This window comes from Pithys albifrons, chromosome 31 (genome assembly GCF_047495875.1).
Source record: "Pithys albifrons albifrons isolate INPA30051 chromosome 31, PitAlb_v1, whole genome shotgun sequence".
Taxonomy (NCBI): Eukaryota; Metazoa; Chordata; class Aves; order Passeriformes; family Thamnophilidae; genus Pithys; species Pithys albifrons.
The window spans coordinates 383072-453478 of NC_092488.1; the positions used below are offsets into that span (position 1 = coordinate 383072).

The window sequence follows — 70407 nt, forward strand, 5'->3', positions numbered from 1 at the left end:
CCTCTGAGTCTAAAGTAAAAGGAAGAGAAACACCTGTTGGTGCAGATGACAGTCACAGTCTGGACAAGAGTGGTGGTCTCAGTCCTGTCGAGGTTCTGGTTCTCCTCTGGATCTGACAGGTGGTCCCAGAAGTCCCCAAACCCCAAGATTCTATACCCTCTGGTTCAGATGGGAACACCCAGTACGTCCCCCAGAGAGGGGAGTTCCACAATGGGTGATCTGACTGTGTCAGTCATGGGGTATATTTGGAGTTGTTGATGGCCCATGAGCAGACATGACCCCTCAGGCTGGGTGTGAAGGCACTCACGACTCCCCAGAGGGGAGTTATCACAGCTCCTCTCTCACAGGTGTCTTTCACACCCAGCACAGATCCTGGGGGGTGTGCCCTGGGGAGCTGCTGCAAATGGTCCATTATTAACAGTTCATGAGAAATGACACAGGGGGTTTAGAATACACAGCTTTGGTCACACCCAGACAGTGATAAACTGGTCTCAGTTTGCTGAACTAGGACAGTTGTGTAGTTGCTAATTAAGTATTTGCCAGCAGTTGGATTACGTCTCCTAATACAGACCACCGTACAGGCTCTCATTCCATCTGGTGGGTTTAGTGGCTCAGATCAATCCCAAAACTTGGTAGCTCGAGCTGGTGCCTCAGCAGAGGGACCTGAACAAAGAAATCCCTGGGCAGGTCCACCCTTACGATCTAAACTGCCCATCCTGCACACAACAGTCTGCACCAATAGAAATATCAGCAGCTGAGGTCTTGTCACTCTGCAATGGATTTGCTGTTTTGTTGCCAAGTGTTTGTCACAGGGTTATTGGTAAAACTGACCGAATTATTGAGGCCAACATTCAAAACTTAATTTTTAGTCATTTATTGCAGCAACAATAGACAAATAATTCACGGCAGCAACTATTAGACAAAGAAGCAAACAGGACATCCTAGGAAATGCCCTGGGCGACCAGCTTAGGAGCCCAGTGCTCCCAGCTGGCTCGCAAAGGATACAAGTTATAGGCTTGGTTTTTATAGACTGTGATTGTTCCTTGTTGTCGCCCCTAATTCAGGTGGGTCTGAAGGACCAGCCTACAAGTTTCGTTTTCACCTTAAAAGGACATGTTTCCAGCCTCAGCCTATGGAATCAGACCTCCGTACCTGGGGCGGGGTCACTTAAGGAGATATATACCTGTATTTTTGAATAAACTTTGGATCTTGCTTGCACATCATACTGGTGTGTGTGGTCTCACTAGCGCCTGGTCTGTAACATCTGGTGGACCTCGACGTGATTCAAGACATGAAAGCCATCTGCAGACCTGCCTAGACCCTTAAGTAGTGGCCCCTGAGAGCTGCTGTTCCCCAGTTTTCTGGGAGGTTTGTGTATAGGCCCCTGAGAGCTTCTGTCTCCTGTAAACTCGGGAGGTTTTGGAAGTGGCCTTTGAGAGCTGCTGGAAGAACGTGGACTGAAAGAAAAAACCATGACCTTCAAACAGTTTTTTGGAAGTGGCCTTTGAGAGCTGCTGGAAGAACGTGGACTGAAAGAAAAAACCATGACCTTCAAACCAGTGAGTTAAACATGGGAAATTCCAAGTTGACTAAGACGAACTTATTGCTTGATAAATTTGAAAAATTAGTACTTGTTACAAAAACATTGAAAGACAAGCCTTACAAAAATTTCTGGACTGGTGCTTTAGTCAGGGCATTTAACCGATGCCAGCTCCACGCTTTCCATAGAATTGTGTGACAATATCGGGGCAGATTTGTGGAATTTATCACAAATTGCCCCCGAAGATCTCTTGCCGCTTATCCCATCACATACAGCTATAAGGAAAATGCTGTTAGAGGTAGATCGAGCCCGAAAAAACTCAAGCTACCTGAGAGAAGGGAAAAGAGTCTCCTTTTGCAGAGCGACTTTTCCCCTGAGCACCCTTCTGCACCGCCGTGGGCGCCGCCGTTCGCGGAGCCCCCGCCGCGGTACCCTTCTGCACCGCCCGTGCCGCCCGTCGGACCCCCGCTGCCGTTCCCTTCGGCATCGCCACCGCCCTATCCGCAAGCGCGGAGCCCGGAGCCGAGCCGCGGAGCCAGCGCTGTGCCATGCCCGTCGTTGCCGCCCGCCCCCGCTCCGGGAGATCCGACGAGACCACACCAGCCATGGGACCAAGGCTTTTCCACGCCGTTCGTCGCCGCAAACAGCAGAGATATCCAACAGTACCAAGGAGTAAGTGATTTTAATTCATGTTCCAAGTCCGCGGTAGAGCTGCGCGCCATAGCTGAGTTTGAAACCGAAACCATGAGAGGCTTTGAAAACCTCATGGAAATGCCCGCGAAATCAAACAAAGGGATTGCGTGCGCTTACCACGAGGCGCCAGGACCGCCCCATTCCCCTCCCTACAGTATGCCCATCAAGGCGCATGCGCGAGGCGCAGGTGCCCCCACAGCCCGCAGGTGCCGGGGTCGGCTCCACGTCGGCTCAACGGGAGGAATCGGCCCGCCCCCACGGCAGATCAGTTCCCGCGCCACCCCCACCACCTCCAGCGTGGATAGATTGCGTCATGGAGAGGGGAGAGGCCCCTCCCCAGTGGAGCGGAGCCAGCAAAGCCCACCCTGCGCGTTCCATCCACTGTGCGCCGTCCACAGTGCGTGCGTCCCGAGAGCAAGTTCCCACAGCGACGGGCGCGCGGGACCCAGGCCCTGCAGCGCCGGCAGGGGCTTCCCCTGCACCGGCAACCCAGTACCTGCAGTCTTCATCATTGACAGCCACACCCACCAGCTGCATCCCAGCAGCAATGGCGCAGGAAGAAGCCTCTGTTTGGGACATGATGGCGGGAGCCGGGAATCGCGAGGTAGTTAACTTAATTTCAAAGCCTTCTGATACCCAGGTACCAGATTCGGTAGATGGAGCAACAGCGCCACCTCGCGACCTCACATTTAACAGCCAGCAAAGGTACAAAGAGTCTCTTTGGCGGCTGACACAGGTACACCTTCACCTTCCCTGCGACCTCTGGTTTCTGCGCCTCTGATGAACACTACACAAGGCTCAAAATGGGAACCACTTGATTGGAAAATTGCACAAAAAATACACACTATAGTCTTTCAATACGGCTATGACAATGCCTTAGTAAAAAACCAAATCACTGCCTTCATAAAATAGAATAACATAGTTCCAGCAGACAGTAATTAATGGAGTTTATTCTACCTCCTACTGCTTATATGATATTTCTACAGAAATGGAAAGAGCAGCTAGTGGAGGAACAGGAAAAAAATATACACTTAGAAACTGGACATCCCTTAAAATTAGCATCTTTAGACCAGCTAATGGGATCAGGAGCTTATGAAGACCCACAAACACAAGCTGCATTACATTTTCATATTCTGCAACAGTCAAAGAATGCTGCTTTGACTGCATTCTCTAATCTGCCTAAGAAGGGAAAACCTCTACCTTATATGCAAATAATGCAGAAACCTGGACAAACATGTATGGAATTTGTAGACAAAGTAAAAGAAGCCCTGGACATGGCTCCAAATCTTACCCCTGAAATGAAACCAGTATTATTGAAAGATCTGGTAATTAATAATGCCAATCCTCAATGCAAACAGCTCATAGCCTCTCTACCAGCTACAGCTACTTTGGTACAGTTAATTGAAGCCTGTGCCAGATTGCCCTGGGTAGAGGAGGAAGAAAAAGCAAAGCTACATCCCTCTGCCCTAGCCACAGCTCTTAACAAACAATCTACCCAAAAAAGGGGGAAAAGACCCTGGAGTTTAACAACAAAATCTTGTCCAGCACAACCAAAATATAGCAGAACTCAAAGCTTCACCGGGAAATGTAACCGTTGTCACAGGCTTGGCCACAGGGCCCAGGATTGTCATTCTAGATATAAAAAGGATGGCATTCCTCAACAAACATGGGGTGGGGAGCTGGGCCTCCAGAAAACCAGAGGGGCTACAGGCCATGGGGCACAGCCAGTCAAATACCTCATAGAAACTGGAGCCAAGCTGCCTTCCCCATATGGCAACCACAACCACAAGCAGTAGTAGCCTAGGACTAGTCATTGACTGTCCAATCAAACAAGAACAGTCCAGTTCAAGAGCATGTTGCTTAGTCTGTCTCTCCAAGTTACAAACAAATCCTAAAAGCTGTAATTTTGGTATTTCAGCATTTCTCTCATCAGCCCGTTAACCTTGTTGTCGATTCTCTGTATGTAGCAGGAATTGTTACTAGAATTTCCCGTTCCTTATTAGGGTACGTTTCAAATTCAAAACTGCAACCCTTGTTCATCACATTATGGAATTTAGTTGAACATCATCAGCACCCTTTCTGTGTACTCACATTCACAGTCACTCAGATGGAGAAGGCATACTTGTTCAAGGTAATGCATTTATTGATCAGGCTGTTTCTGCTGCTGCAGTCACAACACCAACTCCTTTTGAACAAGCTACCCGGTCACATTCCTTTTCCCACCAATCAGCTAAAGCCATACATAATGAATTTTCTCTGTCACGATCACAAGCCAGGGCTATTATTGCTTCCTGCCCTGACTGTGCCAAAATAGCACCCATTCAATCTGGAGGAGTGAACCCACGAGGGTTAGAAGCTCGGAAAATTTGGCAAACTGATGTTACTGAAATTGTATCTTTTGGACATTTAAGGTACGTTCATGTGTCAGCTGACACCTGTTCTAAAGCAATGTGGGGCAGTGCTGACGTCTCCACTGCTGCCAAGGCATGTATTAAACATTGGCTTAGTGCTTTTGCAGCATTGGGTAAGCCTGACATTATCAAAACAGATAATGCTCCAGCATATAAAGGCAAAATATGTGGCACCTTTTTTAATCAATGGCAGATTAATCATGTCACTGGCATCCCCCATAACTCTGGAGGACAAGCAATCATTGAACGCCACCACCAAGATTTAAAACGCATGGTGTCAGTTTTAAAAAGAGAGGGGGAAATGGAGATGCGTAGCCCACAGAATGTGCTGATGAAAGCTTGTTATGTTTTAAATTGGTTAAACCCAAGGGAGACTAATGATCCCCCAATTTTTTTCACGCTTCTCAGAAAATTTACAGAATTTCTCAGCCTCAGATGTTCAAGTTGCAGTGTATCAACCTGCCTCGAACATATGGAAAGGTCCCTTTCAGCTGATAACGTGGGGCCGTGGATACGCTTGAGTATCTTCGGATCAAGGCAGTGAGTGGATACCAGCAAAATGGGTAAAGCCCTGGATCTGAAAAGACCCAGCCAAATCTGCAGGGAACAACATGCCTGTTAACCCTACAGATGGCAGAGGATCCACAGCTCACTTAACAAGTAATGCTGACACATGAATCTGAGTACTAGTTAAAAGGTCTAACTTCTGACCAAAAGTTTAATTTCACTGTTCAAATAAGTTCACAAAGTGCCTGAAGTGACTGAATCTCAAGGCTTTTCTCAGTCTACGATGGCCACGTAGAACTGAGAATTGCTCTTGTGAAGTTGCATAGGGAATTAGCTCAGCTGGACTGAAGCTAACCCTTGATAAGTGAAGTCACTGCACTCAGACACTATTCATTAAATGTGTTGTTTTGTTTACCATGGTCAGTGTGGTGACGGCCACACGAAAGGACCAAGAAGTCTCACGTGACAAAAGTTTTCTTGTTTTGCACTGATTGTAATTTATGACAAATTACTGTGTTAGTTTTGTATTATGTTGTCTGTATTTTCATTTTGTTCTTTGAAACAAAAGGGGGAGATGATGTCGCCCCTAATTCAGGTGGGTCTGAAGGACCAGCCTACAAGTTTCGTTTTCACCTTAAAAGGACATGTTTCCAGCCTCAGCCTATGGAATCAGACCTCCGTACCTGGGGCGGGGTCACTTAAGGTGATATATACCTGTATTTTTGAATAAACTTGGGATCCTGCTTGTACATCAGACTGGTGTGTGCGATCTCACTAGCGCCTGGTCTGCAACAGTTCCTCTTTTTAGCTTAGGTTTTTTCATTATTGATAATGTCTTAGTCTGTATTTTTAATTAGTCCCTCCCAGCCTTGGCTTGTGATGGCTCTTGATCTTCATCTCATCAGGCTCGTGATAGCTCGTGATGTTCACCTCTGCGTAGGTTTGGCTCTGTTGCTGGGGGGTTGCTTTCTTTTGATTGGACATAGAGTGGTCTTAGGGTGGCTTCAGGCTCTTCTTCTCATGCACAGTTCACATGTATGATACGCCTGTACCAAGCATTGCACAATATGCTAAAAACAGTCCATTCTGTGGTTTAAGCCTTGCAAGTTCCTCAAAGGGGCGAGCACAGTCACAATGACATAACAAACTTTGCTTTATTAAAAGTAATACAAAAACTTTATATTGAATCATTAACTCAATTTAAGAAGGAAATTTTATATTGATCACTTCTCTATTACAACAGGGTCACCTTCATACCCCTGAGGTGGGTTTTGGTGAGATTTTCATCCTGTTGTGATGTGGTTGTTACAGCTCCCAGTCCAGGATCTCTGGGCTGTCAATACCAGCTGTGAATTTTTAAGCAATATTTAAGATTCAGCTTTTCCATTCAGTTATTAATGTTTAGATTGTCATCTCCAGATTCCCTATGATCCATCTTAGCCTTTCACAACACAGCCATCAAATTCTGAAAAACTTCAAAAATCTGTCTAACAATTCCAGCCACTTCTGTCAACTTTCAAAGAACAGAAACTGTGGCCCACCTGCTGTGGTCCCAACACTGCTACACAGCAGGACACACACTGAGCAGCCAGAGAGCTGAGGGCAAACACAAGGGCACAGATGGAGAGTGGGGAAGTGGAAAGAGCAGCTCTGAAAAGACCCAGTGCTGGTGCTGCCTGGCAGTGCTGCTGGGCTGATACTCTGTTTCTGTCCCTCTCTGCACAGAGGCTCTGCCCGTCCAGATTCACAGGAGCTTTCAAGGAATGAGTTTTGGCAAACAAGAATGCAGGATCCTTTCTTTTGCTAAAATGCACAGAGAAGATGATTCCTCATTTCCACAGTCTGTGAGTAAAATTTAGGACATAAAAAGTGAATTAGAAATGGGATAAATAGTGAAATTTCATTGTGCCCAATGTTAAGACACACAGAAGAAAGGAATCACCCCACAAACAGCCTCCATGAAAAACTTCACAAGTCAGACCGAGCCTGTAATGAGTTACATTATATTCTCTGGAGAAGAAATCAGGCAGTTTATTGCTTCTGAAATCTAAGCAGTCATCATTTTCCTCATGGCATCCTTGAGCTCCTGGTTTCTCAGGCTGTAGATGAGGGGGTTCAGGGCCAGAGGCACCACCGAGTACAGAACTGACAGTGCCAGATCCAGGGATGGGGAGGAGATGGAGGGAGGCTTCAAGTCAGCAAATGCTGCAGTGCTGAGAAACAGGGAGAGCACAGCCAGGTGAGGGAGGCACGTGGAAAAGGCTTTGTGCCGTCCCTGCTCCGAGGGGATCCTCAGCACAGCCCTGAAGATCTGCACATAGGAGAAAACTATGAAAACAAAAGAACAAAACACTACACAGGTACAAACAACAATAAGCCCAAGTTCCCTGAGGTAAGAATTTGAGCAGGAGAGCTTGAGGATGTGGGGGATTTCACAGAAGAACTGGCCCAGGGCATTTCCCTGGCACAGGGGCAGGGAAAATGTATTGGCTGTGTGCAGCAGAGCATTGAGAAAGCCACTGGCCCAGGCAGCTGCTGCCATGTGGGCACAAGCTCTGCTGCCCAGGAGGGTCCCATAGTGCAGGGGTTTGCAGATGGCAACGTAGCGGTCGTAGCACATGATGGTGAGGAGAGAGAATTCTGCTGACATAAAACAGACATAGAGAAAGACCTGTGCAGCACACCCTGCATAGGAGATGGTTCTGGTGTCCCAGAGGGAGTTGTGCATGGCTTTGGGGACAGTGGTGCAGATGGAGCCCAGGTCTGTGAGGGACAGGTTGAGCAGGAAGAAGTGCATGGGGGTGTGCAGGTGGTGGTCAGAGGCTACGGCGCTGATGATGAGGCCGTTGCCCAGGAGGGCAGCCAGGGAGATGCCCAGGAAGAGCCACAAGAGCAGGAGCTGCAGCTGCCGCGTGTCTGCCAAAGGCAGGAGGAGGAAGTGGCTGATGGAGCTGCTGTTGCACATCTATTGCTTCTTAGCAGAGGGTCTTCTCAGAAAAAGAAAAGAAAGATTATTAAGCATAGAGGTCAAAGTCAGTCTGTTTCTAACCAAAATCAAAGATGTCAAATGTTGCCAAATGTTTTGCCAAGGAGCCAGTTTTCCTCTGCTGCAGTGGGACATGGAAATCTTTTATCACAGCTCTGACATTCACAAGGTGTATCAGATGCAACCCATCTTGAATGCAAAAGTTTCATTTCTGCACTCATAACTCAGAAGACACATCTGATAAAAGTTCTTTTCCACTTAAAGAGCTCTCATTTTTCTTGCCCAGCACAAAGTGCCCAGCAGAGCTCAGGGAAGTGCCCCCAGAGCTGCATGAACGCCACCCCTCCCACACCCCCCATCCCCAAGGGGTGCCTTGAGGGCACTTTTCCCCCACTCCCTGCCCAGGCCTTTGCTGCCTGGAGCTGCTTCCCTGTGCCCAGGGCTGGGCCCTGGCAGTGCTCCCAGAGCCCATCCCAGCCCTGGGTGCTCAGCTCTGCCCTGCAGAACCCTCCCAGCACAGGGCACTGCCCAGGGGCAGCTCTGGCTGTGCAGGCTCTGATGGGATCGTCTGAGCAACTCCGAGGAGGCTGGAAAAGTGACACTGATGATGAGTTTAAGGCACAGTGTGGTGGTTGCAGAGATTTCCTTAAAGTAAAATGTTTGGAGATTCAGAGCTTTCTCATGAACTGAGAAATTAATTTCTGTGTCCCACTGCCCACACAGAAACCTTGGAGCAAAAGATAGAAAGGACATAAAGAACACGCAGCCCCCAACTTCCAATGTTTCATTTAAACTTCCCTGTTTTAATGCCTTTAGTGATCTGCAGCTGTGAACAGCTGTGAAACCTGCCCTCACCTGCCAGAGATTGCTCCTTTCCCACAGCCCTGTGAGCAGCTCCCCGGGCCAGCTGAGAGCTGACCCTGGCAGGCAGCAGAGTCCCTGCCCCAGCACAGCACCCTGGGCTGCAGGACCCTGCTCTGCACCAGTCCTGGGCACCCCTGGCTGCACCCCCTAGCTCCAAAGCTATTCCAAAGTGTCCCTGAATAGCCCCCTCCTGACACATCCCAGCAGCTGGGGCTGTGCCAGCCTTAGGAGATGCCTCCAGGAGCTGCCCCTGCACTGCCCTGCACCCACAGACTCACCGTATCCAGCACTGCAAGGATTTCTCTTCCAAGAGCTCTCAGTCATCCTGCCAATCCTGAGCACATTTAAGCTCTGTCTGTGCCCCACTCGTGTCCCTGAGATGCCCTGTCAGTGCCCAGATCCCTGCTGGGCTGTGCACAGGAGCTGCTCCTGGGCAGAGCTGTCTCTCTGCAGCGCTGCCCGCTTGCCAGGAGCTCCCTGTGTGCCAGGAGCCCGGCCCAGCTCAGAGGCACAGCAACAGCCCAGGGCATTTAATGACCCTCTGGGGGCACTGATGTTGTTTACATTAGACTCAGTCCATATGAGTAAGTTTAAACAACTTCTCAAGAAGTCAGAGTGAGATTGAAACACTGAACCATCCTGTAGTCCTAATGGGTCCCACTGAGGGACAGGACTGAGAAAGTGTCCCAAGATTCCAGTTAGAGGAGAAAACTGGCAGAGTAATGACAAGTATGGACAAAAGAGAGATGGCTCTGATGCTGAGGAAACTTGGATGTGTTTCAAAATCTAAAGGACTGAACCCTGACACCCAGCCCCTGGGAAGTAGGATCCTGTCCCTGCCTCATTCCTCAGGGCTCTTCCTGGGGCACTGGGATGTGGGGATGTGAAATGCCAAGGGCAGGAGGATGGGTTGGCACCTCCCAGGCTGCTGAAGAGGGACAAGGAGGCAATGAGGCCCCAGGGCTGCATGGTCACTTGTCTCCTCATGCCATCAGTGGCACACACAGCAGCCATGGCCAAAGGCCTGCACAAGTTGGCTCTGGCAGGGCCTTTCAGCTTCTGCACATCCCTGTCTCCTCTCCAGCCCAGGCTGTCCTACAGTGTCCAAGCCCTGCCCCTTTCCCTGCAGGCTGTTGTCATCCCCCTGACTGCCCCACCTGGCTGGCACCTTCCTGCACTGACATCTCTCCCTCCTCCCTGCTCTTCCATAAAGCCTTGGGCTGATCCAGGCTCCTTCTGGGGGATGTGTTTCACCACAGCTCTGACCTTGGAAAGAAATTCCTTTCTCCCTGTTTCCTGTCTGCACCTCCTCCATTGCCCTTGGTGACCTTATTTCTTTCTCATTCTATTTCCAACTGCAAAGGGAAAAAAAAGCTCCACCATCTCTGAAACCACCACTGTGTCACTGCTGAACCTCATGGAATGAAGAGTCCATTTTGGCTCTGTGGGGCCTCATGGAATGAAAAGAAACCTGAGATACTGTGGAAATTCATGGAATCAGGGGACCATAGTGACATTGGGAAAGCCCATGGAATCCAAGGTGTCTTGAGACTTTGTGGAATCTCATTGTGTCACAGAAAATATGGAAGGCTTAGACAAAGGTTATTAGAGAAGGCACCTCATTGAGCTATGAGGTGCAGAAAGGACCCCATTGCTTTCTAAACCCTTCTTAGAGAGGAGCCTGAGTGTGACAGGGTCCAATCTTAGCCTCAGGTTTACATTGGGGTTAAAATTTAGGGAGTTATTGAGATGTGATTGAATCACTTCTCCTGCAGGTTTTAATGATGGCATATCAGATGTACTTATATCAAATGTATTATTTATTATGATAAATGGACAGAGAAAGAAACAGATAAGTGAACAGATTAAAGATCTAAATCAGAAATATTTACTACACTGTGGAAAAGCTAAAAACCTCCTAGTATAGTATATTATAGCCTAAAATAGTGCAGTGCACTGTATCAAAAGAATTCTTTTAAAGCAGTTGTATCAAAGCCAGCAAAAAAGAAACAATCATTCAGCAGGGATTGTTGTAATTTACCACACAGATAAAGAGGGCAGATCTCTGTCCTTCCCTTAACCCCTGGGCAGTGACCATGAAGAACCCTCCTTCTTCATGGGAGAAGCTCCACACACTTCAAGGCAGTCTGTGGAAGGATGTGCCATATGAGAGTTGGGCTGGGATTTAAAGTTACACAGTGAGGGATTGCAGGTCCTGTATTTCCAGGCCAGTGAGCAGCTTATCTGTCAGCTCCTGTTTCAAAAAGCAGGATGTGTATTTGCAGTTTGGTGAACCAGGCTGGTTTCAGCAGAATTCAACACCAAACCAGCACCTTGGTGCCAGCAGTAACTCAGCACAGAGAGCCTGCACTGTTTGCATTCTCTGAGCAGATTCTGGGCCTGATCAGGGTACAACATCCCGTCACTGTCCATAAGGCTCTGCAGAGCCACAGTGGCACCTTGATGCCATGAGGTTCCAAAATGTCCTGGGGTTGATCTGGTTCCAGGAGGCCCCACAAAAGACAAAGGCCCCTTGGTTCAATGAGATTCTGAAAAGTCTCAGTGTTCCCTGTGTTCCCTGAGGCCCTGCAGTGTCATGGTGGCCCCGTATCTCCAAGAGGTTCCACAGTGTCCCTGTGTCCATTTGGTTTGGTGAGGCCTCAAGTGTCACAGTGGCCCATTGACTCCTTGATGTTCAGAAATGTTCAGATTTCCTTTGGTTCTATGAGAATCTGAAGTGTCACAATGTCCCTTTGGTTCCATGAGGTTCTGTGGTGTCACAATGGCCCTTTGGTTCCATGAGGTTCTGTGGTGTCACAATGTCCCTTTGGTTCCATGAGGTTCTGTGTTGTCACAATGTCCCTTTGGTTCCATGAGGTTCTGTGGTGTCACAATGTCCCTTTGGTTCCATGAGGTTCCACACTGCACTTGCAGGAACACACATGGGTGGATGTTGCCCCACCTGCAGAGCTGCCTCCAGCTCTGGGGTCCCAGCACAGGTGGCTGTTGGAATGAGTGCAGAGGAGGCACCAAGATGATCAGTGGGATGGAGCAGCTCTGCCATGAGGAAATGCTGAGAGAACTGGGATTGTTCAGCCTGGAGAAGAGAACCTTTGGGGTGACCAAATTGTGTCCTTCCAGGACCCAAAGGGAGCAAACAAGAAAGATGGACACAGACTGTTTACAAGGACCTGGAGTGACAGGACAAGAGGGAATGGCTTCACACTGACAGAGAGCAGGTTCAGATGAGATATTAGGAAGAAATTCTTCCCTATGAGGGTGCTGAGGAACTGGCACAGGTTTCCCAGAGAAGCTGTGGCTGCCCCATCCCTGGAGTGTTCAAGGCCAGGTTGGACTGAGCTCTGGGCAATGAGGCCTAGTGGAAGGTGTCCCTGTCCATGTCACTGGGGTTGGAATTAGATGATCTTTTAAGGTCTCTGAAACTCAGGACATTCTATGATTCTGAGTTACTTCAGGTAACTGTGAAAGAGCCCAACATCTTGATCCAGCTTGGGAAAATGTCATCTTCCAAAAGGGGGAATTAAAAGCAGTAATGCAAAAACATCCATCAGGTCCACCCCATAGAAAGGGCAAGTGATATTTCTTATGCTGTGGGTGCAGAAGGCAATAAGTGTTGGATTGTGCCTCAGAACACTCAAGCAGATCTAATCAAGTGCACCCACGAGCCAAGGCAAACACTGAGCAGAGTGAGGGACAGTGAGTGAGGGCCTGACATGCAGAAGGATGCAGATTGCTGGGGTAGGAAGTGCCTTTCCTGTTCCATGACCAGGGCACATCCCACTGGAGGAGAAGCCCCAGGGCAGCCCCAACACACTGAAGGCCACGGGCACAACTCAGAGTACTCGGTGAGCTTTTCATGCAGAGATGTTGTAAATTTCTCTTAGTTCCTTTGGAACTTCAGAGTTTTGAATTGTTCCTCCAAATACCATGAAATTCATGTCTTTAAAATGGCAGTTCATTCATTTGTATAAAGCTCTGGGGATTGGGTCACATCAAAATGCTGACATTGTGTATGCAGATATTTGCAGCACTGTGGTGAGGGTATTGGAGATATAGAAATGAAAGACTGATAAAATGGGTTGGGTTGGAAGAGACCTGAAAGAGCCTCTCGACCAACTTTCCCTTTCATTATCCAGGGACACCTTCCACGAGTTCAGGTTGCCCAAAGCTCCCAACCTTGGACACCTCCAGGGGCGGGTTTTTGCACTTAGTGGGCAACCTATTCCAGGCTCCTTCCACCTTCATATAAAATATTTCTTCCTGACATCCAATGTAAATCTCCCCTCAGTCAGTTTCAGGTACTGTGCCTTCTTCTGCCAATACAACCCTTGGCAAAAAGTGTCACTCCATCTTTCTTGGACAAGCAGCTCTGCATTGTCATGGCTAAACACGTGGAGAGGGACCAGAGATGGCCCATGAATGCACTTGGAGGCCTCAAGCACATGAGCAATAGATAAGGACTGAAAGCCCAGGGCTCAGTGGTGTGGAGACTGAGTAGAGCACAGGAGATGCCTGAGAGTGCTTGAAGTGCTCTCCACCATAGATGGTGAAACTTTCCTTTGTAGTGAGAAACAGCATGAGAAAGAAATAATGCCACCAAGGGCAGCTGGGGAGATTCAGGGTGGATATGAGGAGAAAGGAATTCCCCTCTGAGAGCAGTGCTGTGGGGCAACACGCCCCCAGAAAAAGTCTGGATCAGCCCAAGGCTTTGTATTCCAAGGAAGAGCCAGGGAGGAGGGAGAGATGTCAGTGCAAGAAGGTGCCAGCCAGGTGGGGCAGTCAGGGGGATGACAACAGCCTGCAGGGAAAGGGGCAGGGCATGGACACTGTAGGACAGTCTGGGCTGGAGAGGAGACAGGGATGTGCAGAAGCTGAAAGGCCCTGACAGAGCCAACTTGTGCAGGCCTTTGGCCATGGCTGCTGTGTGTGCCACTGATGGCATGAGGAGACAAGTGAGCCTTGCAGCCCTGGGGCCTCATTGCCTCCTTGTCCCTGTTCAGCAGCCCGGGAGGTGCCACCCCATACTCCTGCCCTTGGCATTTCACATCCCCACATCCCTGTGCCCCAGGAAGAGCCCTGAGGAATGAGAGGGAGGGACAGGATCTCCCTTTCCAGGGACTGGGTGGCATGGCTGTGACATTTCCTTAACGTGGTCAAGGTTTAGACCTCTGGATTAGTGAAACACATCCAGGTTTATTCAGCATCAGAGCCAACTTTACTTTGCCTGTCCCCAGCTGTCAGCACTACCTCCAGTTTTCTGCTCTAACTGGAACCTGGGGACATTTTCTCCTTTGTGTCCCTCACTGAGACCCATTCAAACTACAAGAAACTTTGGAGTTGCAACACGACTTTGAATTCCTGTGAGGTTTCCTCAAGTTCCACTCAGGGCCTGATGTTCAGGGAGTCAGGACCAAACTCCCACCAGGGTTTGTTCTTTAGATGCTGAGCTGGGCCGGGCTCCTGGCACACAGGGAGCTCCTGGCAAGCGGGCAGTGCTGCAGAGAGACAGCTCTGCCCAGGAGCAGCTCCTGTGCACAGCCCAGCAGGGCTCAGGGCACTGCCTGCAGACACCCAGGGCACAGCAGAGAAGTGAGAGAGAAGTTAAGCACAGTTTGGAAGAAGACAGAGGAAAGCTTGCTTATATCTCACTAGAGGAGAAATTATCACTCTGAAACAGTCAAACTTTCAGGAGGATAAACTTCAGTTCCTGGAGGGATCTCCTAAACTGGCACATCCTGCAGCTTTTAGGACCTTCCTGGAGGACTCTCCCAGTTCCTCCAGTGCAGAGGAGGTGGCCACACAGCAGAGCTGATTTTGCCTCCTGCACCATCCGAGGGACAGAGCAAGGCAATCCCTGTTCCCATTGTGTGCTGCAGGTCTGTGAAGGTGGGTGTGCAGCCAGGGGTGCCCAGGGCTGTGGTGCAGAGCAGGGTCCTGCAGCCCAGGGTGCTGTGCTGGGGCAGGGACTCTGCTGCCTGCCAGGGTCAGCTCTCAGCCAGCCCGGGGAGCTGCTCACAGGTCTGGGGAGAAGCTGTGGGAGGAAGGAGCAGCCCTGAGCAGGGCAGTGTCCTGCTGCTGAGAGGGTGCTGTGTGGGTCAGGGCTGCTCACAGCTCCAGATCCACCTGGGAAAGGCTCTGGATGACACTTTCTGAGAAGATGGTAAATCAGGGATTATTGTAATAAGGTGCTTTCCTGAGTGTGTTTTCAGTTTACTCCTTGGAGCAGGGTGAGATTGTTGGGGGATGAGAGAAGCACAATAGGAGGTGTAACCACAGAATCACAGAATCTTCTGACTTGGAAGGGACACACAAGGACCATGCACACAATGGTTGAACATGTACTGAGACTGCTGATATGTAACTCTGAGTCAGTCTGTCTCCTGGGATCCCCCTGAAATGCCTCAGCTATGGACAGCACCAGGATCACCTTTTCTGGGCCCCTCAGGGTTGTTGTGACCTGCCCTTTCCCACCTGCAAAGAGAACATGCCCCAGGCAGTGCCCTGCAGACAGGCAGGTTTCTGTAGGGTTGGGGTGAGTGCACAGAGGGTGGGATGGGACTGGGAGTGCTGAGAGGGAAAAGGCACCTGCCAGGAGGAAAATGTCCAGGCAGCAGGGATATGATCAGGGAATGAAGGGGAGCTAAAAGGAGAACTGCTGTGGGAAGGAGGGCACTGTTGGTGTCTGTGAGGTGGCACAGCTGGGTCAGGGTAACACTGTCCTCAGTGCCTGCTGTCTCTGCCCTGGTGTCTCAGAGAGAGAACCACAATATTTTCCTTTGTTTCTCTACAATTCTTATCTTGTTCTTATTGTCTTGTTCTCTCAGTGAGGCTCTGGGATTTGCAGCACCTGAGTCAGGCACTGCCCTTGTGATTCCTGTCATGCAGGTGTGTCCTTGCAATGGAATGTTCAACCTTTTCCTCTACACTCTTGGCTGCAGGCAAATCAGTGTGTGTGACAGGGGAATGAGCTGACTCTCCCTTAATGAGCCACCATCCCCAGGCCACTCAGGGGTCTCCTTGTCATGTCCTTCCAAGCACTGAGCTGCCCTCCTGGATGCAAATCTCTCCTATAGCACACTGGTGTTACCTGAATGCCCCATGGAGAAGCACAGAGATGTTACAACTGAGGAAATGCTGTTGGGTTTGTCAAATGAACTCTGTGTGTCTTTGGCAGAAGTCAGTCTTCATCAGAGACCTTCAGAAAGACTGAGACATTTAGTGATCCCTCTGCTCTCAGCATATTCTGGTTTCTTCTCAGGGTACATGGAAAGTGATTGTCCTCTGATCCCCAAAGGTGCAAACACAGGGCCATTTGGAGTGAGCCTGTCCAGCCACTCACCTTGCCCTGAGCCACAGGAATCCCTTTGCCTCCCACACCTCTCAGTGGCTCAGTCCGAGTGCAGCAGAAAGGCTGGGAATTTCTGACCTCAGAGAACCAGGCATGGAATGTGGGTAGGAAAAACAGTCCTTTAAAATTGGAAGTGCAGATGCCAACAAGCCTTTCTGCCTTAGGAGTGATTGCATTGAAAAATCCTGACTGTTCAAGCCAGTCCTTCTGCCACATGAACACAAACCCACTGTAGTGGGGCAGAGATGGCTCCTCCAGGCCCAACACACACAGGCCTGACAGCTCATGGCACACCCAGACAGTGCAAGGGGAGCTCAAATCAGAAACCTGAATGAAGGATTTTCCCAGAGAAGGAACAAGGGTAGATGAGTCCAAGTGAGACAGTCTACAGGAAATGGCACCATTTTAGTTCAAAGCAGCCTGTCCTGACTTGTCCCTGTCTTTTTCTACATGAACAGGTCCCCATACCCAGAGGCAGCAAATGTCCAACAGCAGCTCCATCAGCCACTTCCTCCTCCTGCCATTGGCAGACACGTGGCAGCTGCAGCTCCTGCACTTGTGGCTCTTCCTGGGCATCTTCCTGGCTGCCCTCCTGGGCAACGGCCTCATCATCAGCGCCGTAGCCTCTGACCACCACCTGCACACCCCCATGCACTTCTTCCTGCTCAACCTGTCCCTCACAGACCTGGGCTCCATCTGCACCACTGTCCCCAAGGCCATGCACAATTCCCTCTGGAACACCAGGGACATCTCTTACGCAGGATGTGCTGCTCAAATTTTTCTGGTTATCTTCTTCTTTGGAACAGAATTCTCTCTCCTCACCATCATGTGCTACGACCGCTACGTTGCCATCTGCAAACCCCTGCACTACGGGACCCTCCTGGGCAGCAGAGCTTGTGCCCACATGGCAGCAGCTGCCTGGGCCAGTGCCTGTCTCTATGCTCTGCTGCACACAGTCAATACATTTTCCCTGCCCCTGTGCCAGGGCAATGCCCTGGGCCAGTTCTTCTGTGAAATCCCCCACATCCTCAAGCTCTCCTGCTCACACTCCTACCTCAGGGAACTTGGTCTCATTGCTGTTAGTTGTTTTCTATTATTGGGATGTTTCATTTTCATTGTTTTCTCCTATGTGCAGATCTTCAGGGCTGTGCTGAGGATCCCCTCTGAGCAGGGAAGGCACAAAACCTTTTCCATGTGCCTCCCTCACCTGGCTGTGGTCTCCCTGTTTCTCAGCACTGTCTTCTTGGCCTATTTGAAGCCTCCTTCTATCTTTTCCCCATCCCTGGACCTGGTGGTGTCAGTTCTGTACACAATGGTGTCTCCAACACTCAACCCCCTCATCTACAGCCTGAGGAACCAGGAGCTCAAGGATGCTGTGAGGAAAATGATTGTTGTGAGATTGCTTGCAAAAAGTTAATTTCTGAGCAGTCCAAACTGCTTCAGCTCCGTGAGAGTCATGCTGATACTTCAGCCTGCAAGGACACACACCTGCTGTTTGTCCGGTAGGCAACGGTCACTCCTTGCAAGTGTTTTCATGAGAACGTCTCAACTGCCTTCCTGATCTCTGGACATGGACCTCAAAACATCGGGAGGAGATAATACAAACACTGGACTTGTGAGAGATGGGCTTTTAACCAATTAGAAGTTCTAGGGTGTTGGGGTGAGACCTTTTTAGCCAATAAGTTGCACCTCTAACCCCATATAAACCGTGTGCTGTGTGAAATAAAATGTCTTCACTTTGAATCTCAGAGATTCGTGCTGTGAAGTCCTTTCTCTCTGCGAAATTTTGTTTACTTTAAAGGATGACTGGATGCTTTTCAGCTGCCAAAACCTCCCTGCTTTGCTCTGTCAATGGCTTATAGTGTATGTCATGAGAGACCAAGTCTGTCCTCATTTATAACTGTTTTTTCCTCTTCTGATGTTACTGTTTTCAATGAAATGTCCTTATTAAATTCATTTTTCTACTTAGACACCCATTTCTGTCACCAAGCCCAAGGACTGCCCTGGGCATCCTACCAGAGGGGCCATTCCCCACCCTGGTTGCCCTTGCCCTGGGCTGGGGCTGCACAGGGGGCTGTGGCACCATCTGATGGGCAGTGGGACACAAAGGGGCCATGGAGCCACTGCCAGGAGGTGACAGCAAGGCCAGGCATAAACAAGGAATTTCTGTCTCCAGTAAAGCTGCACCCTGACCTTTGGGAGTCCTGTCACCCACAGTCATCATTTCCTTCTTGTCCCAGACACCTTTATGGCCCTGACATACTGCACCACTTCTGTATTCTTGCTCCAGTGCTGGAACTCTCCTGCAGTGACACCATGTCACTGCTGCTCTTTGTGTTCCAAGCCTGATTTTCTGATCCAGCCCTCCCCTTCCTGATCACACTGGCAACCTGTGTGTGCTTCAGAGCTGCCATCCTGGGGCAGCTCCTGCCCAGCACAGGCAGCCACAAGGTCTCTCCACCTGCCCCTCTCACCTCAACAGTGCCACTGTTTTCTGCAGCACCCTCAGCCTTGCCCAGCACAGCCCTCCTGAGAGAGTCTGACACAGCCCTTGTTCTACATCATCCTCAGCACCTGTTCACCCCTCTCACCTACAGCCTGATGGCCAGAAACATTCAGGGCAGGGAGGCACCAGGGAAAGTGCTCTGGGCAGCCATGGAGTGCACAAAGGGTGGTGTTCCTGTAGGAAGAAATCCCTGCTGCCTTCCTTCTGAATGGCCCCAAGGAGCTGGACAGGCCTGTGTTGTGTTGTGGGCACTAAACTGGAACTGTGGGATATGGAAAAGGCCTTTGGTTTCAGGGATATTGAGGAGGGTGGGCAGTGTCATTGTGAGTCCTCTCTCAAACACCTTGGGAAGGCCAGAGCCATCATAGAGATTCCTGGGGACTTGGGAAAAGCAGAGATGGAACCAGTTTGCAGACAGGGCAGGGAGGAGGACTGAGAGAGTTCCAGACTGGTCAGGCTCAGCAGAGAAGGGGATATGGGAAGTCCTCTGCACCATCTCCAGGTTTTGGAAGGACAAGGGAGGGATGGCAGAACCCATGTGGGATGGAAAAAAAGGGGGTGTTGTGTGCCAAGACTTTAGCAAGAGCTTTGACATGGTCTTCTATGGTGTCCTTATGGCCAGATTGGTGAGAGCTGGAGTGAAGAAGTGGAACCTGTGGTGGGTGGGAATTTGGCTGAACAAAGAGTGTCAAATAAAATCAACAGAAAAAATTCCACTTGGCAGAAACATCCTGGTGAGATCTCCCAGTGATCAGCCCTTGAATACCACTGTAGAACATCTTTATTATCTCTCTATACAATGGGACCAAATGATTTTCAAGTCCTTTGTGGTTGATGCCACCTTTCAGGGAGGCCTTGAGCAACCTGTCTGGGCTTAAAGACAAATATTGTGATGGAAAATCCTGTAAAATTAATTCACTCCCCTTTTATTCCCCACCAGTACAGAGAGACAAAATAAGAGGAGGCATTAAGTGAAAAAGTAGAGTTTAGTGAGAAGAAATACAGCAGCAAAGACAACAATATCAAGAGTTCAAAGCAACAAGAGAGAGAGAAATCACTTTGTCTCTCCGCCCTCAACTCCCTTTTATGTATAGATGGTTATCAACATGTGCTTCCCATTCCCCTTTTCCCCTGGGGGAAAAGATTAAAAAATAAAACCATGGGAGAGAGGGGGCAAAGCAAAATCTGGAAAGTATCTCATCCAAGACAAGTTCTGCTGCCAAAGCAAACGCTGACTCCAGAGGGGCCCAAGGAGCAGCCACGACTCCGGTCCATGTGGCGGTGGGGGGGAGGCAGCGGGTCTGCTGATCCCTTGGAGTTCTAGGATCACACTGGCCCCTTGGCTCCTGAGGTTCTGAAATGCCTCAGGGTTCCTTTGGTTCCACGAGGACTCACATGTCACAATGGCCCCTTGATTCCATGGGATATCTCACTGTCCCCATACTCCTTTGGTTCAATGAGCCCCTGCAGTGTCACAATGGACCGTTGATGTCATGAGGTTCCACTGTGTCCCAGGGTTCATTTTGTTCCATGAGACTGTGCAGGGGCACAGTGGCCCCTTGAGTCCATCAAGTTCCTCACTGTCAGAATGGCCCCTTGATTCCATGAGGTTACTCCATGTCACAGGTCCCCTTGGGTTCCCTGAGGCCCTGAATGTCCAATGGCCTCTTGGTCCCATGCTTTTCCACAGTGTTCCTGGGTTCCTTTGGTTCCATGAAGTCCTGCACTGTCACAGTGGCCCCTTGTTTCCATGAGGTTCCACAGTGTCCCTATGCCATCTTGAGTTATGAGGTTGAACAGTGTCCCCAGGTTCCTCTGGCTCCATCAGGTCCTGTGGTGTCACAACTGCCCCTTGATCTGAAAAGGCTCCTCAGTGTCCCAGGGTCACTTTATTTCCATGACACTCAGCAGTGTCAAAGTGACCCCTTGATTCCATGAGGTTCTGAAACATTTCAGGGTTATTTTTGTCCATGAGGCCCCGCATGTCACAATGGCCCCTTGATTCCATGAGCTCCTGCAGTGTCCCAGGGTCCCTTTGGCTTCATGAGGCCCTGCAAGTGTGACAATGGCCCCTTGACTCCATGAGGTTGCAGTGTCCTCACAAAGCTGAGACCATCCAGTTGGAAGTTCTGGGAAGATTGGGAGGAACTGGGACAGTTGGGGAAGGAAAGGGGAGCTTGGACAAAAGAGAGGAAACATTTTGATGATTTCAAAACAGGTTCAGGTCATGCTGAGAGTGCTGAAACACTGACTGTGCAAACACCTCTGATAGACCTTTACCCAATTTCCAACCTCAAGCCCCAGCCTAAAAGTGCTGCCTCTCCCAGTGAAAGGAATCCACTGCTCTAATACCAACCTCAACCTGACCTCGAAGGAAAAGCCCAAAGACAGAACTCCAGACTCTTATTTAGACTCTAATGCCCCAATCCCAAACCTGCATTCTTAGTAGAAACCCAAGCTTTAATCCTAAACAGGACCAAAAAGCTCCTCCCCTAAACATGACTCCAACCCTGTCAGCACAGCACCAAACCTCCCTAAACTTCTACCTAATCCTGACACGAACCTCTAAACACCAACCCCTGACAATTAACGACCCCCACACAGCCCTTGGGAGCTGGGCAGGGACCTTGAGGGTCCAGAGCAGGCACAAGGTGTTGGGAGAGGAATGTGAGGTGACCTGCACCTGATCAGCTTGTGGGACACAAGGAGCAGATGGGTGGCAATGCTGTGAGGAGTCAGCTGTGCCTCAGCATCTCCAGGGGGCCTGTGGCTGGGAAGGGGCTGCCAGGTGACATCTGTCACCTCCATGCCAGGCAGCAGCAGCCTTGGGCACCCAGAGGCAGCTGAGCCCCCTGTGCACACACACTGAGAGCTGCCCCAGCTGAGAGTCCCTCTCAGGGGCCCTGAGGAGCTCTGGGCTCTGGCAATACAAACCTCATGGAGTTTTGGAAGGGAAAGAGGCCAGTCCTGCCCTGGGGGCACAATGACCCAGAGATGAGGGCAGGGACATGAACAGCTCTGGAGTGACCCTGAGGAGAAGGGCCTGGGCTCTGTGAGGGATGTCCTGAGGCACAGGGGCTCGAGATGAAAGTTAATAAGGACAACAGGATGTGGGGCTGACTTGGGGGGAGTGTGGCCACCCAGACAAGGAAGTTGTCACCCCTCTGGACTCAGCCCTGGGGTAACACTTCTGGACTGGTCTGTCTGTCTATGAGGCTCATCTTGGGGAGGAATGAAGAAGAACTGGAGTTGGGCCAGAGGAGATCAGGCAGGATGGAGATGTTCTTGGTGGTGGAATGAGAAAGAAAGCCACATAGTCAGATTTGGAATGTTCAGAGTGGAGGTGAGGAGACAGAAATATCCCTCAAAGGGGAGCCTTGTGGTGCAAGAGGTCACGCAGAGAGGGTCTGGACCATGCCATGGCTTTGTGTTCCAGGGAACAGCCAGTGATGGGTGCACAGATATCAGTGATGGTTGCACAGACATCAGTGAGGGCACAGAAACTCTGCTGGGAGGGCTGGGAGGCAAAGCAGGATGGGTGTGTGCAGCCTGCAAGGCCAGAGGAGCAGCAGGGACAGGGCAGGCCAGGCTGCAGGAGAGATGGCCAAGGGCTCTGGCAGGGCTGGAAGGCACAAAGGCACCCAGGGCTTTGTCCCCAGCACTCTGACAGGTACCTCTGCCACTGAGGCCACCACAAGGAACTTTCCTTTGAGGGTCTGCACCTTGTTTCTCCCTAACCCCTCCCTTTGGAGACTGGGAGGGGTTGCAGAAATTTTGACATTTGTCATTTCACACCCTCACCCCCTCCTGCCCCACAAACAGCCCTGAGCCACCAGTGAGGGACAGGACCTGTTGGCCCAGGGCCTGAGACTCAGGCCTTGGCCTTTGTGCTTCCTCAAAGAAACCCAGGGTTTTCTCAGCTTTCCAGGTGCCTGCACAGAGCCTTTGTCTCCCTGCAATCAGGGCCTCCAAGGATCTGCTCTAACGAGTCCCTGGGGAGGCTTTGTCAGTGCCTGCCCTCAGTGGGGCCCATTGATGCTTCAGGAGACTTGGAGTTTGGCTTCTGACTTCTTGAGAACTTCTTCATTGTTTTATCAGTTCCTGAGGACCATGAACTCATCTCCAAATACACAGTAGGGCTCATTAAAGCACAGAAAAATCAATTTCTTTCTCTTCCTTTAATTGACTTCAAGTCTTCAAGACTTGTATTATTTGGAGTTTAGTTAAGAAGGAAAATTTCAATATGGACCTGACAAAAATATTTATTTTTTAATGAATGGGGATGATTTACACAGACACTTCAAATGCAAGAGGGCCAGGGTGAAAAGGAATCAGATACAAAATAGGGCAAAAGAGATTAGCAGCCCTTAACCATTGACCAATTTGACAGTTACCATCTGCTTCAATAGCATTGATCAGCAATTTTAACAGTGACTCAACTGCAGAGTCACAATAACAACATTCACACCACACTCAATTCACACACACTCACAGGCAGAGATGAGTGGACACATCAATACCTGTGTGTGTAAAGGTACCCATCCAAAATTCTCCTTGTTGTCAGTGAAACACTCCTGTCCAATCCCTTTGTGTTTCCCAAGAGACAAGGGTGGCACCTGGAGGAGTGTGTTTGTTGAGAGGGGATAAGAATTGTCCTGGGCATCAGCGATGCTCTAATCCCAAATATTCTGGGGTTCCAGGAATTTAATCAAACATTTTCTGCAGCATCTCTTTACTGGGTAAAAATCTGGCTGGATGATCAAGCCAAGGGAGTGGGGGGGAATCAAGTTACATCGAGGGGTGTTCCCAGGGCTCAGTGTTGGGGTCAGCTTAGTTCAATTATTGTTATAAACGACCTTGACAAGGGCATTGAGTGCACCCTTAGTAAGTTTGCAGATCACACCAGGCTGGGTGGGATTGCTGACCTGCTGGAGGGCAGGAAGGCTCTGCAGAGGGCTCTGGACAGGCTGGATCAATGGGCCCAGGCCACCTGGATGAGGTTGAACAAGACCAAGTGCCAGGTCCTGCACTGGGGTCACAAGTACCCCCAGTCCCTGGCAATGCTCTGCAACTGATCCCCACAGCCTGTCCTGTGTCCTCAGTCTCTTCATTTCCAAGAACTTTGTGAGAAAAGGGAGCTCTGTGCTCTGAGCATGGAGGGAGATCCAAGTGCCACTGAAGTAGGAACCAAAACTCATCAGGTTTGTGTTCTTTGGGAGGTTGGGAACTGGTGATGCTTAGAGGCACAGTCCCTTCATTGCCCAGAGAAAAAATAAACACAGTAACATTTCTAAACATCACAGCTCTTTGTGCAGCTTTCCTCAGCCTCAGCAACCTGGATGACCCACGTCCTTGCTGTGCTGGTCACACAGCCCAGGGTGCTCCTGGCCTCCCTTGCTGCCAGGGCACACGGCTGCCTCCTGCCCAGCTCCTGCCCACCCACAGCTGCCTTACAGGGCTGCTCCCAGCCAGGCAGCTCCCAGCCTGTGCCATGGCCAGGGGAGGCCCCTGCAGGGGCACACACTGCCATTTGTCCCTCTGGCATTGCAGGAGGTTCCTGCCAAGATGGGCTCTCCTCCTCCCTCAAGCTTTCCCTGAGCACAGAGGCCTGAGAGACCTTTCCAGTAAAGACTCAGGCAGAGAAGCCATGGAGTCCCTCAGCACCACAGCAGTGTCTGCTGGAATTAAATCCCGCTCCCCATCCCACAGCAGCCCAGCATTTCCCTCCTTCAGCCTTGGTCTCCAGTACAGCCACTGAGGCTCTTTTGGCTCTTGAATTTTCCTGCAGCCACCAACTCCAGGGGAGCTTTGCCTTTGCCACAGTTCCACGTGCACAGCTCAGGCCATGCCCAGGAATTCCTTGTCTGTGCCTGGCCTTGCTCCCACCCCCTGGCAGTGGCTCTGTGGCCCCTTTGTGCCCCACTGCCCCACAGTTGGTCCCACAGCCCCCTGTGCAGCCCCAGCCCAGGTCAGGAGCATCCAGGGTGGGGAACAGCCCCTATGATGGGATGCCCAGAGCAGTTCCTGGGCTGGGTCACAGAAAATGGGGGAGCTAAATAGTAGAATGAAGTTAATAATGAAATATCATTGAAGAGAATAATATTAGAAAGGGAAAAAACAATGAAAAATGAGGTTAGACTTCATCTCTCATGACATAAATTACAGACCATTGACAGAGGAAAGCAAGCAGTTTCTGGTTCCTGAAAAGCATCCAGTCATCTTTTTCTTCACAGCATCCCTGAGTTCTTGGTTCCTCAGGCTGTAGATGAAGGGGTTGAGTGTTGGAGGCAGCACCGAGTACAGAACTGCCAGAACCAGGTCCAGCGATGGGGAGGAGAGAGAACGGGGCTTTAGGCAGGCACAGAAGGCAGTGCTGAGAAACAGGGAGACCACAGCCAGGTGAGGGAGGCACGTGGAAAAGGCTTTGTGCCGTCCCTGCTCAGAGGGGATCCTCAGCACAGCCCTGAAGATCTGCACATAGGAGAAAACTATGAAAATGAAACATCCCACAAAACCCCCCCCACTAACCACAAGAAGCCCAAGTTCTCTCAGGTAGGAGTGTGAGCAGGAGAGCTTGAGGATCTGGGGCACTTCACAGAAGAACTGGCCCAGGGCATTGCCATGGCATAAGGGCAGGGAAAATGTATTGACTGTGTGCAGGAAACCATAAAAAACCCCAGTAGTCCAGGCAGCTGCTGCCATGTGGGCACAAGCTCTGCTGCCCAGGAGGGTCCCGTAGTGCAGGGGTTTGCAGATGGCAACGTAGCGGTCGTAGCACATGATGGTGAGGAGGGAAAACTCTACTCCAACTAAGAGGAAAATCAGAAAGACCTGTGCAACACATCCCTTGTAGGAGATGGTTCTGATGTTCCAGAGGGAGTTGTGCATGGCCTTGGGGACAGTGGTGCAGATGGAGCCCAGGTCTATGAGGGACAGGTTGAGCAGGAAGAAGTGCATGGGGGTGTGCAGGTGGTGGTCAGAGGCTACGGCGCTGATGATGAGGCCGTTGCCCAGGAGGGCAGCCAGGGAGATGCCCAGGAAGAGCCACAAGAGCAGGAGCTGCAGCTGCCGCGTGTCTGCCAATGGCAGGAGGAGGAAGTGGCTGATGGAGCTGCTGTTGGACATTTGCTGCCTCTGGGCATGGGGACCTGTTGATGGAGAAAAAGACAGGGACATGTCAGGACAGGCTGCTTCGAGCTAAACTGGTGCCATTTCCTGTAGACTGTCCCCCTTTGTCTCAACCACCCTTGTTCCTTCTCTGAGGAAAACCCTCATCTCAGTCCCTGACTTGAGCTCCCTTTCGGCTGTCTGAGTGTGCCAAGAGCAGCCAGGCCTGTGTGTGTGGGCTCTGGAGAAGCCATCCCTGCCCCACTGCGGTGCGTTTGGGGACATGTGGCATATTCTGGATTTGTCAGATGGAATCATTCCTAATGCAGAAAACTTATTAGCATCTACACTCTCAGTTCTAAAGGACAGGGATGGCAGGAAGGGGATTTAGGGAATACTTTTCCTGGCCACTTTCCATGCCTGCTTCTCTGAGGTCAGAAATCCCCAGCATTTCTGCTGCACACAGAATGAGCCACAGCCAGGTCTGGGAGGTAAAGGGATTCCTGTAGCTCAGGGCAAGGTAAAGAACTGGACAGTCTTCTTCCCCATTGCCCTGTGTTTGCACCTTTGGGGATCAGAGGACAATCACCTCCTCCATGTTACCCTGAGAAGAAACCAGACCCTGCTGAGAGCAGAGGGATCACTGAATGTCTCAGCCTTTCTTAAGGTCTTTGGGGAAGAATCAATTCTGCCAAAGACACAGTTCATTTGACAAACCCAACAGTGTTTCCTCAGTTATAACATCTCTGTGCTTCTCCATGGGGAATTCTGGTAGCACAAATATGCTGTAGGAGAGATTTGCATCCAGGAGGGCAGCTCAGTGCTTGGAAGGACAGGACAAGGAGATCCCTGAGTGCCCTGGGGATGGTGGCTCATTAAGGGAGAGTCAGCTCATTCCCCTGTCACACACACTGCCCACAGCCCACAGGTTAGAGGAAAGCTTTAACATTGCATTCCTAAGGACACACCTGCATGACAGGAATCACAAGGGCAGTGCCTTCTCTGAGAGGCCAGGACAGAGATAGCAGGCACTGAGGACAGTGTTACCCTGACCCAGCTGTGCCACCTCACAGACACCAACAGTGCCCTCCTTCCCACAGCATTTCTCCTTTTAGCTCCCCTTCACTCCCTGATCATATCCCTGCTGCCTGGACATTTTCCTCCTGGCAGGTGCCTTTTCCCACTCAGCACTCCCAGTCCCATCCCACCCTCTGTGCACTCACCCCAACCCTACAGAAACCTGCCTGTCTGCAGGGCACTGCCTGGGGCATGTTCTCTTTGCAGGTGGGAAAGGGCAGGTCACAACAACCCTGATGGGCCCAGGAAAGGTGATCCTGGTGCTGTCCATAGCTGAGGCACTTCAGGAGGATCCCAGAAGACAGACTGACTCAGAGTTACACATCAGCAGTCTCAGTACATGCTCAAACATTGTGCTGATGGTCCTTGTGTGTCCCTTCCACCTCCTATTCTGCTTCTCTCATCCCCCAACAATCTCACCCTGCTCCAAGGAGTAAATTGAAAACACGCTCAGGAAAGCACCTTATTACAATAATCCCTGATTTACCATCTTCTCAGGAAGTGTCATCAGCCATTCCCAGGTGGATCTGGAGCTGTGAGCAGCCCTGACCCACACAGCACCCTCTCAGCAGCAGGACCCTGCCCTGCTCAGAGCTGCTCCTTCCTCCCACAGCTTCTCCCCAGACCTGTGAGCAGCTCCCCGGGCTGGCTGAGAGCTGACCCTGGCAGGCAGCAGAGTCCCTGCCCCAGCACAGCACCCTGGGCTGCAGGACCCTGCTCTGCACCACAGCCCTGGGCCCCCCTGGCTGCACACCCACCTTCACAGACCTGCAGCACACAATGGGAACAGGGATTGCCTTGCTCTGTCCCTCGGATGGTGCAGGAGGCAAACCCAGCTCTGCTGTGTGGCCACCTCCTCTGCACTGGAGGAACTGTGAGAGTCCTCCAGAAAGGTCCTAAAAGCTGTGGGATGTGCCAGTTTAGGAGATCCCTCCAGGAACTGAAGTTTATCCTCCTTAAAGTTTGACTGTTTCAGAGTGATAATTTCTCCTCTAGTGAGATATAAGCAAGCTCTCCTCTGTCTTCTTCCAAACTGTGATTAACTTCCCTCTCACTGCTCTCCTGTGCCCTGGGTGTCTGCAGGCAGTGCCCTGAGCCCTGCTGGGCTGTGCACAGGAGCTGCTCCTGGGCAGAGCTGTCTCTCTGCAGCACTGCCCGCTTGCCAGGAGCTCCCTGTGTGCCAGGAGCCCGGCCCAGCTCAGCATCAAAACAACAAACCCTGGTGGGAGTTTGGTCCTGACTCCCTGAACATCAGGCCCTGAGTGGAACTTGAGGAAACCTCACAGGAATTCAAAGTCGTGTTGCAGCTCCAAAGTTTCTTGTAGTTTGAATGGGTCTCACTGAGGGACACAAAGGAGAAAATGTCCCCAGGCTCCAGTTAGAGCAGAAAACTGGAGGTAGTGCTGACAGCTGGGGACAGGCAAAGTAAAGTTGGCTCTGATGCTGAATAAACCTGGATGTGTTTCACTAATCCAGAGGTCTAAGCCTTGACCACGTTAAGGAAATGTCACAGCCATGCCACCCAGTCTCTGGAAAGGGAGATCCTGTCCCTCCCTCTCATTCCTCAGGGCTCTTCCTGGGGCACTGGGATGTGGGGATGTGAAATGCCAAGGGCAGGACGATGGGGTGGCACCTCCCAGGCTGCTGAGCAGGAATAAGGAGGCAATGAGGCCCCAGGGCTGCAAGGCTCACTTGTCTCCTCATGCCATCAGTGGCACACACAGCAGCCATGGCCAAAGGCCTGCACAAGTTGGCTCTGGCAGGGCCTTTCAGCTTCTGCACACCCCTGTCTCCTCTCCAGCCCAGGCTGTCCTATGGTGCCCATGCCCTGCCCCTTTCCCTGCAGGCTGTTGTCATCCCCCTGACTGCCCCACCTGGCTGGCACCTTCCTGCACTGACATCTCTCCCTCCTCCCTGGCTCTTCCTTGGAATACAAAGCCTTGGGCTGATCCAGACTTTTTCTGGGGGCGTGTTGCCCCACAGCACTGCTCTCAGAGGGGAATTCCTTTCTCCTCATATCCACCCTGAATCTCCCCAGCTGCCCTTGGTGGCATTATTTCTTTCTCATGCTGTTTCTCACTACAAAGGAAAGTTTCACCATCTATGATGGAGAGCACTTCAAGCACTCTCAGGCATCTCCTGTGCTCTACTCAGTCTCCACACCACTGAGCCCTGGGCTTTCAGTCCTTATCTATTGCTCATGTGCTTGAGGCCTCCAAGTGCATTCATGGGCCATCTCTGGTCCCTCTCCACGTGTTTAGCCATGACAATGCAGAGCTGCTTGTCCAAGAAAGATGGAGTGACACTTTTTGCCAAGGGTTGTATTGGCAGAAGAAGGCACAGTACCTGAAACTGATTGAGGGGAGATTTACATTGGATGTCAGGAAGAAATATTTTATATGAAGGTGGCAGGAACCTGGAATAGGTTGCCCACTATGTGCAAAAACCCGCCCCTGGAGGTGTCCAAGGTTGGGAGCTTTGGGCAACCTGAACTCGTGGAAGGTGTCCCTGGATAATGAAAGGGAAAGTTGGTCGAGAGGCTCTTTCAGGTCTCTTCCAACCCAACCCATTTTATCAGTCTTTCATTTCTATATCTCCAATACCCTCACCACAGTGCTGCAAATATCTGCATACACAATGTCAGCATTTTGATGTGACCCAATCCCCAGAGCTTTATACAAATGAATGAACTGCCATTTTAGAGACATGAATTTCATGGTATTTGGAGGAACCATTCAAAACTCTGAAGTTCCAAAGGAACTAAGAGAAATTTACAACATCTCTGCATGAAAAGCTCACCGAGTACTCTGAGTTGGGCCTGTGGCCTTCAGTGTGTTGGGGCTGCCCTGGGGCTTCTCCTCCAGTGGGATGTTCCCTGGTCATGGAACAGCAAAGGCACTTCCTACCCCAGCAATCTGCATCCTTCTGCATGTCAGGCCCCCACTCACTGTCCCTCACTCTGCTCAGTGTTTGCCTTGGCTCGTGGGTGCACTTGATTAGATCTGCTTGAGTGTTCTGAGGCACAATCCAACACTTATTGCCTTCTGCACCCACAGCATAAGAAATATCACTTGCCCTTTCTATGGGGATGGACCTGATGGATGTTTTTGCATTACTGCTTTTAATTCCCCCTTTTGGAAGATGACATTTTCCCAAGCTGGGTCAAGATGTTGGGATCTTTCACAGTTACCTGAAGTAACTCAGAATCATAGAATATCCTGAGTTTCAGAGACCTTAAAAGATCATCTAATTCCAACCCCAGTGACATGGACAGGGACACCTTCCACTAGGCCTCATTGCCCAGAGCTCAGTCCAACCTGGCCTTGAACACTCCAGGGATGGGGCAGCCACAGCTTCTCTGGGAAACCTGTGCCAGATCCTCAGCACCCTCATAGGGAAGAATTTCTTCCTAGTATCTCATCTGAACCTGCTCTCTGTCAGTGTGAAGCCATTCCCTCTTGTCCTGTCACTCCAGGTCCTTGTAAACAGTCTGTGTCCATCTTTCTTGTTTGCTCCCTTTGGGTCCTGGAAGGACACAATTTGGTCACCCCAAAGGTTCTCTTCTCCAGGCTGAACAATCCCAGTTCTCTCAGCATTTCCTCATGGCAGAGCTGCTCCATCCCACTGATCATCTTGGTGCCTCCTCTGCACTCATTCCAACAGCCTCCTGTGCTGGGACCCCAGAGCTGGAGGCAGCTCTGCAGGTGGGGCAACATCCACCCATGTGTGTTCCTGCAAGTGCAGTGTGGAACCTCATGGAACCAAAGGGACATTGTGACACCACAGAACCTCATGGAACCAAAGGGACATTGTGACACCACAGAACCTCATGGAACCAAAGGGACAATGTGACACTTCAGATTCTCATAGAACCAAAGGAAATCTGGAACATTTCTGAACGTCAAGGAGTCAATGGGCCACTGTGACACTTGAGGCCTCACCAAACCAAATGGACACAGGGACACCGTGGAACCTCTTGGAGATACGGGGCCACCATGACACTGCAGGGCCTCAGGGAACACAGGGAACACTGAGACTTTTCAGAATCTCATTGAACCAAGGGGCCTTTGTCTTTTGTGGGGCCTCCTGGACCCAAATGAACCCCAGGACATTTTGGAACCTCATGGCATCAAGGTGCCACTGTGGCTCTGCAGAGCCTTATGGACAGTGACGGGATGTTGTACCCTGATCAGGCCCAGAATCTGCTCAGAGAATGCAAACAGTGCAGGCTCTCTGTGCTGAGTTACTGCTGGCACCAAGGTGCTGGTTTGGTGTTGAATTCTGCTAAAACCAGCCTGGTTCACCAAACTGCAAATACACATCCTGCTTTTTGAAACAGGATCTGACAGATAAGCTGCTCACTGGCCTGGAAATACAGGACCTGCAATCCCTCACTGTGTAACTTTAAATCCCAGCCCAACTCTCATATGGCACATCCTTTCACAGACTGCCTTGAAGTGTGTGGAGCTTCTGCCGTGAGGCAGGGACGGCTCTTCATGGCCACTGTCCAGGGGTTAAGGGAAGGACAGAGATCTGCCCTCTTTATCTGTGTGGCAAATTACAACAATCCCTGCTGAATGATTGTTTCTTTTTGCTGGCTTTGATACAACTGCTTTAAAAGAATTCTTTTGATACAGTGCACTGCACTATTTTAGGCTATAATATACTATACTAGGAGGTTTTTAGCCTTTCCACAGTGTAGTAAATAATTCTGATTTAGATCTTTAATCTGTTCACTTATCTGTTTCTTTCTCTGTCCATTTATCATAATAAATAATACATTAGATATAAGTACATCTGATATGCCATCATTAAAACCTGCAGGAGAAAGTGATTCAATCACATCTCTATAATTCCCTAAATTTTAACCCCAAAGGAAACCTGAGGCTAAGATTGGACCCTGTCACACTCAGGCTCCTCTCTAAGAAGGGTTTAGAAAGCAATGGGGTCCTTTCTGCACCTCATAGCTCAATGTGGTGCCTTCTCTAATAACCTTTGTCTAAGCCTTCCATATTTTCTGTGACACAATGAGATTCCACAAAGTCTCAAGACACCTTTGGTTCCATGGGCTTGCCCAATGTCACTATGGTCCCCTGATTCCATGAATTTCCACAGTATCTCAGGTTTCTTTTCATTCCATGAGGCCCCACAGAGCCAAAATGGACCCTTCATTCCATGAGGTTCAGCAGTGACACAATGGTGGTTTCAGAGATGGTGGAGCTTTTTTTTCCCTTTGCAGTTGGAAATAGAATGAGAAAGAAATAAGGTCACCAAGGGCAATGGAGGAGGTGCAGATTGGAAACAGGGAGAAAGGAATTTCTTTCCAAGGTCAGAGCTGTGGTGAAACACATCCCCCAGAAGGAGCCTGGATCAGCCCAAGGCTTTATGGAAGAGCCAGGGAGGAGGGAGAGATGTCAGTGCAGGAAGGTGCCAGCCAGGTGGGGCAGTCAGGGGGATGACAACAGCCTGCAGGGAAAGGGGCAGGGCTTGGACACTGTAGGACAGCCTGGGCTGGAGAGGAGACAGGGATGTGCAGAAGCTGAAAGGCCCTGCCAGAGCCAACTTGTGCAGGCCTTTGGCCATGGCTGCTGTGTGTGCCACTGATGGCATGAGGAGGCAAGTGACCCTTGCAGCCCCTGGCCCTCATTAACCATAGAATCATAGATTTGATTGGGTTGGAAAAGACCTCCGAGATCATCAGGTCCAACCCTTGGTCCAACTCCAGTCCCCTTACCAGACCATGGCACTCAGTGTCATGTCCAATCTTACTTGAAAAATCTGCAGGGATGGTGAATCAAACCCCTCTCCGAGCAGCCCATTCCAATGCCTGAGCACTCTCTCTATAAAGATTTTTTTTCTCATCTCCAACTTAAATTTCCGCTGGCAGAGCTTGAGCCCATCGTGCCCCCTTGTCCTATTGCTGAGTGCCTGGGAGAAGAGACCAACCCCCACCTGGCCACCTGAGGTCACCTCTGAGCCTCCTCTTCTCCAGGCTAAACAACCTGAGCTCCCTCAGCCTCTCCCCACAGCACTTCTGCTCCAGTCCCTTCTCCAGCCTTGTTGCTCTTCTGTACACCCACACCAGCCCCTCAAGATCTTTCCTGAACTGAGGGGCCCAGAACTGAACACAACACTCAAGGTGTGGCCTCACCAATGCAGAGTACAGGGGAAGGGTCACTTCCCTGGTCCTGCTGGCCACGCTAGTTTTGCTCCAAGACAGGATCCCATTGGCCTTCTTGGCCCCCTGGGCACACTGTTGGCTCATGTCGAGCTTCCTGTCACTCAGTCCCCCTGGTCCCTCTGCCTGGCTGCTCTCCAGCCACTCTGTGCCCAGCCTGGAGCAATGCAGGGGGTTGTTGTGGCCAAAGGGCAGGACCTGGCACTTGGCCTTGTTGAACTTCATCCCATTGGAATCAGCCCATCTCTCAAGTCTCTCCAGATCCCTCTGAAGAGCCCTCCTGCCTTCCAGCAGGTCGACACTCCCTCCCAACTTGGGGTCATCAGCAAATTTGCTGATGATGGTCTCAATCCCCTCATCTAAAGCATCAATAAAGATGTTAAACAGGACTGGACCCAACACTGACCCCTGGGGAACACCACTGGTGACCGGCCACCAGCTGGATGACTCCTTGTCCCTGTTCAGCAGCCTGGAAGATGCCACCCCATCATCCTGCCCCTGGCATTTCACATCTCCACATCCCCACATCCCAGTGCCCCACGAAGAGCCCTGAGGAATGAGGGAGGAACAGGATCTGCCTTCCCAGGGGCTGGGTGGCATGGCTGTGATATTTCCTTTACAAGGTCAAGGCTTAGACCTCTCGATGAGTTAAACACATCTGTGTGTAATGGTTTGACCCATGGCTTCCTCAGTAACCATTGTATCTAAGGAAGTTACAAGTATTCCACACGTGTCTTCCACGTAGCAGTGGGGGAGTGGTTTGTTGTGCCTTCTTCCCTTCCTTGGCTGAGGAGCTGGAGGGAGGTGGTGGAGGTCTGGCCCCTTCGGTGCCTGGTGGTTCTCCTATCCTGGGTGAGATTGTTTCATTCTTGTTCCCCTTCCTTGAGGTTTTTAATTGTGTTTGTTTTGATTCATTCGGTTTCTTTAGGTTGGGTTGGTGTCTTCCCTATTTCCCAGCTAATCAATCCCCTTTTCTCCCTTCCCCTCTCCCCTGGGAGGTGGGATCCTATGTATTGTGTATACAGTGTGGTTTGTAAATGTTAGTAAATATAATTTATTCTTTTTATTCAGTTCAGTTTCTTTAGAGTGCGTTTCTTTTCAGTTTTTTTTTTCTTTCCTTTGCTGGGAAGGTTCTGGGGGGAGAAGGGGGGCCAGTCCAGGGTTGGCAACAGCTAGGCCAAACCTTCGACATTATTGGAGGTTCCACCGAGATACTGACCTTGAGTTGTTTGGTAAACAATTCTCTGTTTAGAGAACAGTGGCTGGGAGAACTGCCAACTGAAGTGGTATTATCAAAAGAGTATCTTTTTGTTATAAACAAGGTTTTTGTTTGGGAACAGAGGACTCAGGCATAAGGTAAACAATAGAAAGAATGGTTTTCACCCTTTTTAGCAAATACCTGAGAGGTACCAGAGGAGGTCAGTCCAACCATGCTGGCATGGCCTGGCAGTCTCTTGTAGTGAAAGGCCTCCTGTTAAGTGTCTTTCTATTCCTTTACATACTGATGGTGCTAATGCTTACTCCCACTCTGAGAGGTCTCCTAGGGACATACCTAGGTCTGCCTGATAATTGTCATCCATGTAAGGCCCTCCTGAATCTTGACATTAAAGGCCTGTTAAATTATGACATTAATGGACTATTGAGGGAGATCCCTACTGTTACAATTGGTCCCAGTTATTACCTAAATTGTATTGTGACAGCACTAGTGTTTATGAGGGTAATGGAACTGTTGTATAAGATTGGAAGAATGCTGGCACTTTGTTGCTTCCCTTGTTTTAGACCTAAGAAAGGCTATGCCTCTGGGGGACTCGCTGGAACTTTGGAAGGGGCTTCGGACAGGCCAGTCCCAGGGTGGGATGGGCCTTGGTCGGATCTCGGTAAAGTGCTAGGGCGTATCTCACCCTCCGTTTTTTGGAAGTTCACGTCAGAACAAGTGTGTGACTCTGCTGAGGTGGCCCGCTGTTTATCAGAAGAGTGTTTTTCCTATGAGGACCCATATACGCGCGTCTCTGCTTTGTGTTGGGGCCTGGCTAGTGCTTATCGATGTGCCATAGACTACTGTCAATGGCTTGAGGACAGGATAGAATATGGAGATATGCCATCCGAGACCCGTGCAGTCCCTGTTCAGACTACCGAAAGCGGAGTCCAAACACAGCATGAGGTCAAGGCTGTTTCTGTAGAGACCCAAGCTCAAGCAGCTGAAACTAATACAGTCTCCGTCCGCTCTGTAGAAACCCAAACTCAAGCTGCAGACCCGGACATGGCTACCTCCGCTGTCCCTGCTAAAACTACAGTTGAGACTCAGACTCAAACAGAGGCCAACAAAGCCCCCGTTCACTCTGTAGGGACCCAAACTCAAGTTTCAGCCTCTGTTTGCTCAGTAGAAACCCAAACTCAGGTTTCAAATCTGGACAAGGCCATTTCTGCTGTCCCTTCTACAACCACAGCTGAAACTCAGACGCAGGCTGAAGCAAATACAGTCTCTGTTTGCTCGACAGAAACCCAAACTCAGGCTGCAAATCTGGACAAGGCTATTTCTGCTGTCCCCGCTACAACCACGGCTGAAACCCAGACGCAAGCTGAAGCTAATACAGCTTCCAGTTGTTCCGTAGAAATTCAGACTCAAGCCGTAGATCTGGAGGTTGCCATCTCTATTAAGCCTGCTAAGACCACAGTTGAAGCTCAGACTCAGGCCGACGTCGATACAGTTTCTATTCGCTCTGTGGAAACTCAGACTCAAGCTGCAGATCTGGAAGCGGCCATTCCTACTAAACCCACCAAGACCACAGTTGAAGCTCAAACTCAAGCCGACGCGGATACAGTTCCTATTCGCTCTGTGGGAACTCAAACTGAAGTTATGGACCGGAAGATTATCATTGCCCCCATAAAGAAGAAAACAACGAGGACAAAGGAGACTACAAAACCCATAGAGCCACCTCCGCAATTGGAACAAGAAGAAGAAGAAGAGGAACAAGAAGAAGAAGAAAAAGAAGAAGAAGAAGAAGTAGACGAAGAAGCAGCTGCGAGAGAGGAAGAAACTACTGTGACGATGGAAGGAGCGACGGCACAAGAGGAAAGAATAGTCACAGTAGAAGAGGGAGCAGCCGCCAGAGAGGGAGGAGTGGTCACAAGGGATGGGGCACACCTAATGGGACTGGGGGCACGCCCAAAAGAGACCAGAGGCATGCCTGGAGAAAGGAAAGGGACGGTGCGAGCATCCTGGGATAGAATAACATTCGACGATTGGTGCTCTGACTACACACGCAAGTACCCAGTGGAGGAAGAGAGGAGGTCAACGCGCTTCCGTCAGCCTGAGGAAGGACCGTTTCAGCCTCTCCAAAGGCAACCCTCCCTTGGAAGTATGATTCCGCCTCCCCATACTAGACCTACATTTGAGGGAATAGATGACCGGGGAAGGCCCTTACCCCGGCCTTCCAAGGACTATGTGCTACCTCCATTCATCAGACCTGATGAACAACGCAGGAGCTCCCTTTCATGGGGTGCACGAGCTAGGAGTCTTTCCCCACGGCTCGAACGAAGTAGAAGTCTCTCTCCACAGCGTGGGCGACGTAGGAGCCCATCCTCCCGGAGTGAACACCATAGAAGCTCATCTTCACGGCCTGAACAATCCCCATCTTCGCGTGAGAGGGTCAGAAAGGAAGTGAGAGAGGTTCCACGAAGGAGTGGAAGAGTAAAAACACAGGTAGAGAGAATAGTACGTGGAAGAGATGGACAGGAAATAATGAGGGAAAGTGAAATTATACGATCATTGACCCCAAAGGAGATTCGAGATATACGAAGGGATTACAGTCGGTGGCCCGATGAACGCATCCTCACCTGGCTGGTGCGATGTTGGGACCAGGGGGCCAGTAGTCATGTGCTGGAAGGTCATGAAGCACAACAATTGGGATCTCTTGCCCGAGACCGTGAAATAGAACAGGAAATGGGACAGGGGGAGATGGCATCCAGTCTCTGGACCCGAATCCTCCGTGCCGTGAGGGCAAGATACCCATTTAAAGAGTATTTGGTGAGTGCTCCGAGAGAGTGGAATACTGCAGAAGAAGGCATCCAGTATCTGCGGGAACTGGCCATGCTGGAGATTATATACTCCGATCCAAATTACTATGACATCTTGGTCCCAGAGAAGATGCCATGCACACAGCCGATGTGGGATAAGGTGATGAATGGGGCCCCTAAGTCTTATATGCCATGTCTGATATCTGCATACCCTCTAAGTATGGACGAGAATGAGATACACGTTGACAGAATGTGTCACTGGATACGGAGAATATCGGAAACCATGAGAGTCCCCTCTAACTACCAGCATTCGTCCCTCTACAGTGGGGAAAGGGTAGGGAGGAATCCTAGACGCTCTGTGTATGAAGAAGAACCTAGAGGCAAAGGTTCTAGAGGTTGCAAAGAAAGGTCTCGTTCTCATTCTCGTTCAAGTTCCCGTTCCCATTCTCGGTCCCGTTCCCGTTCTTGGTCACCTCATGCAGCACGAGGGAGAACTAGAGGCCACCAGAGGAATACTAGACGCTCTGTGTATGAAGAAGAACCTAGACGCAGACGTTCTAGAGGTCACAAAGAAAGGTCTCGTTCTTATTCTCGTTCCAGTTCTCGTTCTCATTCCCGCTCCCGTTCTCGGTCATCTCATGCAGCACAAGAGAAAACTGGAAGCCCCAGGAGTAAGACACAAAGTGAGCGTGGTTTCTTGTGGGCCCTTCTGCGCGAACTAGGGGAAAACATGAAAAAATGGCATGGTGAACCCACCTCTAAACTTAGAGCCCGAGTGCAAGAATTAAAACGGAAAGTAGCTGGCAAGAAAGCTGTCCACATAGTTGAAGCAAAGACCCCGGAAAAGAAACATCGATCTCCGAGACGCAAAAGAAACAACTCCCCCCATGCTGATGAAGGAGCCTCTGACAGAGCATCGCACACGTCAGATGGAGAATGCTCCGACCGGGAACAACAATAGAGGGGCCCTGCCTCCTGCCAGGAGGAGGAGAGGGACGAGGATGATAATCGGGTTTATTGGGCTGTGTGGGTTCGATGGCCTGGCACATCGGATCCTCAGAAATATCGAGCTTTGGTAGATACTGGTGCCCAATGTACATTAATGCCATCAGAACATGAGAGTACAGAGACTGTGTCTATTTCTGGAGTTACCGGAGGGTCTCAGGACCTGTCGGTGGTAAAGGCTGACATGAGCCTAACAGGAGACCAAAGGGAAAAGCATTCCATTGTGACAGGACCAGAAGCCCCTAGCATTCTTGGTATGGACTATTTAAAAAGAGGACATTTTAAGGACCCGAAGGGGTACCGGTGGGCTTTTGGTGTAGCCACAGTGATTGAAGGAGAGTCCAAACAGTTGTCTGCTCTTCCTGGTCTCTCAGAAGACCCTTCTGTTGTGGGATTACTCCAAGTCAAAGATCAAGAAGTACCGATGGCCACTGCAACTGTACATAGGCGGCAGTATCGTACAAACCGAGATGCTGTGATTCCCATCCATAAAATGATCAGGAAGCTGGAGAGCCAAGGGGTGGTCAGCAGAACACACTCACCCTTCAACAGCCCTATCTGGCCTGTACGTAAATCAGATGGAGAATGGAGACTGACTGTGGACTATCGTGGCTTGAATGAAGTTACGCCACCGCTGAGTGCTGCTGTGCCAGATATGTTGGAGCTCCAGTATGAGTTGGAGTCCAAAGCAGCAAAGTGGTATGCCACTATTGACATTGCTAATGCATTCTTCTCCATTCCTCTGGCACCAGAGTGCAGGCCACAGTTTGCTTTCACCTGGAGGGGCGTGCAGTACACCTGGAACCGACTGCCCCAGGGGTGGAAACACAGTCCAACCATTTGTCATGGGCTGATCCAGGCCACATTGGAGAAGGGTGAGGCCCCAGAACACATCCAGTATATTGATGATGTCATTGTATGGGGAGACACAGCAGAAGAAGTCTTTGAAAAAGGACGAAAGATTATTCAGATTCTCCTCAAAGCTGGTTTTGCCATCAAAAAGAGCAAGGTCAAGGGACCTGCCAGAGAGATTCAGTTCCTTGGGGTGAAATGGCAAGATGGACGTCGCCAGATTCCAACCGATGTCATCAATAAGATTGTAGCAATGGCTCCACCGACTAACAAGAAAGAGACCCAAGCGTTTCTGGGAGCCATAGGCTTTTGGCGAATGCACATCCCAGAGTACAGCCAGATCGTGAGCCCTCTCTATTTTGTGACCCGTAAAAAGAACATTTTCCAATGGGGTCCTGAACAACAACAGGCCTTCAAGCAGATCAAACAAGAAATCGCACATGCCGTGGCTCTTGGACCAGTCAGGACGGGACCAGATGTGAAGAATGTACTTTATTCCACAGCTGGAGATAAAGGTCCCTCCTGGAGCCTCTGGCAAAAGGTGCCTGGTGAGACACGAGGGCGACCACTTGGTTTCTGGAGTCGAAGCTACAGAGGCTCTGAGGCCAATTACACCCCTATGGAGAAGGAAATCCTAGTGGCATATGAAGGCATACGAGCAGCCTCAGAGGTAATTGGTACTGAAGCCCAGCTTTTCCTGGCACCCCGACTACCGGTGCTAAGCTGGATGTTCAAAGGAAAAGTGCCCCCTACACACCATGCCACCGATGCCACGTGGAGCAAATGGATTGCTTTGATTACACAACGTGTTCGAATTGGGAGCTCGAATCGCCCTGGAATTCTAGAAATTATAACCAATTGGCCTGAAGGTGGGGACTTCAGCCTGGCAGATGAAGAAGAGGAAGAGTCAGTGAGTCGAGCTGAAGAAGCTCCACCATATAATCAGCTGTCAGATGAAGAGACGCGCTACGCCCTTTTCACTGATGGTTCTTGCCGTATCATAGGAAAAAGCCGGAAGTGGAAAGCAGCTGTGTGGAGTCCCACCCGACGGGTGGCAGAAGCCACTGAGGGGAAAGGCGAATCGAGTCAGTTCGCAGAACTCAAAGCTGTCCAATTGGCTCTAGACATTGCAGAAAGAGAAGGATGGCCAAGGCTCTACTTGTACACCGACTCATGGATGATAACAAATGCTCTCTGGGGATGGCTAGATCGGTGGGAGAAGATGAATTGGAGGCGTAGAGGGAAGCCCATCTGGGCTGCAGATCTGTGGCAAGACATTGCTGCCAGAGTAAAGAAATTGAACGTGAGAGTCCGCCATGTAGATGCCCATGTGCCCAAAGGTCGAGCTAACGAGGAACAAGATAATAACAGACAGGCAGACCGAGCTGCACAGATTGAGGTGTCACAAGTAGACCTCGATTGGCAGCAAAAGGGAGAATTGTTCCTAGCTCAATGGGCCCATGATGCTTCAGGCCATCAAGGCCGGGACGCAACCTATAAATGGGCACGAGACCGAGGGGTGGATTTAACTATGGACACTATTTCCCAGGTTATCCGCGATTGTGAAACCTGTGCTGCCATTAAGCAGGCAAAAAGATTGAAGCCCCTTTGGTATGGTGGACGCTGGGACAAGTATAAATACGGAGAGGCCTGGCAGGTTGACTACATCACGTTGCCACAGACTAGCCAAGGTAAGCGCTATGTGCTTACCATGGTGGAAGCGACCACCGGATGGTTAGAAACATATTCAGTACCACATGCAACAGCCCGGAATACTATCTTGGGCCTTGAGAAACAGGTCCTGTGGAGGCACGGCACTCCAGATCGCATTGAGTCAGATAATGGGACTCATTTCAAGAACAATCTAGTGGCCACTTGGGCACGGGAGCATGGTATTGAATGGGTATATCACATTCCATATCATGCACCTGCTGCTGGAAAAGTTGAAAGGTGCAATGGACTATTAAAAACAACTCTGAAGGCACTAGGTGGAGGAACCTTCAAGAACTGGGATAAGCATTTAGCCAAGGCCACCTGGTTGGTTAACACCAGAGGCTCTGTCAATCGAGCTGGTCCTGCCCAAGCAGAATCCCTCCACACGGTAGATGGAGACAAAGTTCCAGCAATTCACTTGAGAGGCATGTTAGGGAAATCTGTCTGGATTACCCCTCCCTCGGGCCAAGACAAACCCATTCGTGGGATTGTTTTTGCCCAAGGGTCCGGAAACACCTGGTGGGTAATGAGGAAGGATGGTGAGATCCAGTGTGTGCCCCAAGGCAATCTAGCCTTGGGGAAGAACTAATGTTGTGCTTTGAGTTGTGTTTTGCAGGAAACCAGACACGAGATGAGAAAAACCCAAACAAAGCCGGTACTGGTATTCCATGATGTCCAACGATAAGGCAGCCCTAAACTGTGGACTAGGCCTCAACTTGGAACTGTGACTCTAACCAAAAGGCAATGGACTAAAGCTGAACTGATGCTGGTGTTGATCCTTGATGACAAGACATCTACCTTGAAGGACCGCATATGGACTATATATATATATATGCGTGTGGGATATAAGCAAATGCAATAATACAAAGATCGCGTGGAAAGACCAGTGTGGAATAAGGGGTGGAGAATGTAATGGTTTGACCCATGGCTTCCTCAGTAACCATTGTATCTAAGGAAGTTACAAGTATTCCACACGTGTCTTCCACGTAGCAGTGGGGGAGTGGTTTGTTGTGCCTTCTTCCCTTCCTTGGCTGAGGAGCTGGAGGGAGGTGGTGGAGGTCTGGCCCCTTCGGTGCCTGGTGGTTCTCCTATCCTGGGTGAGATTGTTTCATTCTTGTTCCCCTTCCTTGAGGTTTTTAATTGTGTTTGTTTTGATTCATTCGGTTTCTTTAGGTTGGGTTGGTGTCTTCCCTATTTCCCAGCTAATCAATCCCCTTTTCTCCCTTCCCCTCTCCCCTGGGAGGTGGGATCCTATGTATTGTGTATACAGTGTGGTTTGTAAATGTTAGTAAATATAATTTATTCTTTTTATTCAGTTCAGTTTCTTTAGAGTGCGTTTCTTTTCAGTTTTTTTTTCTTTCCTTTGCTGGGAAGGTTCTGGGGGGAGAAGGGGGGCCAGTCCAGGGTTGGCAACAGCTAGGCCAAACCTGCGACACTGTGTTTATTCAACATCAAAGCCAACTTTACTTTGCTTGTCCCACCTTTCATCACTACCTCCAGTTTTCTACTCTAACTGAATGCTGGGGACATTTTCTCCATTGTGTCCCTCAGTGGGACCCATTAAATCTACAAGAAACTTTGCAGTTGGAAGAAGACTTTCTATTCTTGAGAGGTTTTCTCAAGTTCCACTCAGGGCCTGGTGTTCAGGGATTAAGCACGAAATTCCCCCCAGGGGCTGTTGCTGTGCTGCTGAGCTGGGCCGGGCTCCTGGCACACAGGGAGCTCCTGGCAAGCGGGCAGTGCTACAGAGAGACAGCTCTGCCCAGGAGCAGCTCCTGTGCACAGCCCAGCAGGACTCAGGGCACTGCCTGCAGACACCCAGGGCAGAGGAGAGAAGTAAGACACTGATGAGAGGCTTTGTGGAGTGTCAGAATGCTGAGAGTTCACTGATGGAATCACCTGAACAGTCCTTAACACAGTAAGTCTCTGGGTTCAGGGCGATACAGGAGTGTGCTGGAGGGCTCTCCCAGAGCTCACACATGTTGCTGCAGCTCACATTTGGCAGGATGGCTCTCAGGGTTCCTTTTTGTGGAGGAGGACATACTCCAGAGCAAGGACAACCTGTGGCATCATCAGAGAGACACAGCATGAAATCTTTCTTCTGGGGATGGCACAAGGGTGGGAAGGTGGGTGCTTAGCCAGGGGTGCCCAGGGCTTCTCTGTCCGAGTAGGGTCCCTTCATTCAGGGGACTGAGTGTCAGGGCAGGGGCTCTGCTGCTGCCAGGGGCACTCTCAGCCTTCCTGGGGATCTCCCAGGGTGCTCCAGGAATAAGATCTAGGTGAAGGTGTGACACCTGTCAGGGCAGGGTCCTTCTGCAGGTGAATGGGTGCAGTGGGGTCAGAGCTGCTCACAGCTCCAGATCACCCAAGGTTACTTTAATAAAGACATCAAGGCAGCATTAACCTGAAGGGAGAGTCTGTGCTTTGAGTTTTCCACTCTTCGTGGTCTGGGGGGGGAGATAGAGATGGCAATTTATTTTTCTTCTCATATGAAGGCACTGAGATTCCATTTCTCATGAATTTCTGAGCTTCTTCCAAACCCCAGCACAGCCAGAACTGCCTCTGGGCATTGCCCTGTGCTGGGAGGGCTCTACAGGGCAGAGCTGAGCACCCAGGGCCGGGATGGGCTTTGGGAGCACTGCCAGGGCACAGCCCTGGGCACAGGGAAGCAGCTACTGGCAGGGACATCTCCAGGCAGCAGAGCCCTGGGCAGGGAGTGAGAGGGAGTTGCTGCTGAAATGCCGTGGCAGGGCAGTTAGGGCAGCTCTGGCCATCTCCTACTCTGCTGATTTTTTCCCAGAAGAAGCCCCTGATCTCCTCCAATAGCCAGGAGAGCCTTTACCTCAAAGGCCATGGGGTCAGGGGCATCTCTTGACACACAGAGCCCTGATGAGGGGAAACTCCCTTTGCCCATCTGCTTGTCCCTGTGGGGTGTCCAGAGGAGTGGGGCACAATTTCCCCATTTCTCATTCTCTTCATGCTGCCTTTGTTCCCAACTCAGGTGGGAGCTCCGGGCAATGGGTCTACAGGACTCTCCATTGAGGATGTAACACCTCTGGGACATTCAGCCCTTTCCCTGGATGATCCTGCTGTGCTGCTGGCTGCCTTCCTGAAGGGCACAGCTGTGCCATTGCAGCTCTGTGTTCCCCACAGCCCCTCAGCACCGAGGCCATGGCAGTGGGGCTGCAAGGTGTGTGCAGGCAGCTGCAATGAGCCCTGTGTGCCCCTGGCTGGGAGGGGAGAGCTGAGATCTGCCTTGGGTAGGATGAGACAGGATGAGGAGTTTGGAGATGTGCACTTGCAAACTGAAGTCACCAGCTCTCAGCAGTGTGCAGCTTCTCCTCATGAGAACACTTGAGTGCCTTTGCCCTGCAGGTCAAAGAGGTGACAGCCTTGGGCAGCTGAGAGCAGGGCTGAAGGACACACTGTCTGCCCCACACTGCAGGAATGGACAATCCCTTTAATTCACAGGACCTGCCAGGTTTGTCTTAGACATGAGTATAAATGCAAAGGATTTGTGCCTTAAAAACTCCACTCCCTGTGGTGAAGCAACTGGAAGGAAAAAAACAACTATGAGTCCACAGCTGTGCTGTGCAGTCGTTTGAACTGTGAGTGACAAGGCTGAGAAGCTGTTTAGTGCCATGAATGAGTTTAAAAAAACATCACTCCCAGTTCCTATTTATTTATCTGCTGTTGTAGAGTACAACTGATTCCTGTAGAAAATCAGCAGAGCTCGTTATTCCTTAGAGCTTTCTGAGCCAGGCCTCTCCAGAAGTCCTAAAATGACCAGCCAAAGGTCTCTTGAGAATCATGAGAGGTCATTTAAGGGGTTTACATGAGGACAGGCATAGTTCTTTTTTCAGAGACATCTACAGTAACTACTTACTGCTTTTTCTGCTTGGACAGGTGCCAGTACCCAGAGACAGTAAATGTCCAACAGCAGCTCCATCAGCCACTTCGTCCTCCTGCCATTGGCAGACACGTGGCAGCTGCAGCTCCTGCTCTTGTGGATCTTCCTGGGCATCTCCCTGGCTGCCCTCCTGGGCAACGGCCTCATCATCAGCACCATAGCCTGTAACCACCACCTGCACACCCCCATGCACTTCTTCCTGCTCAACCTGTCCCTCACAGACCTGGGCTCCATCTGCACCACTATCCCCAAAGCCACGCACAACTCCCTCTGGGGCACCAGGGACATCTCCTACATAGGGTGTGCTATTCAGGTCTTTTTTTTTCTCTCCTTCATCATAACAGAGTATTCCCTTCTCACCATCATGTGCTACGACCGCTACGTTGCCATCTGCAAACCCCTGCACTATGGGACCCTCCTGGGCAGCAGAGCTTGTGCCCACATGGCAGCAGCTGCCTGGGCCACTCCGCTTCTCTACTCTCTGCTGCACACAGCCAATACATTTTCCTTGCCCCTCTGCCATGGCAATGCCCTGGGCCAGTTTTTCTGTGAAATCCCCCAGATCCTCAAGCTCTCCTGCTCAAACTCCTACCTCAGGGAACTTGGGCTCATGGTGGTTAGTGCTTTTCTATTTGTGGGTTGTTTCATTTTCATTGTTTTCTCCTATGTGCAGATCTTCAGGGCTGTGCTGAGGATCCCCTCTGAGCAGGGACGGCACAAAGCCTTTTCCATGTGCCTCCCTCACCTGGCTGTGGTCTCCCTGTTTGTCACCACTGTCTTCTTTGCCTACCTGAAGCCTCTTTCTGTCTCCTCCCCATCCCTGGACCTGGTGGTGTCAGTTCTGTACTCAGTGGTACCTCCAACATTGAACCCTCTCATCTACAGCCTGAGGAACCAGGAGCTCAAGGATGCTCTGAGGAAAATGATGACTGGATGCTTTTCAGCAGCCAGAGACTCCTTGCTTTGCTTTGCCAATGGCTCATAGTGTATGTCATGAGAGACCAAGGCTGTTCTCATTTATAATTTTGCTTTTTTTCCTCCTCCTGATTTTATGTTATTCAAAAAATGTCATTATTCATTCTCCTCCACGTTTTTACCCCCTCCATCTTGTGTGACTAAGCCCAAGGACTGCCCTGGACTCGTGGATTGGGATAAGGCATTTATTAAATCAAAAGCCACAGTTTGAGTGCACAAGTGGAGAGGAAAATCACCAGGTTTATTCTCTACATCCCATCAGCAGAGATGTCTGGCCCCTTCCCAGGAAGCCAGGCTTTGGCACATGGGGTGGCTGATCAGCAGGCAAATATTGTAAACAATTGTTGTAGTTTGGGATTATTATGTAAATTCTCTCCCCTGCCACTTAACTGCCCAGGCCAGCGGTTAACAAAAGAAGCAGTTAACTGTGATCGCTGGGGTGGGGGCAGGTTTGTCTCTTTTGGTTTTTTTTTTTTGGATATTCTCCTCAGTCTTGGCTCGGCGGAACGGGGGAGTGGGGGCTCCAAGGAGGCAGCTGCCCTGCTGGTTACTGCTGGGGTTTTCCCTGGCTGTCTTGCCGCTGCCTACTTCGGACCACCTTTTCCTGCCGTGCTGCTGCCTGCCTTGGATTTGCTGCTGGTTGCTCGTACCTTTCTGCTTCTTGGACGGGGAACACAGGGGAAGAGACTGAGTCCATCTGAAAGCCCACTGCTCGTCTGTTTCGCTGGAGAGGGACTGAAACTCACTCTGCAGCCAGCGGGCTGTGACAAGGACACTTAAGTATAACCTTTTCTCCCGGAGGAAAACCTGCTGGGTTTTGTTGTTGTTTTTTTTTTTTCTCTTATGGTGTTGGGGAAGTGGGTTGCACTAGTCTGTTTACATATATATATATATATATATAGCAGTTATCCTTCTTGTATTAAAATTCCTTTTCTTAAATTTGATAAAGAGTGGTGTGATTATTGTGGAGGAGGCCCCTCCCCTGCTTGTGGGTAAAACATTTTGGTTTTTCCCCTCAAACCGAGACATTTCTTGGCGCCCAACGTGTGGGGCTTGTAAACAAAGAAGGATAACTGCTATTTTGTGGCACCATGTGGGTCTTGAGCTTAGGGTTCATCAGGACCATCCTGTATAATATATTGGCTTTTTGTTGGTACAAATTCATGCCAAAAGGAGCGGCAGGTTTAAGTCTTATCAACAAATCAATGAGCAAAACTCAAATAGCCGCAATTATTATTGAGTTCTTACTCTGGATTTATGGTGCCATAAATTCGATGCCTTTGGATGTCATGTGGGTGGTGCTCTCCAGGCTGTTTTCCTGCCGCAACCTAAGCTGCTACCTCTGGGGATTCAGTGATAATAGTACGGACCCTTGGGAAGGAACAAAGGGGAATCTCTTCTCCCAACCCTTTGTCTATTCCCCATTCAAGTCTGCTACAACAGCTTTTGAGATGTTTAAATTCTCCCTGGATGCCAGAGATATCTTGCTCTTTATGGTTTTTCTGCAGGGTTGTATCCCTGCAGCTTACAGAATGTTTGAAGGTAGGGCCAGGGTTTTTCCAGAATGCATTCAGAAACCTAGCCCAGTGAAGGGGGAAAAGCGAGAGAATAAAACCCCTGATGCCACAGTGAAGGGAGAAAAGGATGAGGCTAAACCAGGAGGACAGGCCAAGCCTATGGAAGTTGCCCCTATTCAGAAAAGGAAATATAAGACCAAATTAGACCATCCAGCAGACGATGAGGGGGCTGCTGCACCTCCACAGCAAGCAGACCCAGAGCCTGAGATCATCACTGAGTCATTGTCATTTGATAATCTCCGTAGTTTGCGGAAAGACATTGCTCGACACCCGGGTGAGCCCATCCTGACTTGGTTGATCCGAGTTTGGGACCTTATGGGTGAAACCTTACAACTGGATGGTGCTGAAGCCAGGTTTTTGGGGGCTCTGGCCCAGGATGTGGCTATTGAACAGGTGTTCGTGAGGGAATCAAAGCCCCTTTCACTCTGGGCACGACTTCTAACGAGTGTAAGAGAGAAGTTTGTTTATAGAGAAATCCTGCAGGAACATCATATTAGGAAGACTTGGAAGACGATGGAAGAAGGAATTTTACGTCTGAGGGAGATGGCAATGATGGACGTGCTTTTTGGAAGAGGTGGGCAAGCCAATAATGACCCTGACAAGGTCAGATGCACACCACATATGTGGTGGGACCTTTCACGCTCGGGGCCAGCTGAATACACCGATTTCCTGGCATCCATGTATAGGGAAGAGAACCATGAAACAGTGGGCGCTGTAGCAAATAAGCTCCGGATATATGAAAGCATGACCCACAGCCCAATGCAGGCCCGTATTTCTGCTGTAGAGACATTGGTTGAGAGTCTCAAGACGCTGCCTGCAGAGGTAAAAGCGATCAGAGAGGAAATTAGGGAAAGTCTCCAAGTGGCACCAGTGCGAATGAGAACCTCTGAAGTCAGAGCCAGACGCCCCCCAGCCAGAGGAAGTGGACAGACCTCACGAACTGAGATGTGGTACTTCCTGGCCAAACATGGAGAAGACATGGGACGGTGGGATGGGAAACCCACCCGTGCCCTTGCAGCCCGAGTACAAGAACTGAAGGAGAATGGAAGAAGGTCAGTGAGAGTAAGTGCAGTCCCAGTTTCCCACGGGCAAGAATCTGACCCACAGGAGGGCACCTCCCAGGTGTACTCATCGAGAAAAGGTTCTGACCGCTATGACCAGGATCAGTGTTAGAGGGGCCCTGCCTCTAGCCAGGTAGAGGCACGGGACAACCGTGTCTATTGGACTGTGTGGATTCGATGGCCTGGTACATCAGACCCACAAAAGTATAAGGCTTTGGTTGATACTGGCGCTCAATGCACATTAATGCCATCAGGACATGTGGGCTCAGAAACTATTTCTATTTCTGGGGTGACAGGGGGATCTCAAGAGTTGACTGTGCTAGAAGCTGAAGTGAGCTTGACAGGGAGAGATTGGCAGAAACACCCCATTGTGACTGGTCCAGCCGCCCCATGTATCCTGGGCATTGACTACCTCAGGAATGGATATTTTAAGGACCCAAAGGGGCATAGATGGGCTTTTGGAATAGCCACTGTACAGACAGAAGGGATTGAACAATTGAACTCATTGCCAGGTCTCTCAGAAAGTCCTTCTGCTGTTGGACTGTTGAAAGTTGAGGAACAGCAAGTGCCAATTGCCACCACGACAGTGCACCGTCGGCAATACCGAACGAACCGTGATGCTGTGATCCCCATCCATAAGATGATCCGTGAACTGGAGAGCCAAGGGGTGGTCAGCAAAACCCACTCACCCTTCAACAGCCCCATCTGGCCTGTGCATAAGTCTGATGGAGAATGGAGATTGACTGTGGACTATCGTGGCTTGAATGAAGTTACCCCACCGCTGAGTGCCGCTGTGCCGGACATGCTGGAGCTCCAGTATGAACTGGAGTCCAGGGCAGCAAAGTGGTATGCCACTATTGACATTGCTAATGCGTTCTTCTCCATTCCTCTGGCACCAGAGTGCAGGCCACAGTTTGCTTTTACCTGGAGGGGCGTGCAGTACACCTGGAACCGACTACCCCAGGGGTGGAAACACAGTCCCACCATCTGTCATGGACTGATCCAGACTGCACTGGAGAAGGGTGAGGCTCCAGAACACCTGCAATACATTGATGACATCATTGTGTGGGGGGACACAGCAGAAGAGGTTTTTCAGAAAGGAGAGAAAATCATCCAGATCCTTTTGGGAGCTGGCTTTGCCATCAAACGGAGTAAGGTTAAGGGACCAGCCCAAGAGATCCAGTTCCTGGGAGTGAAGTGGCAGGATGGACGCCGTCAGATTCCAACAGAAGTCATCAATAAGATCACAGCAATGTCTCCACCTACCAGCAAAAAGGAAACACAAGCCTTCCTGGGTGCCATAGGGTTCTGGAGGATGCATATCCCAGCATACAGTCAGATCGTAAGCCCTCTCTACTTGGTAACCCGTAAGAAGAATGATTTCCACTGGGGCCCTGAGCAGCAACAAGCCTTTGACCAGATCAAGCATGAGATTGCTCAGGCTGTAGCCCTTGGACCAGTCAGGACAGGACCAGACATACAGAACATGCTCTACTCCGCCGCCGGGAATAATGGCCTGTCTTGGAGCCTTTGGCAGAAGGTGCCTGGTGAGACTCGAGGCCGACCACTTGGATTCTGGAGCCGAGGCTACAGAGGATCTGAAGCCAACTATACCCCCACAGAGAAAGAGATCCTAGCCGCCTATGAAGGAGTTCAAGCCGCCTCAGAGGTGATTGGCACAGAAGCACAGCTGTTTCTGGCACCTCGACTACCAGTGCTGAAGTGGATGTTGTCAGGACAGGCTGCCTCTACACATCACGCCACTGATGCTACCTGGAGCAAGTGGATTGCCCTGATTACGCAGCGCGCCCGTATAGGAAAATCAAATCGCCCTGGGATCCTGGAAATCATCACAAACTGGCCTGAAGGTGAAAATTTTGGTCTAGCAGATGAAGAGGAAGAGCAGGTGACACGTGCGGAAGAAGCTCCACCATACAATCAATTGCCAAAAGAGGAAATACGCTACGCCCTCTTCACCGATGGCTCCTGTCGCATTGTAGGGACTAATCACAAATGGAAAGCAGCTGTATGGAGTCCCACACGACAAGTTGCAGAAGCTACTGAAGGAGAAGGTGGGTCGAGTCAGTTTGCAGAGCTTAAAGCCGTGCAGTTGGCCCTGGACATTGCTGAACGAGAGAAATGGCCAAAGCTTTACCTCTACACCGACTCATGGATGGTGGCCAATGCTCTCTGGGGATGGTTAGACCGATGGAAGAAAACCAATTGGAAACGCAGAGGGAAACCCATCTGGGCTGCCGATATATGGCAAGATATTGCCACCCGAGTAGAGAAGCTGATTGTGAGAGTCCGCCACGTAGACGCACACGTGCCCAAAAATCGGGCCAATGAGGAACATCTCAACAACCAACAGGCAGACCGAGCTGCGCAAGTGAAAGTATCACAGACAGATCTGGACTGGCAGCACAAGGGAGAGCTGTTCTTGGCTCGATGGGCCCATGATGCCTCGGGCCATCAGGGCAGAGATGCCACTTATAAATGGGCACGAGACCGAGGGGTGGATTTAACCATGGACATTATCTCTCAGGTTATCCACGACTGCGAGACATGTGCTGCCATTAAGCAGGCTAAGAGAGTGAAGCCCCTGTGGTATGGTGGGCGCTGGGATAAGTATAAGTACGGGGAGGCCTGGCAGGTTGACTACATCACACTGCCACAGACCCGCCAAGGCAAGCGCTATGTGCTCACCATGGTGGAAGCAACCACAGGGTGGCTGGAGACACACCCAGTGCCTCACGCCACTGCTCGGAACACCATCCTAGGCCTGGAAAAACAAGTGCTGTGGCGACATGGCACCCCAGAACGAATTGAGTCAGATAATGGAACTCATTTCAAAAACAGCTTAGTTGCTACCTGGGCGAGAGAACATGGCATTGAGTGGGTGTATCATATCCCCTACCATGCACCAGCTGCCGGGAAAGTTGAGCGGTGTAATGGACTGTTGAAAACCACTTTGAAGGCGTTGGGTGGAGGGACTTTCAAACACTGGGATCAACACTTAGCAAAGGCTACATGGCTAGTCAACACTAGAGGCTCTGTCAATCGAGCCGGCCCTGCCCAATCAGAACCCCTTCACACTGTAGATGGAGACAAAGTCCCTGTAATACACCTGAGAGGTATGCTAGGGAAAACAGTCTGGATCAACCCTGCCTCAGGCAAAGGCAAACCCATTCGTGGGGTTGTCTTTGCTCAAGGATCTGGTTCCACCTGGTGGGTGATGCAGGAAGATGGAGAGACACGATGTATACCTCAAGGGGAACTTATCCCTGGGTAAACGACTCATATTACTGTATTTGTAAACACTTAATTATTTGAAAGAAAATTTAAGTTTAATGTAGAGTATCGGCATGGAAGAGAATTTAGGGGTGGATAATGTTGTAGTTTGGGATTATTATGTAAATTCTCTCCCCTGCCACTTAACTGCCCAGGCCAGCGGTTAACAAAAGAAGCAGTTAACTGTGATCGCTGGGGTGGGGGCAGGTTTGTCTTTTTTTTGGTTTTTTTTTTTTTTTGGATATTCTCCTCAGTCTTGGCTCGGCGGAACGGGGGAGTGGGGGCTCCAAGGAGGCAGGCTGCCCTGCTGGTTACTGCTGGGGTTTTCCCTGGCTGTCTTGCCGCTGCCTACTTCGGACCACCTTTTCCTGCCGTGCTGCTGCCTGCTTTGGATTTGCTGCTGGTTGCTCGTACCTCTCTGCTTCTTGGACGGGGAACACAGGGGGAAGAGACTGAGTCCATCTGAAAGCCCACTGCTCGTCTGTTTCGCTGGAGAGGGACTGAAACTCACTCTGCAGCCAGCGGGCTGTGACAAGGACACTTAAGTATAACCTTTTCTCCCGGAGGAAAACCTGCTGGGTTTTGTTGTTGTTGTTTTGTTTTTTTTTCTCTTATGGTGTTGGGGAAGTGGGTTGCACTAGTCTGTTTACATATATATATATATATATAGCAGTTATCCTTCTTGTATTAAAATTCCTTTTCTTAAATTTGATAAAGAGTGGTGTGATTATTGTGGAGGAGGCCCCTCCCCTGCTTGTGGGTAAAACATTTTGGTTTTTCCCCTCAAACCGAGACACATGGAAATAAAGTGACCCTGGGACACTGAGGAGCCTTTTCAGATCAAGGGGCAGTTGTGACACCACAGGACCTGATGGAGCCAGAGGAACCTGGGGACACTGTTCAACCTCATAACTCAAGATGGCATAGGGACACTGTGGAACCTCATGGAAACAAGGGGCCACTGTGACAGTGCAGGACATCATGGAACCAAAGGAACCCAGGAACACTGTGGAAAAGCATGGGACCAAGAGGCCATTGGACATTCAGGGCCTCAGGGAACCCAAGGGGCCCTGTGACATGGAGTAACCTCATGGAATCAAGGGGCCATTCTGACAGTGAGGAACTTGATGGACTCAAGGGGCCACTGTGCCCCTGCACAGTCTCATGGAACAAAATGAACCCTGGGACACAGTGGAACCTCATGACATCAACGGTCCATTGTGACACTGCAGGGGCTCATTGAACCAAAGGAGTATGGGGACAGTGAGATATCCCATGGAATCAAGGGGCCATTGTGACATGTGAGTCCTCGTGGAACCAAAGGAACCCTGAGGCATTTCAGAACCTCAGGAGCCAAGGGGCCACTGTGATCCTAGAACTCCAAGGGATCAGCAGACCCGCTGCCTCCCCCCCCACCACATGGACCGGAGTCGTGGCTGCTCCTTGGGCCCCTCTGGAGTCAGCGTTTGCTTTGGCAGCAGAACTTGTCTTGGATGAGATACTTTCCAGATTTTGCTTTGCCCCCTCTCTCCCATGGTTTTATTTTTTAATCTGGTTCCCCCAGGGGAAAAGGGGAATGGGAAGCACATGTTGATAACCATCTATACATAAAAGGGATTTGAGGGCGGAGAGACAAAGTGATTTCTCTCTCTCTTGTTGCTTTGAACTCTTGATATTGTTGTCTTTGCTGCTGTATTTCTTCTCACTAAACTCTACTTTTTCACTTAATACCTCCTCTTATTTTGTCTCTCTGTACTGGTGGGGAATAAAAGGGGAGTGAATTAATTTAATAGGATTTTCCATCACAGTATTTGTCTTTAAGCCCAGACAGGTTGCTCAAGGCCTCCCTGAAAGGTGGCATCAACCACAAAGGACTTGAAAATCATTTGGTCCCATTGTATAGAGAGATAATAAAGATGTTCTACAGTGGTATTCAAGGGCTGATCACTAGGAGATCTCACCAGGATGTTTCTGCCAACTGGAATTTTTTCTATTGATTTTATTTGACACTCTTTGTTCAGCCAAATTCCCACCCACCACAGGTTCCACTTCTTCACTCCAGCTCTCACCAATCTGGCCATAAGGACACCATAGAAGACCATGTCAAAGCTCTTGCTAAAGTCTTGGCACACAACACCCCCTTTTTGTCCATCCCACATGGGTTCTGCCATCCCTTCCTTGTCCTTCCAAAACCTGGAGATGGCTGCAGAGGACTTGCCATATCCCCTTCTCTGCTGAGCCTGACCAGTCTGGAACTCTCTCAGTCCTCCTCCCTGCCCTGTTTGCAAACTGGTTCCATCTCTGCTTTTCCCAAGTCCCCAGGAATCTCTATGATGGCTCTGGCCTTCCCAAGGTGTGTGAGAGAGGACTCACAATGACACTGCCCACCCTCCTCAATATCCCTGAAACCAAAGGCCTTTTCCATATCCCACAGTTCCAGTTTAGTGCCCACAACACAACACAGGCCTGTCCAGCTCCTTGGGGCCATTCATAAGGGTGGCAGCAGGGATTTCTTCCTACAGGAACACCACCCTTTGTGCACTCCATGGTTGCCCAGAGCACTTTCCCTGGTGCCTCCCTGCCCTGAATGTTTCTGGCCATCAGGCTGTAGGTGAGAGGGGTGAGCAGGTGCTGAGGATGATGTAGAACAAGGACTGTGTCAGACTCTCTCAGGAGGGCTGTGCTGGGCAAGGCTGAGGGTGCTGCAGAAAACAGTGGCACTGTTGAGGTGAGAGGGGCAGGTGGAGAGACCTTGTGGCTGCCTGTGCTGGGCAGGAGCTGCCCCAGGATGGCAGCTCTGAAGTGTTGGGATTTCATATGCTCTTAGATCTAAAGTGTGAGTTGTGTATTGAACTTGTTTCTGTACTTAGCGTGTTGTAGCTTCTAGGACTAATTAATGAGGTCAGCGGCTCCTGCCACCCTCTCAACAGATGTGTGTAATCGGCCAATTAGAGCGGGCATTGTCATGTAAACAGCATTGTTAACCAATTATCAGTGCCAAGGTGGCAGAGCTGCGGAGGGATTCAGCTTTTGAAGTGTATAAGAGTTTTGTGAGCGGATGAATAAAGTTGCCTGTTGCAGTAACTTCTGTGAAGTTGTCTCAGCAGGTCACAAACCCGCCTCCCTCCGTTACATCCCAGGGTTCCTTTGGCTCTGTTAGGCTCTGCATTGTGACAATGGCCCCTTGATTCCATGAGGTTCCATTGTGTCCCAGGGTTCCTTTGGCTCAGTTAGGCTCTGCATTGTGACAATGGCCCCGTGATTCCATGAGGTTCCTCAGTGTCCAAGGCTCCCTTTTTTTCCACGAGTTTCTGCAGTGCCCTGAAGTCCCTTTGGGACTATGAGGCTCTGCACTATTACAGGCCTTTAAACTTGATATCAGGCAGGAGGGCACAATATCAGGCTTGTCCCTGGAAAACTGTGGCATAATAGGAAAAAGTTAAAGGACAGGGGTTACCTGTGAGGGCCCTGTGTGCTGACACTGGCATGGACCAGCCACACTGGGGCACACCTGATGTCTGACAGAGATGGGACAGGCACTTCTGGGATAGTAGAAGCCAACAAGGAAATATTGGAGAAAGTCCCTCAGAGCCAAAGGAGGCTTAAGAGGGAACAGCTGCATCAAGCACAAGCAGCCAACCTTGTTCAGGTGGAAGCAAAGAATACCCAGGAGATGGAAGTGGGCTCAGGGTACTTGGAATGAATGCAGAGAGGTGGTCAGGATATGTAGAAAGGAGACAAGGAAGGCCAATGCCCATCTGGAATTAAATGTGGCCAAAGATGTCAAGCACAACAAGGAAAGTTTCTTCAAATATATTAATAGCAAAAGGGAAACGAAGGATCCTGTGGGCTCATTTCTAAGTGGAGAGGAGACCTTGGAAATAGAGGATGAAGAGGCTCAACAACTCAAACTCTCTCAGCCTCTCCCCACCAGAGAGGTGCTCCAGCCCTCTGATCATCTTGCTGGCCTCCCCTGGAACTGCTCCAACAGGTCCGTGTCTTCCATGTGATGAGGACCCTCTGGAGCTACATGAGATGCAGGGGCTGGCAGGGAAATCACCAAAAGTGATTCCCATTCAGAGCAGGTGCATTACAGAGACAGAGAGGTGCCCAGAGCTGGAAGCAGCACTGCAGGTGGGATGTCACCTGAGCAGAGCAGAGGGGCAGAACTCACCCTCACCTGCTGCCCATGCTGTGGGATGAGCTCAGGACATGGGGGATTTCCAGACTCTGAGCTCACATTGCTGGGTCACATCCTGCTTTTTATCCACAAGCATCCCCATGTCCTTCTGTGCAGGTCTGCTCTGGATCCCCTCACCCCAACCTGGCTGGGTATCTGAGAGAATTTTGCATCCTCTGGCTCCCTTTATACCCTCTCCTTTCCATCCCAGATCTTGGCAGAGGACCCAGGGCTTCCAGGCTTCCTGTGCCCCTCCTTTCCCCTGTGCTCCTTTGGGATGCAGCTCATGAAGCCCTGGCCAGAAGCTGTTCCCTGATGTGTTTCCAAACCCAGATTCCTGAGGGACTGTCCCTGTGCCCCTCACTTTCCCTGGCCCCTGAGGGGATACACCAGAGTGCCCAAACCCGCCCTGCTTGGGGGGCACATGGAGAGGGTAAAGAGGATTTCCCATTCAGAGACCCCCAGGAGCCCCCTGAGAGCTCTGCTGATTGTTGGAGTGTGGGCAGAGAGGCACTGGGTGTGCAGGGGCTGGAGAGGGGAGGGGACAGAGACATGGGAACTCACATGGACTTGGGGATACACACACAGACACGGGAACACACATGGACAAGGGAACAAACACACAGACTGAGAGCATTGCTTTGCTGAAGGGGTTTATTGATCATTCCTGGGTGATTGCCAGGGCTGCCAAGGGGTCAGAGGTGTCTTCCAGGGATGATGATCTCCTCATACCGCTGGAGAGGGACAGGACATGGGTGTCATCAACAGTTCCAATCCTGAAAGGCAGAGCCCAAAACATCAGCCTCAGTGTCCACTGGGACATGAGAGAGACATTGTCCCTACCCAATCTGTCTGAAGGGACCTGGAGAAAAGACAGGAATTAAATCCTGAGATCCATGTGGCCCAAAGAGTACCTAAGCCTGGGATGCCTTGAAATCTCCCAGAGCCCCTCAGTGCCTTTCTGATGACACTGGGGGTCTGCAGAGCCCCCTGAGTGCAAGGAAAGGTGTGGGGGCAGCTCTGTCCAGCTCAGCTGGGACACAGGTCAGGGACAGCCACCTCTGTGTCCATTTGCTGTGCCCACGATCTCCCCAACCCAGAGGGTTCAGCCATCACCCAGAAACCTCCCAGGCCTATTTCTGGGTGCTGAGGACCCTCTGATATTTCTCACCTGGAGAGGCATCCAGAGAGGCAACTGAGCATCACTCGCGCAGAAGCTTCACCTGCTCAGCCACAGGGGGCTGTGGGGAAAGGCAGGGTTAGAGACACTGGGATGTACTGGGGCATACTGGGATGTACTGTGAAACACTGGGATGGCCTGGAGGGTCGTGGCCATGAGAGGGGAGAGTCTGGGCCCAGCAGGACTCAGGGTACCCACCTCAGACCTCTTCACTCGACCAACGTTGACACCTCCCTGTAGAGAGACCATGAGGTGTCACTGGTTCATTCCCACTCCTAGGACATGATGGGGGGGAGAGGGGGGGACTAAACTGCCCCTCCTCTTTCCCACCCTGTGTGTCCCTCAAATCCAGTACTTACCCCAATACATGCAAGTGCACCTGATGCCGTGGTTGGCTGGGGAAGGAGAGCACAGGTTTAAGCAGGATTGGCCCCTGTGGGGCTGTGGGTGACACAGGTGTCCCCAGCCCCCCTGGGACTGCCCCCTGGACTAAGGGGGAAAATCCCTTCTGCTCCTCCCAATCCCAAACTGCCCAGTTTCCCCTGGGATCCCTGATCCTGCAGGGACCAGGGTGGGGATGGAGACAAGGAGAGCCAGGGAAAATCAGGGTGTCCAAAGAGGATGGGGGTGAGAGGGAGGGCACCCAAAGATGGAGAACTGGGGGAAACTGGGGATCAAACGAGATGGGCATTGGGGTCTAGAAGGGATGGGACTATAAGGGAGGCAGGTGAGGAGAAAAGAATTCCAGTGGAGGGGAAATGGGGAATGAAGCAGGGGATGAGTGAGGTCAGGAGAAATGGGAAAAGAAAAAAAACTCAAAGGGATTGGGAGGGGCTTTGGTACTGGGGAGTCAAGGAAGGGGATTTAGGGGCATCACTGTCTAATGAAATGGGAAAGGAAAAGGATTAGTGGGGAAAGAGGGGAAGAAATATTCTGGGAATGATATTCTATGTGTGTGTACTGGGGTGGACTGGGTAGTATGGTAATACAGTGGGGGCCATGAGGAAGGAGCCTCTCCAGGAAACACTGGGGTGGACTTGGAAGCACTGGGATGCCCTGGAAGGTTTTGGCCATGAGAGGGCAGGGTCTCTTCCCAGAAAAACTGCTGGTACTCACCATGCCAGGCCCAGAAGTGACGGTGCCTTCCTGCAGAGAGACCATGAGATGTCACTGGTCACTGGGGTGTCCCCAGTCTCAGTGAGGGATAAGAGAACCAAACTGCCCCCCAGTTCCCCCACTGGGTGACCCCAAATCCAGGACTTACCTCACCACAGCCACCACCAGCAGCATTGATGGGGGCCTGCAGAGGGAGAGCAAAGACTTGGTTGGGATTGGCCCTTGCAGGGCTGTGGGGGGCACACAGGTGTCCCCACCCCCCAGCCCACGGCTACACGCCGGTCTGAGCAGGACTGAGGGTCTCATGGAAATGGGGGACAGAGGGGAAAGACAAGGGGTTGAGGGGAAAGACTGGAGGAAAGCCCCTGGGAAACATCCACGGGAGGACATGTCCCAGTTCAGCCTGGCTACGCCTTGCCCCAGTTCAGCCCAGTTTGGAGCTTGGTCCTGATTTTTCTAATTTTACTCAATTTGACCATGGTCCAGTTTTGCCCAGTTTAGATTCAGCCTTATCCTTGGATGGGAAAGAGAGGAGATCCTGGGGAGAGGCCTGAGGGGACCAATAGGATGGGATGGGAAGGTCCAAAAAGGTGGGATCTGGGGGCAGGAAGAGCAGAATCCAGTGTGACTCTGCCAGGACAAAGCTGAGTCCAACCATGCCAGGAGGAACCAGAGCTCCAGCAGCAGGAGTGGAATTGTGGGAAGGGCAAGGACAGAGGGAATTGTGGTAGGAAGAAAGTGTCATAGGCTGGGGCTGGGAGTGCTGGGCAGTCATGGGGAGCCCCTGGATTGGGAAGGGGCCCATCCCTGAACCTATCCCGGTGGCATCGGAATCTCACCAAGGCATCTGCCGGATGGCTCAGCAGGATGGTGAAGAGCAGGGCCACGCTGAGCACAGCGACCTTCATCTTCCTCTCTCAGTGGGGAGCACTGGGTGAGGCTGGAGAAGGTGAGGAGCACATTTATCCCTGCTGGGACTCCTCCCTGCACCCTCCCCAAGAGCCGCCCAGGCAAAGCCTGACTTGGCAGAGACTCTAGCCCTGGTAACAAAGCCAGCCCTGGCATGGATCCAGCCACCTTCCCTGGCATCCATCCAGCTCCCTGCATGGGACACCTGCCCCTGGAAGTGCCCAGTCATCTGAGGGTACAAAGAGGGGGTAAGCAGGAATAATAAAACAGCTGCACACCCAGTGGGGACAACCCCTGCTCCAACACAATCCATCCTCCAACAGCCCCCTGAAGCCTTATCCCCCCATCTCCTGGTGCCTGTCCTTTCCCAGAGCTTTCCCTCTGACAACACCAGAGCTGAGCCCAGCCCCAAACCTGGCACATCGGAACACAATTATCCCTGTTCCCACTCCAGACCCTTGGCTGAATGGGGGGCGGACACTGAGCCCTCTGCTTGGGGCACCAGGACCCCAGGATGAGGGAAAACAGGGAGATGGCAGATAAAGAAGGTCACAGCCCATGGGAACAGCCTGGGATCTCCAGTCTCTGGTTAGCTCTGGAGGAACTGGGGAGCACTGGGGAGTGTTGGCACTGGGAGAGAAGGGCTTGGCTTTGAGAAATGCTGGGGTGGTTGCAGTGCTGGGTCCAGACCATTTCCTGCCACTGCAGCCCCAAACTGGTCAAGGCCCAGCCACTCCCTTTCCACGCACAGCCCAAAGGAGAAGATCCCCTGCCCTTGCCCTGCCCCTGTCCCAACTGGGGACAGTGTGTCCTCCTGAATCACCTGGGTCCTATCTCTGCTGAGGTGTCCCAGACAGGGGGTCCCAGTGACTCCAGTCCAGCAGGGCTCTGGTTGCAGACTGGGCTGGGACTGGGACACAGCTCCCACAGACCCCCCTCTCCTCAGGGATGTCCCTTCCCTGCCCTCAGCCCCCTGCTCTCCCAAGCAGGATGGGACCTTCACACCTGAGTGTCCCTCACTCCCATCCCAGCTCAGAGGCCCCTGTCAGGTGTGACCCCCATGGGCAGAGATCAATGACAGTCACTGATCGGGGGCTCCCGGGAGGTGCCAGAACCTCAATTGTCCACTGACATTCAGTGACATTTCCGGGAGATGTTCCACCCTTACGGGACACTGACCATACAGAGAGAGCAGTTGTGGGGCAGGTGGGAAAACATTTCAGGTGACTGACTTGACTATTTGCTTTGGATTTTCCTGAGGAGCTGGCAGTGACCTGGAAGGTTTCCCTTTGTCCCTTTTCTGCTTTGTGCCTCATTTATTGGATAATTGAGGAACGTTGACTGGGCAGAGGCTCAGGAGAGCTGAAGCTGCTCAGGTGGGCACTTGGAGCCCCTAACACAAAAGGTACCCTTCTGGACAATCCCAGTGGTGCCATTCCAGACCTGCTCATGGTTGTGAATCAGCAGCTCATTGGAAGAGGGAAATGTCTGGAGTTTGGTGTGGAATGTTGTGGGATGGTGCTCAGCAGGTGCAGGATAGGCCCAGCCACATCTCTCAGGCAGAGCCAGGGCCAGGGCTCCCTTGTTTCCAACCTCCTAATACTCTGTCAGGAGGCCCAGTCCTTGTTTGGGTTTAGGTCCCAACTGTTGGATGTGAAAACCATCAGAGGTACCTGCTTGTGTTCTCAATTGTCCAGCAAAAACAGGAGCAGGGCACAGGCCAGAGGAACTGATGGTCAATAGCTCAGAGTCCCAATGGACACAAGTGACCAGTGGTGAACCTCAGAGCCCATCCTGGGACCTGTGGTACTTTATAGCTTGGTTAAGGAGGTAGAGAAAGGGATTGAGGGCACCCTTAGCAGGTGACACTGAGCTGAGCAGTGCAGGTGACACACCTGAGAGACACAATGGCATCCAGTGGGACCTGGACAAGCAAGAGAAATGGTCCCATGGGAATCTCCTGAGGTTTAACAAGACCAAGTGCAGCTGCTGCACCTGGGTCAGGGCATTCCACAGTATCAATCCAAGCTGGAGGATGAAGGGATGGGAGTCCCCCGGGACAGGGATCAGGGGGTGCTGGCAGGGGACAAATGGGACACAACCCAGCTCGGAAAGCCCCCACATCCTGGGCTCATCCTGGGCAGCAGGGAAGGAGGGGAATCTGCCCCTCTGCTCTGCTCAGGTGAGACCCAACCTGCAGTGCTGCCTCCAGCTTTGGGGTCACCAGCACAGGAAGGACATGGACCTGTTCCAATGGATCCAGAAGAGACCACAAAGATGCCCTTATAGCTCGAGCATCTCTGCTCTGGAGACAGACAGGGACAAATGGGATTGCTCAGCCAGAGAAGAGAAGGCTCCAGTGTCTAGAAGGGCTCCAAGAAAGCTGGAGAGGGATTTTGGACAAGGACCTGTAGTGATGGGAGAAGGGGGAATGGCTTCCCACTGACAGAGGGCAGAGTTAGGTGGATGTTGGGAAGAAAATTTTCCCTGGGAGGCTGGTGAAGCCCTGGAGCAGGTTATCCAGAGAAGCTGAGGCTGCCCCATCCCTGGAAGTGTCCAAGGCCATGTTGGATGGGGCATGGAGCAACCTGCTCTAGTGGAAGGTGTCTGTGCCCAAGGCAGGGGGTGGTGTGAGATGGGCATTAAGGTCCCTTCACACCTAAACCGTTCCATGACTCTGTGATATTATGCTGAGATGAGGCAGGTCACTGGCATGGCCTGTAAACCAGTCAGTTATCCCAGTCACAACCAGTACAACAGGGCAGAGACCTCCTGCTGAGTTCGGTCCCCCACCATGCACAGGTACTGAGGGACTCTGGGAGCCAGAGAGCAGCAGGAAGTTGGGATGTGAGATGTAAATTTGGGGAGAACAGGGCCCCCTTCTCTCCTCCCCTTTCCCTCTGAGAGTCACTGTGACACCTCCCTGCAGGTCACGGGCTGAGAATGGCCAGGCCCAAAATTGATTTGAAGCCTGAGTGTGGGAAAAATGCCACAGAAGGGACTGCAGGGACAGGAGGAATTTGACTAGGTCCTCCCAGCCTTGCTCAGGGTGGGGAAAGGAGACAGTCCAGGTGGGATCAGCTGCACCCTGGTCATGTCTCTCGTTTATCTCTGTCAAACACCAAACTCCAGACATTTCCCTCTTCCAATGAGCTGCTGATTCACAACCATGAGCAGGTCTGGAATGGCACCACTGGGATTGTCCAGAAGGGTACCTTTTGTGTTAGGGGCTCCAAGTGCCCCACCTGAGCAGCTTCAGCTCTCCTGAGCCTCTGCCCAGTCAACGTTCCTCAATTATCCAATAAATGAGGCACAAAGCAGAAAGGGGACAAAGGGAAACCTTCCAGGTCACTGCCAGCTCCTCAGGAAAATCCAAAGCAAATAGTCAAGTCAGTCACCTGAAATGTTTTCCCACCTGCCCCACAACTGCTCTCTCTGTATGGTCAGTGTCCCGTAAGGGTGGAACATCTCCCGGAAATGTCACTGAATGTCAGTGGACAATTGAGGTTCTGGCACCTCCCGGGAGCCCCCGATCAGTGACTGTCATTGATCTCTGCCCATGGGGGTCACACCTGACAGGGGCCTCTGAGCTGGGATGGGAGTGAGGGACACTCAGGTGGAAAGGTCCCATCCTGCTTGGGAGAGCAGGGGGCTGAGGGCAGGGAAGGGACATCCCTGAGGAGAGGGGGGTCTGTGGGAGCTGTGTCCCAGTCTCAGCCCAGTCTGCAACCAGAGCCCTGCTGGACTGGAGTCACTGGGACCCCCTGTCTGGGACACCTCAGCAGAGATAGGACCCAGGTGATTCAGGAGGACACACTGTCCCCAGTTGGGACAGGGGCAGGGCAAGGGCAGGGGATCTTCTCCTTTGGGCTGTGCGTGGAAAGGGAGTGGCTGGGCCTTGACCAGTTTGGGGCTGCAGTGGCAGGAAATGGTCTGGACCCAGCACTGCAACTACCCCAGCATTTCTCAAAGCCAAGCCCTTCTCTCCCAGTGCCAACACTCCCCAGTGCTCCCCAGTTCCTCCAGAGCTAACCAGAGACTGGAGATCCCAGGCTGTTCCCATGGGCTGTGACCTTCTTTATCTGCCATCTCCCTGTTTTCCCTCATCCTGGGGTCCTGGTGCCCCAAGCAGAGGGCTCAGTGTCCGCCCCCCATTCAGCCAAGGGTCTGGAGTGGGAACCAGGATAATTGTGTTCCGATGTGCCAGGTTTGGGGCTGGGCTCAGCTCTGGTGTTGTCAGAGGGAAGCTCTGGGAAAGGACAGGCACCAGGAGATGGGGGGTCAGGCTTTAGGGGGCTGTTGGAGGATGGATTGTGTTGGAGCAGGGGTGGTCCCCACTGGGTGTGCAGCTGTTTTATTATTCCTGCTTACCCCCTCTTTGTACCCTCAGATGACTGGGCACTTCCAGGGGCAGGTGTCCCATGCAGGGAGCTGGATGGATGCCAGGGAAGGTGGCTGGATCCATGCCAGGGCTGGCTTTGTTGCCAGGGCTGGGGGCTGTGCCAAGTCAGGCTTTGCCTGGAAGGCTCTTGGGGAGGGTGCAGGGAGGAGTCCCAGCAGGGATAAATGTGCTCCTCACCATCTCCAGCCTCACCCAGTGCTCCCCACTGAGAGAGGAAGATGAAGGTCGCTGTGCTCAGCCTGGCCCTGCTCTTCACCATCCTGCTGAGCCATCCGGCAGATGCCCAGGTGAGATTCTGATGCCACCAGGACAGGTCCAGGTATGGGACCCTTCCCAATCCAGGGGCTCCCAAGGACTGCCCAGCACCTGCAGCCCCAGTCAATGCCACTTTTTGCCTGCCATAATTCCCTCTGTCCTTGCCCTTCCCACAATTCTACTCCTGCTGCTGGACCTCTGGTTCCTCCTGGCATGGTTGGACTCAGCTCTGTCCTGGCAGAGTCCCACCGGATTCTGCTATACCTGCCCCCAAATCCCACCTTTTTGGGCCTCCCCATCCCATCCTCTTGGTCCCCCCAGGCATTTCCCCAGGATCTCCTTTGTTTCCCATTCAACATAAAGGCTGAACCCAAATGGGGCTTAACTGGACCAAGGCCAAATTAAATCATATTGGGACTAATAGGACTAAGCTCCAAACTAGGCCAAAGTGGGACATGTCCTCCCATGGATGTTTCCAAGGGTTGTTCCCCTCAAGCCTTTGCCTTTCCCCCTGCCCCCAGTCTCCAGGAGACCCTCAATCCCAAGCACTCCTGCTCAGACTGGTGTGCAGCCATGGGCTGAGGGGGTGGGGACACCTGTGTGCCCCCCACAGCCCTGAAGGGCCAATTCAGACCAAACCTTTCCTCTCTTTCTGCAGCCCGTTGGAATTGCTGGTGGAGGCTGTGGTGGGGTAAGTCCTGGATTTGGGGGCACCCAGTGTGGGAACTGGGGGCCAATGTTTTCCCTTTATCCCTTACTGAGACTGGAGACACCCCAGTGACCAGTGACATCTCATGGTCTCTCTGCAGGTAGGTGCCATGGCTGGAGCGCCTACCCAGGTGAGTACCAGCAGTTGTTCTGGGAACAGACCCTCCCCTCTCAAGGCCAAAACCCTCCAGGGCTTCCCAATCCACACCAGTGTTTCCTGGAGAAGCCCCTTCCTCATGGCCCCCACTTTATTATCACACACCCCAGTCCACCCCAGTACACACACACAGGATATCATTCCCAGAATATTTCTTCCCCTCTATCCCCACTAATCCTTTCCCATTGCACTTGACAGTGATGCCCCTAAATCCCCTTCCTTGACTCCCCAGTACCAAACCCCCTCCCAGTCTCTTTGAGTTTTCTCCTGACCCCACCCTCCTCTTCTTCATTCCCCATATTTCCTACACTGGAACTCCTTCCTCCTCACCTGCCTCCCTTATAGTCCCATCCCTTCTAGACCCCAGTGTCCATCTCGTTTGATCCCCAGTTTCCCCCAGTTCTCCATCTTTGGGTGCCCTCCCTCTCACCCCCATCCTCCTTGGACACCCTCAATTGCTCTCACTCTCTTTGTCTCCATCCCCACCCTGGTCCCTGCAGGTGAAAATGGGCAGTTTGGGATTGGGAGGAGCAGAGGGGATTTTCCCCCTCAGTACAGGGGGCAGTCCCAGGGGGGCTGGGGACACCTGTGTCACCCACAGCCCCACAGGGGCCAATCCTGCTTAAACCTGTGCTCTCCTTCCCCAGGGACTCGCAGCATCAGGTGCAGGGGCATGTGTTATGGTAAGTACTGGAGTTGGGGGGCACCCAGGGTGGGAAATGGGGGGAAATTTAGTCCCCCCCATTCTTTACTGGGAGTGGAAATGAACCAGTGACACCTCATGGTCTCTCTACAGGGGGCTCTTGGTGGCGGTCGAGTGAAGAGGTCTGAGGTGGGTACCCTGAGTCCTTCTAGGCCCAGAGTCTCCCCTCTCATGGCCACGACCCTCCAGGGCATCCCAGTGTTTCTCACTACATCCCAGTGTGCCCCAGTACATCCCAGTGTCTCTAATCCCTCCTTTCCCCACAGCCCCCTGTGGCTGAGCAGGTGGAGCTTCTGCGCCAGTGATGCTCAGTTGCCTCTCTGGATGCCTCTCCAGGTGAGAAATATCAGAGGCTCCTCAGGTCCTCAAAATGGTTCTGGGAGGGTTCTGGGTGAACCTTCTGGGTTGGGGAGATCTTGGGCACAGCAAATGGACACAGAGGTGGCTGTCCCTGACCTGTGTCCCAGCTGAGCTGGACAGAGCTGCCCCCACACCTTTCCTTGCACTCAGGGGGCTCTGCAGACCCCCAGCGGCACCAGGAAGGCACTGAGGGGCTCTGGGAGATTTCAGAGCATTCCAGGCTGAGGTACTGCAGGGGCCACATGGATCTCAGGATTTATTTCCTGTCTTTTCTCCAGGTCCCTTCAGACAGATGGGGTAGTGACAATGTCTCTCTCATGTCCCAGTGGACACTGGGGCTGATGTTTTGGGCTCTGCCTTTCAGGATTGGAACTGTTGATGACACCCATGTCCTGTCCCTCTCCAGCGGTATGAGGAGATCATCATCCCTGGAGGACACCTCTGACCCCTTGGCAGCCCTGGCAATCACCCAGGAATGATCAATAAACCCCTTCAGCAAAGCAATGCTCTCAGTCTGTGTGTTTGTTCCCTTCTCCATGTGTGTTTTCGTGTCTATTTGTGTGTGTCCCCAAGTCCATGTGAGTTCCCATGTCTCTGTCCCCTCCCCTCTCCAGCCCCTGCACACCCAGTGCCTCTCTGCCCACACTCCAACAATCAGCAGAGCTCTCAGGGGGCTCCTGGGGGTCTCTGAATGGGAAATCCTCTTTACCCTCTCCATGTGCCCCCCAAGCAGGGCGGGTTCGGGCAGTCTGGTGTATCCCCTCAGGGGCCAGGGAAGGTGAGGGGCACAGGGACAGTCCCTGGGGAATCTGGGTTTGGAAACACATCAGGGAACAGCTTCTGGCCAGGGCTTCATGAGCTGCATCCCAAAGGAGCACAGGGGAAGGGAGGGGCACAGGAAGCCTGGAAGCACTGGGTCCTCTGCCCAGATCTGGAATGAAAAGGAGAGGGTATAAAGGGAGCCAGAGGATGCAAAATTCTCTCAGATACCCGGCCAGGTTGGGGTGAGGGGATCCAGAGCAGACCTGCACAGAAGGACATGGGGATGCCTGTGGATAAAAAGCAGGATGTGACCCAGCAATGTGAGCTCAGAGTCTGGAAATCCCCCATGTCCTGAGCTCATCCCACAGCATGGGCAGCAGGTGAGGGTGAGTTCTGCCCCTCTGCTCTGCTCAGGTGACATCCCACCTGCAGTGCTGCTTCCAGCTCTGGGCACCTCTCTGTCTCTGTAATGCACCTGCTCTGAATGGGAATCACTTTTGGTGATTTCCCTGCCAGCCCCTGCATCTCATGTAGCTCCAGAGGGTCCTCATCACATGGAAGACACGGACCTGTTGGAGCAGTTCCAGGGGAGGCCAGCAAGATGATCAGAGGGCTGGAACACCTCTCTGGTGGAGACAGGCTGTGAGAGTTGGGGTTGTTGAGCCTGGAGAAGAAAATTATGTGGGGAGACATAAGGTGGTTTATTAGAAATGTGTGGGTCTGTCAGAAAAGGACAAGGGGTGAGGAATTTGAAATAAAGTAGAAGAGGGTCAGTTCAGATGACAGATAAAGAAAAAATATTTTATGATGGGAATGGTGGAACAGTGGAACACATTTCCAGGAAGGCAGTGGATGCCCCATCCCTGGAAACATTCAAGGCCAAGCTGGATGGGGCTTTCAGCAACCTGATATGGTGACAGCAGTCTCTGCTCCCCCCTCCAGGTGACCTCCTGCCCTGTGGTGTTGGCTACCAGAGGGACTGACATCTCTGGCAAGTGCCCCAGAGAGCAGAGGGAACACACAGTAGCTGTGTTAGCAGGGGCATATTCAGATGAAGATGGTGATATTTTGAATCAACACTCTCAGGCCACTCTGCTTTGCCTCTCTCTGTAAGGGTTTGGGGGGGAGGATCCCCCCACTACAAGCCCTTTTAAGGGGGTGCATCCTTCCCATTAAAGGGTGTTTGGGGAGACCCCTCACCCCATATGCCCCTTTTAGGGGGGTCTTGCCCCTTTAGGTCGCTTTGGGAAGAGGCCCCTCCCCACACAAGCCCCTTACAAAGGGGCCTGACCCCTTTAAGAGTCTTTTTGAGGGCACTCCACCACCCTGAAGCCTTTTTAGGGGTGTTTTACCACCCAGGGTGTATGTTTGGGGTTCCCTTTACCATCTCCACTTTAAGACCTCCCTTCAGGCGGGCCATTCTATACCCTCCTCCTTAAAAGGGCAACACCACTCCCCGTTTATTCTCACAGTGGAGCTCGCAGGGGGTTGGGAGTTACGGAGGGGATTTGGTTTTTTGGGGGGTACCTGTGCGATGGGGGGGTATTGGGGGGCTCTTAGTACTTTCTTTGGTGCAGTGGGGGCCCCCCCAGGAATCTCGGGGGGAAAACAGCTCGGGGTACCCCCAGGAAGGGGTTGGGGGAGACCAGAGAGAGTTTTGGAGGGGGTTGGGAGGGGCCCAGGAGGGGGTCGGGGGGTCCCCCAGGACGGGATTTGAGGGGTCTAGGGATGTTCCAAGATTTTGGAAGGGTTGGGGGGACCCGTCAGGAGGGGCCCAGGGGAACCCAGCAATCGCAGGAGGAGTTCGGGGGGTCCCCAGGAGTTTTGGGGAGAATTTGGGGGGACCCCCGACCTCGCTCGACACCGCCATGGCCTCGCTGGGGCCGCACGTGGGCGAGGCCGGGATCAATCAGCACCGATCGGGATCGATGGCGACGGCGCCCCACCCCGAGACCGCCTGGCAACCGATGACGTCACTGACATCGCGACGTTCTATTGGATGTGTCACACTAAAGGCGGGTAGAGAGACGAGCACATTCGACCCAGCAACTGGTGACGTCACAAAACAGCGCCATCCTATTGGCTGCAGCGCACGAGGGAGCCTCAAAACCTGTTCATTGCTGGAGTTGGTGGGGGGAGCAAACCGGGATGGCCGGGAATGGGAATCGGGGGGATTGGGGGCAGGTTCCAGTGCGCAGGAAGGGGGCACAGACCTGTCCCGGCTGTCTCTCAATGGCCCCCCAGCCCATCCCAGTCTTTCCCCTCTCTCTCCCAGTACCCTCCCAGCCCAGCCCAGTCTCTCTCCTCTCTCTCATTGCCCCCCCCAGCCCATCCCAGTGTCTCCCAGTGCTCCCCGTGTCCATGTCACTGGTGCCGCGGAACTCCCAGCCTGGCCCAGCCCCTGCTCTTCCCCCGGGAAAATACAGCAAAAGCTCCTGGTGGTTTCTTGGAGCAGCAACAAAGTGTTTTGGTTGGATTATTGTGGGAAGAAACGTGACACATTCACAGTTCAGGGCTGGGCTGTGGCACACAGAATGCAGTCAGGATATAATAAAACTACCATTTTCTTTTTCTTCTTCTGATACAGGAAAAAACAACCAAACAGGTCCTGATATGTGTGTCAAGTCAAGAGGAGGGGAAAAGCTTTTTTGATTTTTAGATGACAGAGACAGATTTACTTTGTAGCAACTGGACAGGTAATGAAACTGGTTTTTTCAAAGTATGCATTTCAAACCTTTTTTCTATAGGTTTTCCTTTAATAGTGTAATAAATTTGCAGTTCAAGGTAATGTAAAATACACGTTTCATCATCTTAACATAGTTTAAATCAAAACAAAATAAAATCTAATAAATACAAGTTGCAAGAGCTGCATCCCTGTCAGTGCCGTGGAAGGACCAGAGAACCCAAACAGGAATAAACCACAGGAAAGGTCTGAGCAGAGGAAGAGAAAAAAAGGGAAAATATGAGTTCAGAAAGGAAAAAGCTGCCCATGCTTTTGCAAACCCAAAGAATGACAAATCTCTTGTGTGTGATTGCAGCTTGTAGTTCCTGGAAATGGAGAATTTTGTTTAATATTTGTAAATATTTCCCTGGACAACCCAGATAAGTATAGTTTGTAATGCAGGTGATGAACTAATAACTAATAATTTCATGCAAAAATTAATATCTTTTCTTTTTAGCTGGGCCTGCTGATACTGAGGCCCAGCTAAAACTAAAGCCAGAACTACCACAACTATATTCATGCATATATATCTATATATAAAATGAAAAATTACAGACAGTTCTCACTCCAAATTAGCTCCCCTTGTGGTACACAACATGTTTCCCCATCTTTTTGCCTTACCCACCAAGTGCAACCAGGTCCTTGAACAAAAACAATCCCTCAGATGGGTTTGCATTTGCTTGAGGTGGGATTAATCCAAACAGTCTTTCCTAAAATGCCTCCCATATGTCCCACAGGGACCTCATCTACAGTATTCAAGAGTTCTTATTGGACAGGGCCAGCTCAATTGGTGGAGCCTCAGGTGGTGACCAAGCAGGTGGCCTTTGGTAAATGCAGCTCCCAGTGTTTGTAATTTCCCCCACTCAGCATCTTCAAGGTGGTTTTCAGCAGTCCATTGCACCGCTCAACTTTCCCGGCAGCTGGTGCATGGGAGGGGACATGATACACCCACTCAAGGCCGTGCTCTCTGGCCCAGGTGTCTATGAGGCAATTCTAGAAATGGGTGCCATTGTCAGACTCTGTTCTCTCTGGGGTGCCGTGTCTCCACAGGACTTGTTTCTCAAGGCCCAGGATGGTATTCTGGGCAGTGACGTGAGGCACGGGGTATGTCTGCAGCCATCCAGTGGTTGTCTCTACCATGGTCAGCACGTGGCGCTTGCCTTGGTGTGTTTGGGGAAGTGTGATGTAGTCAACTTGCCAGGCTTCCCCATACCTGTATTTCGACCACCATCCTCCATACCACAGAGGCTTCACCCGCTTGGCCTGCTTGATGGCAGCACATGTGTCACAGTCACAGATAACCTGTGAGACTCT

At 51.4% G+C, this 70407-nt stretch overlaps 3 protein-coding genes, 1 long non-coding RNA gene and 1 pseudogene across 4 annotated transcripts; 2 read left to right on the forward strand and 3 right to left on the reverse strand.

The window, feature by feature from the left end:
* Window positions 1-7198: 7198 nt before the first annotated feature.
* LOC139684072 (olfactory receptor 14J1-like) lies at window positions 7199-7771 on the reverse strand. Its single transcript, XM_071579674.1, has one exon. The coding sequence runs from the start codon at window positions 7769-7771 to the stop codon at window positions 7199-7201; it is 573 nt and encodes a 190-aa protein (XP_071435775.1).
* Window positions 7772-16820: 9049 nt separating this feature from the next.
* Window positions 16821-17787, forward strand: LOC139684073 (olfactory receptor 14A16-like; annotated as a pseudogene).
* A 7248-nt stretch (window positions 17788-25035) lies between these two features.
* Window positions 25036-36873, reverse strand: LOC139684074 (olfactory receptor 14C36-like). Its single transcript, XM_071579676.1, has 3 exons — window positions 36775-36873; window positions 27819-27828; window positions 25036-25799 (listed from the first exon to the last, which is right to left on the reverse strand). The coding sequence occupies exons 1-3, from the start codon at window positions 36871-36873 to the stop codon at window positions 25036-25038; spliced, it is 873 nt and encodes a 290-aa protein (XP_071435777.1).
* Window positions 36874-45099: 8226 nt separating this feature from the next.
* LOC139684075 (olfactory receptor 14J1-like) lies at window positions 45100-45720 on the forward strand. The gene has a single exon (XM_071579677.1). The coding sequence runs from the start codon at window positions 45100-45102 to the stop codon at window positions 45718-45720; it is 621 nt and encodes a 206-aa protein (XP_071435778.1).
* Window positions 45721-57340: 11620 nt separating this feature from the next.
* LOC139684047 (uncharacterized) lies at window positions 57341-59041 on the reverse strand. Its single transcript, XR_011699852.1, has 4 exons — window positions 58955-59041; window positions 58264-58299; window positions 58116-58145; window positions 57341-57394 (listed from the first exon to the last, which is right to left on the reverse strand). It is a non-coding gene; the product is annotated as an uncharacterized lncRNA (long non-coding RNA).
* Between the last annotated feature and the right edge of the window lie 11366 nt (window positions 59042-70407).

Excerpts from the sequence above, each read along its gene's own strand:
- LOC139684074 (XM_071579676.1), bottom strand. The coding sequence starts at position 36,873 with ATGGGGATTGTTCAGGCCGTGAAGATGAGCTTCTATGGTGTTCACTCC.
- LOC139684075 (XM_071579677.1), top strand. The coding sequence starts at position 45,100 with ATGTGCTACGACCGCTACGTTGCCATCTGCAAACCCCTGCACTATGGG.
- LOC139684072 (XM_071579674.1), bottom strand. The coding sequence starts at position 7,771 with ATGTGCTACGACCGCTACGTTGCCATCTGCAAACCCCTGCACTATGGG.